This window comes from Aegilops tauschii, chromosome 5 (assembly GCF_002575655.3).
Source record: "Aegilops tauschii subsp. strangulata cultivar AL8/78 chromosome 5, Aet v6.0, whole genome shotgun sequence".
NCBI classification, from domain to species: Eukaryota; Viridiplantae; Streptophyta; class Magnoliopsida; order Poales; family Poaceae; genus Aegilops; species Aegilops tauschii.
The window spans coordinates 46,950,051-47,021,766 of record NC_053039.3 but is presented as its reverse complement, the minus strand read 5'-3'; the positions used below and the strand labels follow the sequence as shown (position 1 = coordinate 47,021,766).

At 45.9% G+C, this 71,716-nt stretch overlaps 4 protein-coding genes and 1 long non-coding RNA gene across 6 annotated transcripts; all 5 read right to left on the bottom strand.

Moving 5' to 3' along the window:
• Nucleotides 1-16,874: 16,874 nt before the first annotated feature.
• On the bottom strand, nt 16,875-19,483 carry LOC109759664 (BTB/POZ and MATH domain-containing protein 2-like). Its single transcript, XM_020318485.2, has 2 exons — nt 18,493-19,483; nt 16,875-17,117 (listed from the first exon to the last, which is right to left on the bottom strand). The coding sequence occupies exons 1-2, from the start codon at nt 19,481-19,483 to the stop codon at nt 16,948-16,950; spliced, it is 1,161 nt and encodes a 386-aa protein (XP_020174074.2). The 3' UTR covers nt 16,875-16,947.
• A 6,505-nt stretch (nt 19,484-25,988) lies between these two features.
• On the bottom strand, nt 25,989-27,983 carry LOC109759680 (BTB/POZ and MATH domain-containing protein 1-like). The gene is made up of 2 exons (XM_073498796.1): nt 27,979-27,983; nt 25,989-27,941 (listed from the first exon to the last, which is right to left on the bottom strand). The coding sequence occupies exons 1-2, from the start codon at nt 27,981-27,983 to the stop codon at nt 26,672-26,674; spliced, it is 1,275 nt and encodes a 424-aa protein (XP_073354897.1). The 3' UTR covers nt 25,989-26,671.
• A 5,732-nt stretch (nt 27,984-33,715) lies between these two features.
• LOC120964295 (uncharacterized) lies at nt 33,716-35,923 on the bottom strand. Its single transcript, XR_012183587.1, has 2 exons — nt 35,710-35,923; nt 33,716-34,250 (listed from the first exon to the last, which is right to left on the bottom strand). It is a non-coding gene; the product is annotated as an uncharacterized lncRNA (long non-coding RNA).
• Nucleotides 35,924-43,540: 7,617 nt separating this feature from the next.
• LOC141022298 (uncharacterized) lies at nt 43,541-46,374 on the bottom strand. The gene is made up of 2 exons (XM_073498591.1): nt 45,330-46,374; nt 43,541-45,228 (listed from the first exon to the last, which is right to left on the bottom strand). The coding sequence occupies exons 1-2, from the start codon at nt 45,519-45,521 to the stop codon at nt 45,037-45,039; spliced, it is 384 nt and encodes a 127-aa protein (XP_073354692.1). The 5' UTR covers nt 45,522-46,374; the 3' UTR covers nt 43,541-45,036.
• A 23,372-nt stretch (nt 46,375-69,746) lies between these two features.
• On the bottom strand, nt 69,747-70,928 carry LOC109759661 (uncharacterized). Of its 2 annotated transcripts, none has more exons than XM_020318483.4 (3): nt 70,780-70,928; nt 70,434-70,664; nt 69,747-70,360 (listed from the first exon to the last, which is right to left on the bottom strand). In XM_020318483.4, exons 2-3 carry the CDS (start codon nt 70,641-70,643, stop codon nt 70,019-70,021), a joined length of 552 nt encoding a protein of 183 aa, XP_020174072.1. In that variant the 5' UTR covers nt 70,644-70,664; nt 70,780-70,928; the 3' UTR covers nt 69,747-70,018. The 2 variants fall into 2 exon arrangements, with proteins under 2 accessions (XP_020174072.1, XP_040244267.1); XM_040388333.3 differs by having other exon boundaries at nt 70,434-70,660; nt 70,780-70,908.
• Between the last annotated feature and the right edge of the window lie 788 nt (nt 70,929-71,716).

Genomic DNA, 71,716 nt, shown 5'->3' with positions numbered 1-71,716 from the left:
GCACGCCCGCCGTTGGCGGTGCCTCGACATTAGCCGAGCTCGACGGCATCACGGTAACTAAGCCTCTCGGTCGATGACTTCATCTCCTTGCCTTTGACTGGGCATCCCTGACGCCCTACATGTTTTCGCAGGGCGCCACCGATGTTCCTTGCACTCTCCTGCACTTCGTGGGTGGCGTGTTGGTCGATGTCGCCAAGGGCAGAATCGTTCAACCGGGCAACCGCGTGTTCCACGGTAATCCGATGCCACCCACCTTGTATAGGGTTGAACTGGTTCGGGTGCTGCCAGGCTGCGACGAGTTGTTACCTCCGATTCGACCCGCTGGGGCCGACGAAGATGATGTGATGACCCTCAGCGCTGCGTAAGCTGGCCCCTGCTTTGGCCGAAGAGCCAGATTCGTTTGGGGGCGGGGGACACCACCCCACAGACAAGACCGCCAGTCGTGCCAGCGCCAAGCCATGGCAAGAACGCCGCAACGCTACCGGACATGCCGGACATCCCTATGGCACAGGATCCGGACATGCATATGGCACAGGATCCGGACGACGACGACAACGATGGCGGTACATTTTCCAACGTCGATAAGTACTTTGCCGAACATGGGTACGGTGACGAGTTCTGCGGGCCTCCTTCTCAAGAACCCAACCCTGAAAAAGACGACCGCGATCTAGCTGGTACGGCGAAGAAACCCAATTGCAACAGGCGTCGTCTGGCATTCAGTTCTCAGGAGACGCCTCCAGCCGCCGCCTTCACCGAGCCTCAGATAGCTGAGGTGCCAAATATTATCAGCCCCAACACGCTCAAGAAGGCGGTCTGTGAGCAGAACTCGATCCCATTACAGCAGATCAGGAAGAAGGGACGGAAATGAAAGACTAACAAGGGCGCCAGTGCGAGCCAGCCGGCACCGAGTACGATCCGTGCTCAGGACGGGCCACCTTGACCTAAGGATATCTCGATGAGGGTGCATGTGGCGGGTAGGGCGATGCTACAGACAAATATGCTCAATGCTGCAACCGGTGTTATGCGGAGTCTGCATGACAGTGTTCTTTCTTTGGAGGAGTGGCGTCTTAGAGAGAATGATGTGGCATACCCGGTTTTCGTGGCCAAGGTGCCAGAGGGCAAGGGCTTTGTGGATAGCGCCGTCGGGGGTACGATCGTCCTGCGGTTTGATGACATCTTTGCTATGCTTAACCTTCATCCGCTGCACTACACCTTCGTTCGGCTGTTTTCGCTGAGTATGGAGATGCGGATCATTAGAGACAAGACCCCGGACATTGTGATAGTCGACCCCTTCTACATGCGTGCCAAGATCTTGGGCAGTGCTGGGGACCGGCAAGTCGCGAGTTCACACCTCGAAGGCGTCATTCTGGCAAACCCAGATAAGGATAACTTCCTCGTGCCTTACTTTCCCGAGTAAGTCATCTCCTAAACGCCCCATGACTCCAAGATAGACTACACAAATATCAAGAAAGTTCTTGATGATGCTCTCCCCGGCTACGCCGCATCTGGAGGCACCTTTAAGAGGCCAGCTCGTAGGTACGGCAGGCACATGTTCACCCACAATACGACGTTCCCCTGCGTCAAGCAGCCGCCTGGCGGTCAGAAGGATGCCTACTACGCCCTCCATCACATGCGGGCGATCGTACGGGACCATAATCACCTTCTGCTACCAAATAATCTCAAAGATTGGGCCGCAAGCTTGGCAGCAATCCAGGACGCGGACATCCGACAAGAATTCTTTCGCATCCAGTCGGAGTTTGCAGAAATCATCCATCAAGATGTCCTTCGTACCTCGGGGCAGTTCTACCTCAAATTTCAACCGTCCAACAATGAGATAGACACAACGCTACAAATGCAGGCTGACAACGCCCGCGACTTCATGACCATCACGACAGACGGCGGCTTCATCCACGCTCTGGTCCCATGAGTCGAGTCGAAAGTAGTGATGCTATGTGTAGTTCTGAAACATTGATTAGCTCATGTTGTAATTATACTTTAATGAACTTGTATGTCTCTTTGGTTTGGACAGTCGTTCAATTTAGATGTAATCGATGCTATTTATTAGTAGGACCATGAATCGTGCTATTAATTTCTTGCTTTTCTCTTCCGATCCTTTTGTTGCATACTTATATATTGCTTATGTATTGTCTGTTGTTTGGCTAGTGCATAGAGATGCTGTCGTACGTCGTGTACAAGGGTAAGGTTCCCGGAGTCTACGACGACTGGGAGGAGTGTCGGAGACAGGTTCACCGTTTCAGCAGTAACAGTTACAAAGGGTACACCACTAGGGCGGAGGCAGAATCTAGATACGCGCGCTATCTAGCGGGAGAGAGGAGGGAGCGTTGGAGGAACCGGATGAAGACCAGTTTCATCGCGATGATGCTCATCGTGATGACCGCAGCTCTCTTCTATGTGATGGTAGTTTAGATGATCGATATCGACTTGTAATGTGAAGACAAACTCGCTACTCGCGGTCTCGAGACTTGTAATGTTCTATCTTTGTTTGGTCTTTTGAATTCGGAGACTAATACGATGAATTGTATTCGGAGACTAATCTTCTATTGTATTCGATGAATCTGCTATTGCTGTGTGGTGCTACTTATATTCTGTCCAATAATATATTTTGTAATCTGTGCAAAAATCAGAAAAGAAACAAAATCCCTAATATACATAGTAATGGCGCATCACCCCAACGTGCGCCATTAGTATGCCAAAGGATACTAATGGCGCATCACCCCGAAGTGCGCCATTAGTATGCCAAAGGATACTAATGGCGCATCACCCCGCAGTGCGCCATTAGTATGCCAAAGGATACTAATGGCGCATCACCCCGCAGTGCGCCATTAGTATGGCAAAGCACATGGGTAAATATGGCCCCCTGGGAGGCATACTAATGGCGCACCGTGGCCTATACTAATGGCGCACTGCCTGGTGCGCCATTATTATACCAGATACTAATGGCGCATCAGTGGTGCACCATTAGTAAAAAATACTAGTGGCGTGGTACTAGTGGCGCACCAGTAGTGCGCCATTAGTAGGCAAAACTGGTGCGCCATTAGTAGGCCTTTTCCTAGTAGTGCCGTATGAAATCCTGATACTTTGAAAGAGATTGTCCGTTTTGTACACGAAGTGCATCCAGTTTTTACCGTAACCCTCTCAACTTTCTTGCACATGCTATGTGGATGAAATGATGATACCATGACCTTTTCAGAGTTCATTTGAAATGCTTTTCAATTTTAGGGTCTTATAGCTCAAAATAATCAGTAAATGCATGAAAAATGGTGCATAAAAAATAACAAATAAAATAAATAAGTAATTAGAAACAAAATAATATAACCTTTATTAAAATATATAAGTAGAAACAAAATAAAATAAACTTTAATAAAATTTATGAAACTAAAATTAACAAAGTATTTTCTGTTCAAAACATTATAAGAAACCTCTAGTATTATTGAAACTAAATTATATAAAATTGATGCAACTAAAATTATTGAAGTATTTTCTGTTCAAAATCATTAAAAGCAAAAAGAATTTTCATAAAGAACTTTTTTTGTTAGAAACTTTAATAGCAAAAGGAATTATCATAAAGTAAAATAAATAAGTAATTAGAAACAAAATAAAATAAAATAAATAAGTTTTTTGTTGTAAGTAGAAACAAAACAAAACAAATAAAGCAAACAAGAAAACAAAAAAAAGGCAAAAAATAAAAAATATGCCACCTACTGGGCCACCACGGCCTGAATACGACTAGAAACCCATCGATGGGCCAGCATTTAGGCCCGCAGAAGGCTCAGTAAGCCCATCAGGCATAGCAGTGACAATTAGGCCCGTAAGCCTGCAATGGAGAAGAGCTCGAGAGGGGTGCGGCAGTGGGGCTTATAAACCACTGCGCGCCCCTCTCAACTAGCGAGGTGGGACTAAACTATCGACGCGGGCGCAGCAGTACAAGGCCTTTGGTCCCGGTTGGTGGCACCAACCGAGACTAAAGGTGTGCATTGGTACCGGTTCGTGGCACTAACCGGTACCAATGCCCCCCCTTTAGTCCCGGTTGGTGACACCAACCGGGACCAAAGGCCGCCGTCGCCGTCGTCGCCCTGCCTCCGACGCCGCCCAGACGCCGTCGCCGCCCCGCGCCCCCTGCCTCCTCGTCGCCCGTCGCCGCGCCCCTCACCTCCGCCCCTGCCTCCCCTTCGCCCGTCGCCGCGCCCCTCACCGTCGCCGTCGCCGCCCCCTGCCTCCTCGTCGCCCGTGGCCGCGCCCCTCACCGTCGCCCCCGTGCCCTGCCTCCTCATCGATCGCCGCCCCCTTAGTGAGCTCATATGAATTTTCCTAATTTAGATGTGTAGTTAATTTAGATGTGTAGTTTAGATGTGTAGTTAATTGAGTTGTTGTAATTTTTTCATAAATGAATATGCAAAATTTAGAATTTTTTTCTGTTCATAGATTTTTTCTGTGATATTATTCTTGAATATGCAAATGTTTGTGTGTTCATATATATGCAAATAATATGTCAATTTTTTCATAGAATTTTTATAATTTTTTTCTGTTGTAATTTTTTCATAGAATTTTTATCTTGTTCATAGAATTTTTATGATTTTTTTCTGTTGTAATTTTGTTCATAGAATAAGAAGAGAAAGTGTTTAATAGAATTAGTTAGAAAAATAATAGAACTAGTTAAACTAGTTTATTTTTAGTAAGTACTACTTTATTCTATTTATAGTAAGTGCTTAGTAGTTGAACTAGTTGATTTAATAAAACTATTTTATTTTACTATAGAAGAAGTTTATTTTTAGCAAGAAAATTAATAGAACTAGTTTATTTTTTAGTCAAAGCAATTATTCCCACATCGACGTCGACGATGCCCATCCCGCATCCTCGTCGTCGACTCGGCGGAGGAGGCCGGCTTGATCAGAGGGGCCATGTCCGGGACTGGGCTCCGCCGGGCTGGTTTTGGGAGGTGCTACCTGTTGGAAATATGCCCTAGAGGCAATAATAAAATGGTTATTATTATATTTCCTTGTTCATGATAATTGTCTATTGTTCATGCTATAATTGTGTTATCCGGAAATCGTAATACATGTGTGAATACATAGACCACAACATGTCCCTAGTGAGCCTCTAGTTGACTAGCTCGTTGATCAACAGATAGTCATGGTTTCCTGACTATGGACATTGGATGTCATTGATAACGGGATCACATCATTAGGAGAATGATGTGATGGACAAGACCCAATCCTAAGCATAGCACAAGATCGTGTAGTTCGTTTGCTAGAGCTTTTCCAAATGTCAAGTATCATTTCCTTAGACCATGAGATTGTGCAACTCCCGGATACCATAGGAGTGCTTTGGGTGTGCCAAACGTCACAATGTAACTGGGTGGCTATAAAGGTGCACTACGGGTATCTCCGAAAGTGTCTGTTGGGTTGGCACGAATCGAGACTGGGATTTGTCACTCCGTATGACGGAGAGGTATCGATGGGCCCACTCGGTAATGCATCATCATAATGAGCTCAATGTGACCAAGTGTTTGGTCACGGTATCATGCATTACGGTACGAGTAAAGTGACTTGCCGGTAACGAGATTGAACAAGGTATTGGGATACCAACGATCGAATCTCGGGCAAGTAACGTACCGATTGACAAAGGGAATTGTATACGGGATTGATTGAATCCTCGACATCGTGGTTCATCCGATGAGATCATCGTGGAACATGTGGGAGCCAATGTGGGTATCCAGATCCCGCTGTTGGTTATTGACCGGAGAGTCGTCTCGGTCATGTCTGCATGTCTCCCGAACCCGTAGGGTCTACACACTTAAGGTTCGGTGACGCTAGGGTTGTAGAGATATTAGTATGCGGAAATCCGAAAGTTGTTCAGAGTCCCGGATGAGATCCCGGACGTCACGAGGAGTTTCGGAATGGTCCGGAGGTGAAGAATTGTATATAGGAAGTCCAGTTTCGGCCACCGGGAAAGTTTCGGGGGTCACCGGTATTGTACCGGGACCACCGGAAGGGTCCCGGGGGTCCACCGGGTGGGGCCACCTATCCCGGAGGGCCCCATGGGCTGAAGTGGGAAGGGAACCAGCCCCTGGTGGGCTGGTGCGCCCCCATGGGCCTCCCCCTGCGCCTAGGGTTAGAAACCCTGGGGGTGGGGGGCGCCCCACCTGACTTGGGGGGGAAGTCCCCCCCCCCTTGGCCGCCGCCCCCCCTTGAGATGGGATCTCCAGGGGCCGGCGCCCCCCCTCCCAGGGCCCCTATATAAAGAAGGGGGGAGGGAGGGCTACGCACCCAAGCCCTGGCGCCTCCCTCTCCCTCCCGTGACACATCTCCCTCCTCCCGCAGCGCTTGGCGAAGCCCTGTCGGAATCCCGCTACTTCCACCACCATGCTGTCGTGCTGCTGGATCTCCATCAACCTCTCCTTCCCCCTTGCTGGATCAAGAAGGAGGAGACGTTGCTGCTCCGTACGTGTGTTGAACACGGAGGTGCCGTCCGTTCGGCGCTAGGATCATCGGTGATTTGGATCACGACGAGTACGACTCCATCAACCCCGTTCTCTTGAACGCTTCCGCTCGCGATCTACAAGGGTATGTAGATGCACTCCTCTCTCTCGTTGCTAGATGACTCCAGCGCTCCATCTATGGGCTGGTGCAAGCATCTCGGAGTTGGAACATTCGATTTGATGAGATGATCAAAGCGTTTGGGTTTACACAGACTTATGGAGAAGCCTGTGTTTACAAGAAAGTGAGTGGGAGCTCTGTAGCATTTCTCATATTATATGTGGATGACATACTGTTGATGGGAAATGATATAGAATTCTTGGAAAGTATAAAGGCCTACTTGAATACGTGTTTTTCAATGAAGGACCTTGGAGAGGCTGCTTACATATTAGGCATCAAGATCTATAGAGATAATCGAGACGCCTCATAGGTCTTTCACAAAGCACATACCTTGACAAGATATTGAAGAAGTTCAATATGGATCAGTCCAAGAAGGGGTTTTTGCCTGTATTGCAAGGTGTGAGATTGAGCACGGCTCAATGCCCGACCACGGCAGAAGATAGAGAAAAGATGAGTGTCGTCCCCTATGCCTCGGCCATAGGGTCTATTATGTATGCCATGCTGTGTACCAGATCTGATGTAAACCTTGCCGTAAGTTTGGTAGGAAGGTACCAAAGTAATCCCGGCATGGAACACTGGACAGCGGTCAAGAATATCCTGAAGTACCAGAAGAGGACTAAGAATATGTTTCTCGTTTATGGAGGTGATGAAGAGCTCGTCATAAAGGGTTACGTCGATGCTAGCTTCGACACAGATCTGGATGACTCTAAGTCACAAACCGGATACGTGTATATTTTGAATGGTGGGGCAGTAAGCTGGTGCAGTTGCAAGCAAAGCGTTGTGGCGGGATCTACATGTGAAGCGGAATACATGGCGGCCTCAGAGGCAGCACAAGAAGCAATCTGGGTGAAGGAGTTCATTACCGACCTAGGAGTTATTCCCAATGCATCGGGCCCGATGACTCTCTTCTGTGACAACACTGGAGCTATTGCCCTTGCCAAGGAGCCCAGGTTTCACAGGAAGACCAGGCATATCAAGCGTCGCTTCAACTCCATTCGTGAAAATGTTCAAAATGGAGACATAGATATTTGTAAAGTACATACGGACCTGAATGTAGCAGATCCGTTGACTAAACCTCTCCCTAGAGCAAAACATGATCAACACCAGAACTCTATGGGTGTTCGATTCATCACAATGTAACTAGATTATTGACTCTAGTGCAAGTGGGAGACTGTTGGAAATATGCCCTAGAGGCAATAATAAAATGGTTATTATTATATTTCCTTGTTCATGATAATTGTCTATTGTTCATGCTATAATTGTGTTATCCGGAAATCGTAATACATGTGTGAATACATAGACCACAACAAGTCCCTAGTGAGCCTCTAGGTGACTAGCTCGTTACCCAACAGATAGTCATGGTTTCCTGACTATGGACATTGGATGTCATTGATAACGGGATCACATCATTAGGAGAATGATGTGATGGACAAGACCCAATCCTAAGCATAGCACAAGATCGTGTAGTTCGTTTGCTAGAGCTTTTCCAAATGTCAAGTATCATTTCCTTAGACCATGAGATTGTGCAACTCCCGGATACCACAGGTGTGCTTTGGGTGTGCCAAACGTCACAATGTAACTGGGTGGCTATAAAGGTGCACTACGGGTATCTCCGAAAGTGTCTGTTGGGTTGGCACGAATCGAGACTGGGATTTGTCACTCCGTATGACGGAGAGGTATCTCTGGGCCCACTCGGTAATGCATCATCATAATGAGCTCAATGTGACCAAGTGTTTGGTCACGGTATCATGCATTACGGTACGAGTAAAGTGACTTGCCGGTAATGAGATTGAACAAGGTATTGGGATACCAACGATCGAATCTCGGGCAAGTAACGTACCGATTGACAAAGGGAATTGTATACGGGATTGATTGAATCCTCGACATCGTGGTTCATCCGATGAGATCATCGTGGAACATGTGGGAGCCAATGTGGGTATCCAGATCCCGCTGTTGGTTATTGACCGGAGAGTCGTCTCGGTCATGTCTGCATGTCTCCCGAAGCCGTAGGGTCTACACACTTAAGGTTCGGTGACGCTAGGGTTGTAGAGATATTAGTATGCGGAAATCCGAAAGTTGTTCAGAGTCCCGGATGAGATCCCGGACGTCACGAGGAGTTTCGGAATGGTCCGGAGGTGAAGAATTGTATATAGGAAGTCCAGTTTCGGCCACCGGGAAAGTTTCGGGGGTCACCGGTATTGTACCGGGACCACCGGAAGGGTCCCGGGGGTCCATCGGGTGGGGCCACCTATCCCGGAGGGCCCCATGGGCTGAAGTGGGAAGGGAACCAGCCCCTGGTGGGCTGGTGCGCCCCCATGGGCCTCCCCCTGCGCCTAGGGTTAGAAACCCTGGGGGTGGGGGGCGCCCCACCTGACTTGGGGGGGAAGTCCCCCCCCCCTTGGCCGCCGCCCCCCCTTGAGATGGGATCTCCAGGGGCCGGCGCCCCCCTCCCAGGGCCCCTATATAAAGAAGGGGGAGGGAGGGCTACGCACCCAAGCCCTGGCGCCTCCCTCTCCCTCCCGTGACACATCTCCCTCCTCCCGCAGCGCTTGGCGAAGCCCTGTCGGAATCCCGCTACTTCCACCACCATGCTGTCGTGCTGCTGGATCTCCATCAACCTCTCCTTCCCCCTTGTTGGATCAAGAAGGAGGAGACGTTGCTGCTCCGTACGTGTGTTGAACACGGAGGTGCCGTCCGTTCGGCGCTAGGATCATCGGTGATTTGGATCACGACGAGTACGACTCCATCAACCCCGTTCTCTTGAACGCTTCCGCTCGCGATCTACAAGGGTATGTAGATGCACTCCTCTCTCTCGTTGCTAGATGACTCCAGCGCTCCATCTATGGGCTGGTGCAAGCATCTCGGAGTTGGAACATTCGATTTGATGAGATGATCAAAGCGTTTGGGTTTACACAGACTTATGGAGAAGCCTGTGTTTACAAGAAAGTGAGTGGGAGCTCTGTAGCATTTCTCATATTATATGTGGATGACATACTGTTGATGGGAAATGATATAGAATTATTGGAAAGTATAAAGGCCTACTTGAATAAGTGTTTTTCAATGAAGGACCTTGGAGAAGCTGCTTACATATTAGGCATCAAGATCTATAGAGATAATCGAGACGCCTCATAGGTCTTTCACAAAGCACATACCTTGACAAGATATTGAAGAAGTTCAATATGGATCAGTCCAAGAAGGGGTTTTTGCCTGTATTGCAAGGTGTGAGATTGAGCACGGCTCAATGCCCGACCACGGCAGAAGATAGAGAAAAGATGAGTGTCGTCCCCTATGCCTCGGCCATAGGGTCTATTATGTATGCCATGCTGTGTACCAGACCTGATGTAAACCTTGCCGTAAGTTTGGTAGGAAGGTACCAAAGTAATCCCGGCATGGAACACTGGACAGCGGTCAAGAATATCCTGAAGTACCAGAAGAGGACTAAGAATATGTTTCTCGTTTATGGAGGTGATGAAGAGCTCGTCATAAAGGGTTACGTCGATGCTAGCTTCGACACAGATCTGGATGACTCTAAGTCACAAACCGGATACGTGTATATTTTGAATGGTGGGGCAGTAAGCTGGTGCAGTTGCAAGCAAAGCGTTGTGGCGGGATCTACATGTGAAGCGGAATACATGGCGGCCTCAGAGGCAGCACAAGAAGCAATCTGGGTGAAGGAGTTCATTACCGACCTAGGAGTTATTCCCAATGCATCGGGCCCGATGACTCTCTTCTGTGACAACACTGGAGCTATTGCCCTTGCCAAGGAGCCCAGGTTTCACAGGAAGACCAGGCATATCAAGCGTCGCTTCAACTCCATTCGTGAAAATGTTCAAAATGGAGACATAGATATTTGTAAAGTACATACGGACCTGAATGTAGCAGATCCGTTGACTAAACCTCTCCCTAGAGCAAAACATGATCAACACCAGAACTCTATGGGTGTTCGATTCATCACAATGTAACTAGATTATTGACTCTAGTGCAAGTGGGAGACTGTTGGAAATATGCCCTAGAGGCAATAATAAAATGGTTATTATTATATTTCCTTGTTCATGATAATTGTCTATTGTTCATGCTATAATTGTGTTATCCGGAAATCGTAATACATGTGTGAATACATAGACCACAACATGTCCCTAGTGAGCCTCTAGTTGACTAGCTCGTTGATCAACAGATAGTCATGGTTTCCTGACTATGGACATTGGATGTCATTGATAACGGGATCACATCATTAGGAGAGTGATGTGATGGACAAGACCCAATCCTAAGCATAGCACAAGATCGTGTAGTTCGTTTGCTAGAGCTTTTCCAAATGTCAAGTATCATTTCCTTAGACCATGAGATTGTGCAACTCCCGGATACCATAGGAGTGCTTTGGGTGTGCCAAACGTCACAATGTAACTGGGTGGCTATAAAGGTGCACTACGGGTATCTCCGAAAGTGTCTGTTGGGTTGGCACGAATCGAGACTGGGATTTGTCACTCCGTATGACGGAGAGGTATCGATGGGCCCACTCGGTAATGCATCATCATAATGAGCTCAATGTGACCAAGTGTTTGGTCACGGTATCATGCATTACGGTACGAGTAAAGTGACTTGCCGGTAACGAGATTGAACAAGGTATTGGGATACCAACGATCGAATCTCGGGCAAGTAACGTACCGATTGACAAAGGGAATTGTATACGGGATTGATTGAATCCTCGACATCGTGGTTCATCCGATGAGATCATCGTGGAACATGTGGGAGCCAATGTGGGTATCCAGATCCCGCTGTTGGTTATTGACCGGAGAGTCGTCTCGGTCATGTCTGCATGTCTCCCGAACCCGTAGGGTCTACACACTTAAGGTTCGGTGACGCTAGGGTTGTAGAGATATTAGTATGCGGAAATCCGAAAGTTGTTCAGAGTCCCGGATGAGATCCCGGACGTCACGAGGAGTTTCGGAATGGTCCGGAGGTGAAGAATTGTATATAGGAAGTCCAGTTTCGGCCACCGGGAAAGTTTCGGGGGTCACCGGTATTGTACCGGGACCACCGGAAGGGTCCCGGGGGTCCACCGGGTGGGGCCACCTATCCCGGAGGGCCCCATGGGCTGAAGTGGGAAGGGAACCAGCCCCTGGTGGGCTGGTGCGCCCCCATGGGCCTCCCCCTGCGCCTAGGGTTAGAAACCCTGGGGGTGGGGGGCGCCCCACCTGACTTGGGGGGGAAGTCCCCCCCTTGGCCGCCGCCCCCCTTGAGATGGGATCTCCAGGGGCCGGCGCCCCCCCTCCCAGGGCCCCTATATAAAGAAGGGGGGAGGGAGGGCTACGCACCCAAGCCCTGGCGCCTCCCTCTCCCTCCCGTGACACATCTCCCTCCTCCCGCAGCGCTTGGCGAAGCCCTGTCGGAATCCCGCTACTTCCACCACCATGCCGTCGTGCTGCTGGATCTCCATCAACCTCTCCTTCCCCCTTGCTGGATCAAGAAGGAGGAGACGTTGCTGCTCCGTACGTGTGTTGAACACGGAGGTGCCGTCCGTTCGGCGCTAGGATCATCGGTGATTTGGATCACGACGAGTACGACTCCATCAACCCCGTTCTCTTGAACGCTTCCGCTCGCGATCTACAAGGGTATGTAGATGCACTCCTCTCTCTCGTTGCTAGATGACTCCATAGATTGATCTTGGTGATGCGTAGAAAATTTTAAATTTCTCCAACGATCCCCTACACTACCTTTCGGGGGCGTAGGTTGGTGAGGAGCCAGCCCGTCATTGACCCGATCCTTGTTTGGTGGCGGTCGCGTGGGCCAGTGATGGTGCCGAGGCGTCCGGACACCGCGGAGGTGGTACGTCACCGTGTCAGCGAGGAGGACGAGCACGTCCGTCGCTACATGGTTGCGTTGGAGTGCAGGTTCGACAATACCTGGCAGGTTCTTCAGGGATCTCACTGGAGCTATGATCCTGTGATGGTTCCTTCTCTTTGGGTATCCACTGCCCGCGCCGATACCCATCGGGCGCTACGGTTCTAGCTGTACTAGCGATGCTATATGTATGATAGTATTCGAGGTGTATTAGTGATAATATTCGACGATGTACGGACGCATGGAGATGATGTAGTTTTGCTTATAGTTGAATGCATCCTAATTTGAATACTACTTTATTTTGTGATTTGATTTTGCTTATTGAATGCTCAAATTGGAAAACTACTCCTACTTTGAATGCTAAAATTGGAGAGCACTATGCAAGGCGTATGCATATGATTAGTTGATAGCTTATAGGGTTTTTCTTTTCGCAGAAATCTAGGAGCCCCCCTCCATCATCCCCGCCGTCGTCCCCGTCACCGACCCCCTCCGACCTCGAGGTGAGAGCAGCCACGAACCGGTTTTAGGAAGATAATTAAACGATATTTCGGGTTGACTTTAAGTCTATTGAGTCTCCACCATATATGAGAGGACAAAGAATCCCGACCATTATCGTGGGGGTAGCTTCTCCTTCGTTCCCGTGTGCTAGACAATTTGGTGTAATGCACTCGGGAACGAAAGGAAGGAGCTACCATCACCGACGGTCGCAAATGTCTGAGAGGAATCAGTGAGGGAGAGTTCCACCATATATATATGAGAGGACGAAGAATCCCGATTGTTGTCGTGGGGGTGCTTCTCCTTCATTCCCGTGTGCTAGACATTTTGGTGTAATGCACTCGGTGATGAAAGGAGGAACGACCATCACCAACGGTCAAATGTATACACCATGTGAGCTGAGAGTTTTCAAGAAAAGACTCGACAAACCGATAGTCAACCCGTGATGAATAATAATGATCTAAATTAGGTTTTTTAGTACATATATTTAATTGTAGACGTTTAATATTTGAATTATGAACATAGGAAATGTCGTACTCGGACGACGAAAGTCTCCCGCGGGAGTGCGACTGGTGCCACGATGACCGAGGTCTGTGCGACAGGCCTCACCTGGACGAAGATCGGCGCTTCAGTATTAAGCTGGAGGAGACCTTCGATGTTGAAACGGTACGCAACGACGACAAGTGTTATTTTTTTCGTAATTAAGCACGACTTCAACTATTTCAACTTGTACTTTTCATCTTTTACAATTCGACTAGCTTATCCCATGCCATGCGAGACGCTACGTCTTGGAGAGGATGGGTTTTGAAGACCATGAAAGTATGGAAACAAAGAAAATTCACCTAAGGACCCATCATGATATAGATTTTGAAGTAAATATGTATAATTCTGAGAGCGTAACCCATTTTGGTTGCAAAAATCCAGAAGCATTTTGCAAGATGTATGGTTTTGATGAGGGTATGCTTGTCACCATGGATCTTGGTGATCCTGACATCGAGCAAGACAATATGGACATTTGGGTCCTTGTTGATACGCCTCCAATTCTACCGCGATGTGAGTTTCTCAAACATAGTTATTAGCTAATTTATATTGTTCATTTCAAAATAGTTGACAGCTTATTTTCATTGACAGCTTATTTTGATTGATCAAACAATGTGCGGAACATGGTAGACAGAACCTACTACACCGATGGCTCTGAGTTAACTTATAAGAAGAAAACTCATCTGCTCGGATTTTGTACTGATCTTGAGAATTACAATATCTATTGTAAAACTCCTCCACATTATGGTCAATACGTGCCACTAGTGCACGTGTTGAACTACGGTAACTACTATGGAGATACCCTAGTAAGATTTCTTACTATTACGACATCCGTGCATCTTTTGCATACTTCTAAAACTAGTACATCATTGCTAACTATGAAGTTATTACTATGTTTTTCAACAGATAATCCCAGAGGATTGTGTGCCTCATTTGATGTGTCAGAATGGTAGCCTTGATGTTTTGAACATACAACCAGGTCATCCTACGAATCTCAACTGTCCATACCGGATTTCTAAAAGAAGTGGAGACATGAAAATCAAAGAATGGAAAAAATGTATGGACAGTCACAAGGAGGTTCTTAGAAGCAAAAGGAAGCGAAGCGCAAAAATTGGAGACAGGATGATCTCCATTCTCCATAATGGAGAGTCGGGGTCTATATTGTTTTATGCTATTTTACCTTAAAGAGGGTATTTAGGTCCTACCTAATACTGTTGATCATGTGCTAAGAACAATTAAGTAGGGTTGGTTCGATGACTATGAGGATGATGATCGTATGACTTGTTATTAATAACGAGTAGAAGTTGTATGATGATGATTAGTAGAACTTGTTATTATGATGATGCATGATGCGGGCATGAAGAGTTATTATATATCAGTGGGTGAAATGAACATGGATTGGAATGAAGTGAAGGCAACAAGCATGTGGTGCATGTCGAAAGTAGTACTAATCCAAACTTGATCAAGTTAGGATTAATATTACTTTCGACATGCACCACATGTTGCCTTCACTTTAATCTATACCATGTTTAGGCATAGCAGTAGCGTTGGTAAATCAAGCACGGAAATAAGAGAGGACAGTTCTCTCTGTTAGCTAGCTTACACACCCTAAATTACCCCCTAAACCCTCCCCCCTTTCAAAAAAACAAAAACTCCAGCCACTGAAATGCTGACGCGTGGATGCCTTTTGGTCCCGGTTGGTGTCACCAACCGGGACCAAAGGCCCTCCTGTCTGGGCTGGCCGCAGCGGCCACGTGGAGGCCCATCTGTCCCGGTTCATGTAAGAACCGGGACTAAAGGGCTAGGGCATTAGTAACGACCCTTTAGTCCCGGTTCAACAACCGGGACAAAAGGCCCTTACCAACCGGGACAGATGACCCTTTTTCTACTAGTGTCATCCTGCTTTGTATCACCGTAACTCAGTTTCATCCGCTCGTCATGCACCTTGAAGCGACCAACCAGATCATCCAAAGTGAGAGTCTTGAGATCAACACGTTGCTCGATCGCTGACACAATCGGCATGTAGCGCGGTGGAGTGGCCCGTAGGAAACGGCGGACCACGGAGATATCCTCCAACTTCTCTCCGAAACCACGAATCCCGTTCAACATGGAAGCAACCCTCGAAGCGAAGGCGTCCACCGTCTCATCTTCTCCCATCCTCAGATTCTCGTAACTTTTCAGCAAAGTTTGAAAGTTAGCCTCGCGCACACGCGAGTGCCCTAGATGCAATGTCTTGAGTATGTCCCACACCTCCTTCGCCGATGTCTTCGAGATTATATGTTGCTGCACATCCAACGGCATCACCGAGCAGATGGCCGTGATAGCCTGGCGATCCTCCCGATACAAGGTACCACCCTTCAAGTACTCGTTGCCGCCGGGGTCGATGTGCTTCCCAGAGCTCATTGGCCTCGAGCGCCCGCCCCATCATGGTCGCCCATTCCACGAAGGTCCCACAGTCGAATCGTGGATACTCCGATCTCGCCGGAGCAGCAATTACTTTAGCCACACCGAAGTACTCCGCCAGCTACTTGGTCTTCTCGTCGTTTAACATGACCTACCGTTACTAGGAGCTCAACCTTGCTCTAGATACCAATTGTTGGCCGACCTGACGCCGAGTACTTTCCGACGACAGGCGATGACCGACAACGAACGACGAAGCGAAGCAACGCTGACTTGAACCGCTCCTTGCAGATATAGTCCCGTCGAGTTACTTTTACGATGAGACGGCACCGCACTACAAGAAGTTGACCTGATCTAATCGATCCACCCATAGCGCAAAGCTAGCTTCCTTTAGCTAGTCTGCTCCTTGATCGATCAAGCGTCGTAGTTGCTGCAAGCAACACAAAACAGCACACGTACATACACAACGGCCGGCCGGAAGCACGCACGTGTATAACCGATGTATGTATTGCCACAGGAACGTATCGTCCCTGGTGATTACTTTATTGCTTCAACTCACGATCTGTGTACAAGGGTGCCGGCTACATGTATATATAGCACAGGATAGCTATGTGAGCAACTACTCGGTCTGCTAATCCTAATCCTACTCGGTACATGCAAGCAACCTACTTGTACATATATTCCTATTCCTACTTGGCCACGTGCACGTACCGCACACATTTCGTGTTTAACTCTAACACACCAGACTCGGTAAATCTCTTCCTCCACCAAGCCCCCACTACTGCAGACACAAAATTATACTTTCATGAACTTATGGCTAAGGAAATTTGTAACTAAATAATACTCCCTCTGTCCCAAAGACACTCTTGTATTATGGGACAGAGGGAGTAGAAGCAAGCAATTCAAAATCTACATTAGATATATCAATAGTGGTAAGTATGAATTGCGGAATGTAAATAAAGTAAGATACGACCAATGTTTTTTCTATGGTTCAAGTATCCATCAATATTCTCCTCTCCATTCAATTGCCACGGGTTGTCTCTCTCTCATAGGCCTCTTAATCCACTATGATAGTTTCTTCCTCCACCACAGACATGGCAAGCTCCACAACCACTTCATAAAGCAACTCGAGCCTCTCAAAGACCCCTCGATTCACGAAGAGATCACCGAGTTGAGAGCTGTCTAGGACGTGGGGATCTCTAAGAGTAACAAACTCTTGGACTCTTACTCGAACAAATTGACAATGAGAGCTTAAACCAATGCAACAAATCATAATGCACTTCTGCACTAAATCTCCCCTCAAATCTCACTCAATGCAACTCATACAATAGATTGATTCGAGAGGGAGAAACAAGGAAGTATAGCTAACTTCCAAAAAAAAACAGCCATTTGGCTGATTTGAACGTGCAGAAAAATGGGTTGGTTTGGATGAACTTTTCCAATGGTCAGAACCGCTGGATGCTTTTACACATTCGGACAGTCCGGGATTCAACCAGACACTGGGCGCTCGAAACTAGTAACCCTAGAGATAACAAAGACAGCAATAGTAGCCAATGATCTAGCTAGGTCCAAAAACACGCATCCTAGGCAAGTTAATGGCACTCGATCGGGTGTTTCTCAAGTACGGTCGAACAATATCTGCCAAACCATAGTAGTATCCTGAGTTCACTTGATTTGTCCATCAATACTACAACATGATTGAATGGTTGTATGATTATGAAGAAGAAGAAATAGTATTCTTAAATGAAAAAAAAATCTACTGAACCTCGCACAAATGAATCATAAGAAAATAAATGATTTGCAATTAGAAGAATCAAACAGTCCATATAGGACAACTTTCTAATGGTTAAAATCCTCTAAAAATCTTTTGAATCAACAAATATGCCCTTACCTAACAGGATTTGCTTCCCTACATGGCGACATGGTTTAGCTCGGCTCATGGCTATTTGGGATCATTCAACAAATGAAGAGCAACATAAGCTAAGAAAGGTGTAGATCACTTCAATCAAGCAAAACTGCCATGCCATACTTGAAAAACAGAGAGAGGTGATCTTTTTCACTTCGGAAGCATGATATAGTCAGGCTGGTTTGTACAAGCATGCAAAGAATAACTAAAAGGATTGCAATCAAAATACAAGATATAGCAGGCAAAAGCAGACTCGTCTCCACACTGACCAATCGTAGTGTATACGCAATGCATACAGAAAACACAGAATTAATGCAGGACCCAAAAGTACCAGTTGTATCTGCCTAAATAGATATAGATTGATAGCATTTCTGTTTGACACGGCAAACTAGCAAAATATACGCAAAGTTTACTTGAGATATGATCAATAGTCCCACACGCAAGTACTAATAAAATTGTCCTGATAAATATCCTTGGCTGCTGTCAGCTCAACAGGCAAGAGTCTGACAATCAGCTCTCTGAGGGCAGACCGATACACGCAAAATAGATACAAAATAGATAATCAGTACCAACACATGCAAGGTACTGGTCAAATTGACCTGACAATATCCTTGGCTGCCATCAGTTCAGCAGGCAAGAGTCTAGCAATGAGCTCTTTGAGAACAGATGGGCAACTGCTTTTGAGATGTTGGTAACCATCACTTGAGATCATTGCCTCCAAATTTGAAGGAGAAGCAAGGAACCCAAAGCAAGCCTCTTTGAGTCCATGGCAGTTATGCTGCTCGGCAAGAGCCAAACTAGTCGCAACCATGTTGGGGTCAATATGATTGCACAATTTATCCTCGCATATCAGCTTCAGCCTCTCGATGTCGTACCTGTCCGCCGCTACAAGCAGATGGCTAGCTGTCACTACATCTTCCTGTGTTGCACCTTGATGAGTGCTCTCAGGGAGTGAGTCCGTGTAGATGAAATGGAGCAAGGACTTGAACACATCAGCTTCTATATCATGAATTTCGATCGGCTCGCCAGATTTCTCCCTCATGGCACCAAAGAGCTCCGCCTTGAAGACCGGTGAACGAGCAGCGAGCACGGACCTATGGGCCGAGAATATCTCGCCACCGACTCGAAAGGCCACGTCTGCCGCATCGTTGCTATTCAGCAGGCCACCGAGCTGCCGATGCAAGTTGCTTGGAGGAACCACAACAAACTGAATTGCATGCGTCTCTTCGCTGCGGATCTTCACAATAGTGACATCGCACCTGATTCTGAAACTGTTTAGATGAACTGATCCCTCCAAATCCTTCTGCTTGACAAAATTAGCAAAACCCCAATCTGAACCTTTGCTTGGGAAGATATGTGGTGCCACAGTTTTTATGTATGAAGGCACTGGTTCTCCGCCCTTGTCAAGAACACTGAAGGTGAACTTTGCCTTCACATCTTTGGCACCAGCTGAATCAAGAAGCAGATAAACAGATACGTACCCAGGTTCGTAATCATGTGCGTAGCTGTTACCGTTTGGGAAATACCTCACGGCCCAGTTATGATCTCCGGCAATGAAAGGGATAGATGTTGTATACTTGCCATCCTTGAGCAACTCCTTGATTCTTGAGTACCCATCTATCTTGATCACATGTGTCCTTGTTTCTTCTTCAGCTATAATGGCGGACGTGATCCGTCGCTCAGCCATCTATCTTGAGAGGTTTGCCTTTGTTTATACAGTGATGACTAGCTAGGCCACCAGCGGTCGACAGGTGGGAAGTGGCGACGAGCAGGCGGATGAGGGGGCCGGCGTCTCCCGCGGAGCCGGTGAGACGCAAAGCAAGCGCGGTAGGGGCCGGACCAGTGAAGGGGGAGGCGTCGGCTGGGTGAGGCGCGCGGTGGGGAAAGCAGAGGGAGAGAGGAGAGAGCTCGGGGATGAAGGGGGCACGGCGAGACCTGAGAACGGGAGAGATGTGGTGGTGACTGACTAGGGTTCCTGTACCTGGGATGGAGATCAGGAGAGGTCGATGTGTGCGCCGCCAGCTTCGAGAAGAACAGACAAGGGAGAAGAGAGAGAGGTTGGGTGGTGGGGACTGGGGAAGGGTTTCTCGGGTTTAGGGTTTTTACTTTTTAGGGTCATTTAGGTTTTAATTTTGGAAAATGCTTACCATCAGCCCGTTGATAATCACCCACATGTCGGCCACCTCGGTTGTGCGACACGCGTCCCCTATGGACCCCATCATCACGTCTTTTGGAATGGCACGCCTTCATCTACCTTATCCACATCTCTCTGAATCTTTTCGTCCCGAATAAACAACGCAAGGGAGATGCTTGCGAGTGTCATGCGCGCGCCCGTGCTCGCCGCCGGCTAGCTGTGGCAGTCATCATTCACCGCCAAGGAAGGGCTCGCCACCCTACTTTTGTTCCTTCTTTTTCTCTTTGTCGCCACTCGGCAAATGTGCATGAGATCCGTGCGGCCCGGTCGTCATTCCAGCGACGTGTGGCGCAGAGCACGACTTCCCGTCAGTGTTGTCACTGTTGGGCGAGCCCTCCCTGCTCGATCCGTCCCATCCCTGAGTGGCATGTTTCTAAAACAAACCTCTTGTTGCAATAGTCAACGGTGTTTCTGAAACAATGTTGTTATTGCAAAGAGGGAGCATACGCAGAGATGCTTTTTGCAACGATCAGTTTTCCTGAAATAAAACTCTTGTTGCAATAGTCATTCATGTTTCTGAAAACAAAACACTTGTTGCAATCGTCACCGTTGCTTTTGAAACAATACTCTTGTTGCAAACAGGAATCGTATGCTGAGCAATCTAGACCGGACGGCTCGCAATGCCGCTGATCTTTTAAAATGACCCGCCAGCCGACGCGTAGCACACCCCTTTTATTCTTTGACAAGCTAATTACAAAACGCCAAAATGTTAGTGAAACCCATGACTTAACACAACATCCATGTTTTTAGTGTAAAATACCAGACATTCTATATTAATATATGACCGGGGTACAAAATTGCTGCTTAAGCCCGTTTGAATTGATAGGCCATCTGTAAGGGCCCATGTGGCAAAAAGAAAAAGGCCACACTTGTTACCTTCCACTTCGGTAACATAGGACCGATCGGATCCCAAAAAATAGTCGTCACTGACATCCTTGAGAAAACATGAGAGTCGAGGACTAAGGCCCGCCAACATGCATCTAAACAACCTACCAATAATTTTGAAATCGCAATTTTGGCTCAAATCCATTCAACTTCCACTAAAAAACCAACAACGAAACACTAACCTTGATTCTCCCTATCATGTTTCTAACATCGGACTGGTGGATGGCATTTCCTATTTGTCGCACTCTACCACATGCAATCACATAGGGGAAATCGAGCGAACGAGCATAATGGAGTAGCCCACTGAGCGATAGCCAGTGTACAGAATGATCTGGTTTTGGAAACCTTCTAAAAACTACTAGTCTATTTTTTCTCTGTTGTTTTCTTTTATGTATTTTTTCCTTTTAACAAAGGTTCAAAATTGAAAAGGTGTTCAGAATTTAAAAAAAATAGAATTTTCTGAAATGTTCATGTTTATAAAATGTCCACAATTTCTTAAATGTTTGCATTTTAAAAAATGTTAAAGAATTTCAAAAGATGTTCGTGTTTAAAAAGCGCTCACGTTTTACAGAAACTGTTCTCCTATTCTAAAATATAACCTTTTTCCTGTTTTTGAAAATAGAAAAAAAATCAAAACCTGATAAAAAACTAAGAAAACTAAAACAATGCAGAAAATACAACGGACATGAAAAAAATTCTTCATACGCTAGTTCTGTCACTAACTTGAAATGGGCCAGCCCTGGCGGCTCCACCTTGTGATTGCCCTCTTTTCTGACGCATTTCCTATTCGGCGCTATAGGTGCTAGTTACAGACTATTCTGCTGACTGGCGCCCATGCCCGATCCCTCGTCACTAGCAAATGGGCCAACCCATATATGGATCAACGGGATTTCGTTCTGGTTTTGGGAAGCTTCTGGAAGTATCCTAGCTGGTTTTGCGAACCTTCTGGAAGCTTACCAGTAGGATTTTTCTTTTTTGTTTATGTTTTTTCTGGACCAGGTCTTTTCACCTTTTTTCGGTTTTTATTTTTTTGAAAAAAATGTGAACTTTGCTTGTTCTTCAAATTCCGGATTTTTTCAAAAACATATTTTTAAGTTTTTGATGGCGAACGGTCAACCGGTTTTTCAAACCTTTTTTTCAAAATTGCCTTGTTCTTCAAGTTCATGATTTTTTTCTTGCACGAATTATGTCAGTGCAACAAGAATAAGGAAAGAAGAAAAACAAAGCTGGCGAGAGGGGGGGAGAGGGAATTAGGCCACGGTCCAAGAACTAGTCTAGTGAGCGCCGATTTCTCTTTTTAGCGCCTGAAGCGCCGAATAGGAGGTCTCCTTATTTGACGTGGTACCAAATACGCACCCCCTGTGCTATTGGGTCGGTCCAGTGCGTGACTTCTTTCATTTCCCATTGGTTTAGAGAAGTTTTTTATAAGGTTCTTCATTTGGTTTTTATTTATTTTCCTTTTTTCTGTGTTTTCTATCCCAGTTTTACTGGTTCTCTTTTCTTTTTCCGGTGATAAAGCTGTCACTGATGGAGATGTGGAGGTGACTGACGTAGGGTTTCCTGCACCGGGTATGGGGATCGGGAAAGGTCGATGTGTGTGCCGCCAGCTTCAAGAAGAACAGAGAAAGGGAGGGCAAAGAGGTGGTGGGTTTTTTTTTACAGCAATTTAATTAGGTTTTATTTTTTGACCAGCTAATCACACCAAACCAAAATGTTAGTGAAACACTGAAAACTTAACACAACATCTAGGTTTTTATTGTAAAACCACAAATTTTGTACTCCCTCATATCCATATTACTTGTCACTGCTTTAGTAATATTTGGCACGAATAAATATGTTGTTGATTTAGTCCATTTGAAATTGATCTCAATAGGACCGCGCACCGGTGGCCGACATGGTAACAAATGTCACAGTCACACTTGCTAACTTCCACTTTGATAACATGGGGCCGGTCAGATCCCAAATAATGGTCATCCACGACATCTTCCCAAAAATATAACAACCGATGACTAAGGCACACACCAAAATGCATCTAAACAACCAACCAAATCTCTACTATTGTAGGGTAATCCATAGTCGTTCCTTCGTTACCTCCCCCTCGCCCATCGATTTCTCCCTCTTTGAGTCCACACAACAGGAAAAAAAATCAGTAGTGGAGAAAAGAGAAAGACTGACTGATAGAAATAGAAATAGGCACACTCTCTCCCCCACGAGCCCGTCCTCTTGAGTAACCTCTCTTCCCATGATGTTCGGTTTTCCTCACGCTAGTGTCGCTAGGGTTCCTCCATGGCCTCTGCGGTGCCTCCACTGTGAATCACCACACACCACCAACGCACCCATTCGTCACTCTTTGATCCCATCCACCTTCTCGTTCGGTGTGCGTCGTCGCTTGCGTCCTGGAGTCTTTCCCCAACCCACCTTATTCCTCCTTGTCCATTACTCTGCCAACGACGAGGAGGTTGCCTTTGCCTCGCCCATCCTCCGCTATCAACGCCACCACTGCCTCCCCTCCTATGACTAGCTACCGCTCGAGTGAATAAAAGATCCACGCACCGCACCACTCGCTTCTCCCTCTCAAACCCTATAGTTCCGGCAAACCTCATCGACATGCACCTGTGATGGTCTAGATGAGGGACTCATGCACTCATCCAGGAGCCCGAGAGGACATGATGCCCGGAGCAGGCGACTACATGGAGTATATCAAATTAACTCTTTTTTAAGATAAAACTTTATTAATTAGAAATAATTGTTACATCGTCTACAATAAAAGGTACAATCTCATCTAAAGGCTCCTCAAACCAGTCCCTACTATCTGAAAATTTCGCTAACCTAGCAAGTTCATGAGCGACCTTATTCGCCTCCCTATTACAATGTTCAAAACTAGTAAGGGAAAAATCACAGTATAATTACGTAATCTGTCAACTGGATGAGCATGGATCAATATCTAAATTTACGCTGCTCGTTTCATTGGATGTTTGCATATATTTAATGAATTTCAACACTTGCCTTAAGTGAACCATTATCTCGCATACCACCATGTTGAAAATGGTGAAGCTACCGAGCTGCTACCCACCCTGAGCTAGACTATATATTTTATATGCCTAAAGCCGGTTTGTTTTTGTCTGCGTGCTGTGTCTGATTACCTAACTTTTGTTCAACACGGCCTGGAATACAGTGGACATTTGCCAACAGGCATGTACCCTAGTTGCTGCGACCTTAGTAGCACTGTACGTCCTGTGTTTGACTCCCAGTGGGAGCGGCTTTAAACAGGTCTGCCAAAAATTAAATAGTTAAAAAATATAGTGGACGTTTTCAGCCTGTAAATGGCAACAAGTTCAAGAGATCTCCAATCCCTTACTGATGTTAGTTTCCAAAACAATGGATATGTTCAATTAATCAGTTGTTTTGAAACACACAATATGTTTTAATAGTATCCCGACTCGTGGAAATCACATGCTTGAATTTAGAACCATCCCTGCAACTATTGTTTCTTTGACCACACATGCTTGTTTTCTTTCTTTGCACAATTTTTGCTATTACTTAGTAGTGTTGTTGATTTGGGTATGTATGCAACATGCAAGTAGAACTCTTATACTTGACTCCGGAAACTCTTGCTGGAAATAGATTGTCCTAAAGTTTCCTGTCCAATTATTTACATACCTTTTGTCTATGTGTGATTCTTCAGGGGTTAATACTTACGTATATCATTCCTACAAAAAAAATACTTATATATATCGTTGAGGTAATTGAATTTTTTTTCCTTCCCCTCGACATTATTATCTTATGATGTAAGAGCATCTCTAGACGATCCACTAAAAGGCTCTAGAGGAGTAAAATTGTGATTTTGAGATGTAAAACGGCACCTAGCCAATCCCTTATCCACTTTAGTGGAGTAAACATTTTACTCATCGCCGTAGCCACCCCTTATATTTACTCGAGCAGTGCATCTTCTCCGGAAAAAAATATGCCCTCCCCGCACTGCTCCTCTCTCTCACCCGCACTACCGACGCACAAATCCACCCAAAATCACCCGTCGGCCCTCTGGCCCGCACTGCAACCATCCCACACCTCCGCCCATGCTTCCAATCGGCCGCAGACACCCCGAAATTGCTGGATCTAGCCGATGGAGGTCGCCGCCGCCGATTTGAAGCGTAGATCCACGCAGTGGTGTGCAGCCGACTCGAGGTTGAGGACGTTGCGGCACCTTACCTCCCACTCCTTTGCCGACCTAATGCCATCGAAGAAGAAGATGTACCATGGCGTGCGGCAACGGCCGAGGGGGACATGAATGTCTGAAATAAAGGTCACGGACACCCGCATCTGGTACTAGCTGGGATCCTTCCAATTGGCTGAGTTGGCGGCTAGGGCGTATGACAAGAAGGACTTGGCCCTCTACAACAACCGGGAGAAGATTAAATTCCCCATTGGCAGCCGCGAGGTCTCGACGTTCGCCAACATTGACCCTCATGTGGTCACCCCGTGATCTGCGGGATAACCAGGAGGCCTTCGAGTGGCTTGAAGTGGCACACACCGATGAAGAGTATATGGCCGAGCTCCGCCGGATCTATCCGGAGCTCGTCACCGAGGAGCGCTGGCGGCTCAAGGTGTACAAGAAGGGCCTTGCCGATGAGGACGAGATCATGTCGTCCGGGGAGAGGGGGGAGAAAGTGATCGAGCTTTCGTCGAACGACGCCGACTGCGGCTCCAGCCCGTGCGGTGTGAACTGGGAGATTATCGAGGCTGAAATAGAGGCGGAGGAAAACAAATAATGTTTGTTTGTTTTTATTATTTCGTTCAAATCGACTAGTTTATATTCATGTTATGCAACGTAGTTTTAACCTAATTTTGCCATCTATAATGTTTTTCCGGCGTTTGCAATGTAGTTTGAATCAAAATGGGCTATCGATGCGCTCTGTTCGGGTTAAAACTCATGATATTGTCTCTCCAGCTAGATCAAGCATTGTCGACACACCTTCGTCATGACCTTGTTGAAGGTGTTGGCTTGAAGCTCTTCTTCGGGATGAAAATCCTATGTATGACCTTTGATTGAACTCGTCAATATCAGCGCGCATGCGATGATCCCTTTTTGAAGGCTCTTTGTTGTCCGGTTGCATGGCATAAGATTTGTGGTGTTATTATGGGGATTCTGCTGCTTGACAGTTGCCCTTATTATTTTTTTTCATTTTTTTTCATATTCTATAAGCTGGTTCATTTGGTATCAATGCTTGACTTTGCTTTGCATTGTTGATGGATAATCAATAATACTTGGTTGTGTGCATCACTCGACGCAGACTCCGGTGGTACTATCCTTTTTTTCAAAAAAAGGAGGTGGTTTGTAGAGTTTATGACCCTACATTGAACCCGCTTAATCTCAGTTCCTGCTAAAAACCCTCAATCAAGAGAAATGATCACTTCAATCAAGAGAAACCGCAATGTCAAACTCAGGAAACATAGAGATGATATTTTTCACTTCCAACTACAATAATATTTGATATTTTCCACCTCCAAAACAGAAGAAATGGGGATCATCGTGCAGTAACTTACAATTACGCATGTTTTAAGTAGGATAGAACAAGTAGAGGATTGCAACCACAAGCCCACAACACAAGATAGAGCAGGGGAAAAACAGGATTCGTCTCTACACACAGCAGTTGAATTGTATACACAAGGTATATAGAAAACACAGAATACAGGAGCCAAAAAACCCCTGCTACTTGCACAAATAGATATCTTTTTTGTTCTGCCACATTCACGGGCGAGCTACAAAAGAGATACCAAGTTGACTTGATGGGGTGATTACATTGACCTGATAATATCCCTGGCTGCTGTCAGCTCAGCAGGCAACAGTCTAGCAATCAGCTCTTTGAGAACAGATGGGCAACTGCTTTTCAGATGTTGGTAACCATCACTTGTGATCACCATCTCCAGATTGGACGGAGAGGCAAGGAACTCAAAGCAAGCCTCCTTGAGCCCATCGCAACTGTGCTGCTCGGCCAAAGCCAAACTAGTTGCAACCATGTTGCAGTCAATATTATTGCACAGTTTCTCCTCGCATATCAGTTTCAGCCTCTCGATGCCGTACCTGTCCGCCGCTACTAGTAGATGGCTAGCTGTCACTACATCGTCTTGTGTTGCACCTTCATTAGTGCTCTCAGGGAGTGAGTCCGTGTAGATGAAATGGAGCAAGGAGTTGAACACATCAGCTTCTATATCATCAATTTCGATAGGGTCACCGGCTTTCTCCCTCATGTCTCCAAAGAGCTCCGCCTTGAAGACCGGTGAGCGAGCGGCGAGCACGGACCTATGAGCCGAGAATATATCGCCACCGACTCGAAAGGTCACGTCTGCTCCATCATTGCTTCTCAGGAGGCCACCGAGCTGCTGATGCAAGTCGCTTGGAGGAACCACAACGAACTCGTTTGCGTGCGTCTCTTGGCTGCGGATCATCTTCACCACGGCGACATCGCACCTGATTCTGAAACTGTCGCCTCTTAGATGCGCCGATCGCTCCAAATCCTCCTGCTTGATAAACTCTGGGAAACCATAACCGTAACCTTTGCTTGGGAAGATATGTTCCGTCACAGTTTTGATGCATGAAGGCACTGGTTCTCCACCCTTGTCAAGTAAGCTAAAGGTGAATTTCGCCTTCACGTCCTTGGCATCAGCCGAATCAAGAATCAGATATACAGATACGTAACCAGGTGCCTTGTAACCGTTTGGGTAAATCCTCACAGCCCAGTTACGATCTCCGACCATGAAAGGGATAGACGTGGTAAACTCATCAATCCTAAGAAGCTCCTTGGTCCTTGAGTACCCATCGATCTTGATCACATGCGTCCTCCTTTCTTCTTGGGCTACAATGGCCGACGTGACTTTCGGACGCTCTGCCACTGACTGTACTTGGACTGTGTTGGACTTGGACGTGACTTTCGGATGGGCTGTGTTGGACTTGGACGTTGCTTCTGGCCGTGCTCGCCGAGGTCTTCGGGCGGCGGCACGCGATGACGACGACGGCGACGAAGCTTCTCCAGGCTGATGAAACCGCAGCTCATGGCGAAGCCTACTGCTGATCGATCCTGCTCGAGATAATTACACGATAGTACCACATTTGGGGTGGTGGTGGTGAATTGGTACCACTTTTGAAAATTTTTACGTGTCAGTACCACGTTTGGGTCTAACCGTTGCAAATCGAGCTAATCTTCGTATTTCTACGTTTGACGCTGGAACTGACCGCCCGGGCCCGCGCGTTAGCTGCCACGCTGGCGAATCGGCACCCGCCCGCTCGCTCGATACGTGCGGTCCGGCTCGAACCGGACCGGCCCGTGCTCTGTCTCTCCCTCTCCTTTCTTCTCTTCCTCTGTTCGTCGACGAACCCTAGCTCCCTCGCGCGTCTCTACGGCAATGGCGGCGGCGACCCCGGGCAGTGGTGGCGGCAATGACGATGGTGGCGGCGCAAACATTCCCTTCTTCGGCAACGGCGCGGCAGGAGGAATCGAGGGGAGATCTCCAATCGAGGGCGGCGACGGCTACTCGAGCTCTGAGTATTCCAGCGACAACGACGAGTTCATGGAGCCCGCACTGTGCATGGAGCAGCGGGTACGGCTGGCACAACAATGGGTGGCGAACCCTAGCAATAGCCACGAGCTGACCCACGGGCTCGGCGGCGTCCTGTAAGTTTATGTTTCTGTCTTTTTTTTCTTCTTATTTATTTGCTAATTAGGGTTATAGTGTATTGATTAGGCAAATTGCATGTGAATTGTAGTTTATATGAAGACATATGGAATGTTAGGATCTATTTTGACAATAATGATCTATTAGAGAGGAAGTTAAGTTGTTCAGATGTGACATATCTGAATATGGTTGCATTGATGGAAACACAAGGCTTTAGTATTGATAATTCACTGCAGTTTTACATGGAGACCCCAGGAGAGCAGGGTTTGGAATTGGTTGATAGTAATGTTAAACTACAGTTGATCAAGAGGCAGAATGAGGAGAGTTTGGTGCTTAATTTGCTATTTAGGGCTTGTCCACCAGCTGTCAGTTTAGCACAAAAGGGTTTTGTAGAGAAGCAAAAATTAGATGCAATTGTTTATTCTGAGCATGTGGTTTATGATCTGGCTGATCCTCCTGTGTATGTTGTTGATCAGCAAGGTGTAGCTTATGAAGGTCAGAGTAGCTGCTCTATTGCAGCTGTAGGCCCTGCTGTTTTAACATAAGAGAGCAGGAGTGTTCTAAATCCAAAGTTAAAAGAAGTTGTGGAAGAAGAACAAGATGGCTATGATGGCAGTTCTGCATCTTCATCTGAAGGGCAATATGACAGTGACACTAACCCTTATTATATTGGGGATTTAAGGCCTAACTATAATGAGGAAATGAATGATGCTGAAGACATGGAGATGGAAGAGGCAAACAGACAGATAGAGGAAGAAGTAGAAGAACAACATGAAGAAGAAACAGAGGATGAAGAATCAGAAGAAGAAATAGAGGAGGAGGAACAAGTGCATTATGAGGGTGACACAGAGGTAGAGGAATTATTTGATTTGGAGGATGATGACCCTATTGTTCCAGAAGAGGAAGAAAAAATATCTGTGCCAGCAAAGAAGAAGCAGAAGCTGCAAGTAAGGAGGGGACCAACAACAAGGTCACATTCCAGTGTTTTAGAAGAAGTGCAACCTGATTGGAAACCATCATCAGATGAAGAAGATAATAGTTTACTGAAGGACAGTGAAGATGATGGGTTTCAGCCACTAGCATTTGTGCTACCTAAAGGAAGGAAGAGCAGGGCAAAGAAGAGGCCACCTAGAGTATGGTACAATGAGGATTTGGAGCAACCACACCAACAACTACAACTGCAAATGTGTTTCATAGATCAACATCAATTCAGAGATGCTTTGTTGAGCTTGCACATCACTAAGTGCAGAGACTTCAAGTATCACAGGAACTCAGATAAGAGGATCATTGTGCATTGCAAGAATTCACAATGCAAGTTCTGCATTGTGGCAGCTGTTATAAAAGGGGAAAACACTTTTGCAATTAAGAAGATGAGATTACAACACACTTGCCCTAGTTCAACTGAAACAACCAGGGTAAGTGCCAAGTGGCTTGCAAAGCAATATGAGCCACTATTCAGATCTGATGTCACTACTAGCATACATACACTTATTGATGCATGCATGGAAAAGTATGGTGTGGATGTGCCCAAGGCTATGGCATATAGGGCAAAAAACCTAGCTATTGAGGCTGTGTTGGGAGATCATAAGAAGCAATACCCAAGGCTGAGAGACTATGCTCAGACTGTCATGGATACAAACCCTGGGAGTAGAGTTGTAGTCAGCACTGTAACTCCAAGAGCCACTGAAAAAATCCCACATCCAGGACCCAGATTCCATGCCATGTTTTACTGCATCAATGGAGCAAGGGAGGGATTTCTACAGGGTGTAGACCATTCATTGGTTAGTTTATTTTAGCTTGTACACTACTTTGATGTTGTTAGTTTCAATAGCTTGCACATATAAATGCATTTAACATGTTATGTTTAATTCCTGTTTTAGGTATTGATGGATGTTTTATCAAGCTAACCACTAGTGCACAAATCCTTGCTGCCACTGGTAGAGATGGCAATAACAACATATACCCACTGGCATTTGGCATTGTTGGACAAGAGGACAAAGCAAACTGGTGCTGGTTTCTACACCAACTGAAAATTTGTCTTGGAGGAGAAGTTGGACAGTATGGTCCATATACTATAATGTCTAACAGACAGAAGGTATGTCTATCCACCTTGCATTGCCTGCTAAATATGTGTTTACATGTGTATTAGACAGTAGCTTAGCTGTTTAAATTGTGTGCACCAGGGGCTACTGTTTGCAGTTGATAGAGTTTTTCCTAACAGTAATCAAAGATTCTGCTTAAGACACATATATGCAAACTTCCAAAATGCTGGCTTTAGGGGGGAAGACCTTAAGAAGTGCATGGATAATGCCAGTTATGCATATAATGAACACAAATTTAATATAGCAATGGATGATCTCAAAGCTGAGAGTGAGGAAGCTTGGCAGTGGCTTAGTGCAATACCCAAGAAAACCTGGGCTAGGCATGCATTTGACACAAATTGCAAGACTGACTTGGTTGTCAACAATTTGTCTGAGGTGTTTAACAAGTACATCCTAGATCATAGGAAAAAACCAATAAGAACTATGTGTGATGGCATAAAGGATAAGCAGATGGTTAGGTGGCACAGGAATAGAGAGAGTGGAAAGGAAGCTAGATGGGAGATCACACCACATTACAGTGAGAAGTTGGAGATTGAGAAGGAAAGGGTCAGGTACTGCAAACCCATTCAAGCAGGTGTTAACTTGTGGCAAGTAACTAGTGGGGAGCAAACACATGCTGTCAATTTGGAACTTGAAACCTGTGGTTGCAGAAAGTGGGACCTCAGTGGAGTCCCATGTAACCATGCCATCTCAGCAATTAACAAGGCAAAAAGGTTTCCAGAGGACTATGTAAGCAAATTTTTCAAGAAACCATATTACTTGGCAGCATATGAACCAATGATATATCCTGTCCCTGGTGAGCATGACTGGACAAAGACCCCAGGTCCAGACATAGAACCTCCAGCATTTAAAGTCAAGAAAGGAAGAAAGAAAGAGAAGAGGATAAAGGGAAAATTTGAAGTTCCAAAGCCAAAGTCCACCTCAAGAATGGGGACAATAACTTGTAGCAATTGTGGATTACAAGGGCATAAATACACAAGCTGCCTTAAACAGTTGAAACCTGAGTTGGCCTTAAGAAAGAACAAACATGTGGTAAGCCCTTTGAACTAGTTCTTCACTTTGATGTTTCTTTTAAATACCTTTGTCCCTTGTACATTTCTTACTTGTAGTATTATTAAGTGTGTTTCCTTTGAATTGTTTTCCAAGCCTGCTGCAAGGAATTCACAAGGAAGAGGTGTTGCTCCTACAGCTCCTGCAGCAACACCTAGAGCTGCTTCAGCAACACCTAAAACTGCTTCAGCAACACCTAGAGCTTCTGCTAGTGCTGGCAGAGGTGGTGGAAGTGGTGCTGGCAGAGGTGCTGGAAGAAGGGCTGGTGGTGGAAGAGGATCTGGAAGAGCATCTTCTAGTGCTCAATCTACTGCTGGGAGAGGTGCTCATTCTTCAAGGCCTTTCTCTGCCCCAAGGCAGTATGGTGCCTCAACTTCTAGTGCTCCTCCTCCACCAACTGATGGCACACACACTGGATGGATGACCTGGTTAAGCCCCAAGGCCTTTCTCTTCAACGCTGAAAGGGACCTGCCGAACCTCATACAAACAAAATGCCCAAATCAAAACCCAGCAAAATCAACCAAATCAAAAAGCCCCAAATCTGAAACCCTAACCCTAAACCTAGCTCAAGGGAAATCACCAGGTTAAGCCCGTCCGTGGATGAGGTCGAGTGCATGTACGGCAGGCTGGACGTCTCCTCACTGCTTTCGTCTTCGAAAACCATGGCGGGCGGCGGCGGTCCGGTCCGGCAACGCTGCGGGCGGCGACGAGGGCGGCGAGAGAGGAGCGAGGAGGAAGGCACGAGCGAGGAGGGAGAGACAGAGCACGGGCCGGTCTGGTTCGAGCCGGACCGCACCTATCGAGCGAGCGAGCGGGTGCCGATTCGCCAGCGTGGCAGCTGACGCGCGGGCTCGGGCGGTCAGTTCCAGCGTCAATACGTAGAAATACGAAGATTAGCTCGATTTGCAACGGTTAGACCCAAACGTAGTACTAACACGTAAAATTTTTTAAAAGTAGTACCAATTCACCACCACCGCCCCAAATGTGGTACTATCGTGTAATTATCTTATCCTGCTCCCTTGCAAGCGAATCTGGCCACCACAAGCTGACCGATCCTTCCGCTGGAAACCACACACGCCCCGTGCCTGCTTCTCTTTATTTCACGAACTGACGATACAAAGCATCATCGTATACATAGGGGACTAGCAAGACGTGCTCGACTCAAACTCAAACCGAGTATTTTCCTAATCTAATCACACGGCAACAAATCCGTTCTCAATCCGGACACGGACAAGTTTTGGTTTATTCCAACAGGCTGAGGTACTACTACTATATAGGGAAACGTTGCATTGCAAACTAACCCAAGCACCTTTTCTGGCATTATATTCAACGTATATGTGATCAAACAAATCGGACATCTGATTCCTAGGGGTCAGATCGATTATTTTGCTTCTAAGGTCAGAGGATCATGCTGATTAAGGTTCTGCATTTATACTGCAAGTTCCAGGTAATTAGAGTGTGTGGCACTGTCTTGTGTTGACTAACTCATAAATGATATTATCATCTTTACTCACCGTTATGTGTATCGTGGCAGTTAGAAGGAGGATCCTATGCACTTATCATGGCTGAAATTCCACCGTTATTTGGTTCACAATCATAGGATGAATCAGCTCAAAAAAAATTCATAGGATGAATCAGCTCAAAAAAAACAATCATAGGATGAACAACGTATTTTCTGATTTCATCAATTTCATAATTTGACAAATATGCAGGAAAATGTGGAACGGCCCAGCACCTTCTTGAGCGAGCCAACACTTGGCAGTCTAGTCACTATTTGCAGAAATAAGAGGCACCACAGTGGGGCAGATTGGACATCGGAGCATCAAACATACGTACGCATTTACAAAGAAAGGTACTAAAGCTATAAGATCCCAAGTCAAGTATCAATCGATGGATGATCATGTATATATGACTGCTTGGCTAATTAGCAAGTAACTCTTACATTATCAAAGCTTGCCAGTTTCTGAAATCAATTACTGACAGGGAATAGCACAGGCACACAGGACACAGCAAACCAAATTGAAATGATTTTTCGTTACCACGGCAGAGCCCACAAAGGAAATGAAATAACTTTCTTTTTCCCTAAGTATAAATATCCAAATCCAATACAAATTAACTATGATCATCATTCAGGAAGAAAAACAAACAATCTGGATAAATAACAAGGACGCAGAGCGCTCATGATGGAAGACAAGTATATATACAAGATCAATATCCGAGGTAGCATAGATGCACTACAGTTACACAGTTAACTGATGAGCACTAGTTCTAAGAGGGGCAGTCTTTTGATGAGCAACGTTCACCTCACTGCTGGTGAGATAAAGCACCCTTAGTTAGACAAGACATTACATCCTCACGACTGGTCGTTGGTAGGGGTCGGTGGCGTATCTTTCAATGTAGAAACCCTTGAGAAGTGGCAACATCTTGAGCATCATTATAAAATATGGCGACATGAAAGCGATCCCCGCGATGGCGTAAAGCAGTGGATAATACTTGAGAGCCCCGTACATGCAAATGATGTAGCCAGCAAGAACCACCACAAAGAAGAAGTTCTGCAAAAGAAACAAATTGGTGAAAGACTAACCTATTAATGAACCTGATGCAGTTTAATACTAGTAATAAACCCACCTTGTGTTAAAGAAGATTTATACTACAATTTATATACAATGTAAGGAGGGAGAGCCACAATGAAACAAATCATAGGTTTTCCCAATTTATCTACATGTCAATTCACGGCTAATTGGGACGGCAACCAGCTCAGTTGGAACAGAATAAGTAGATCCAAATCATTTCTGGGCAAGGTTGAGATGTCGTTAGGGTTTCTTTAATCCGAGTAGCCGAGATTTAAATAAGAGGCATCCAAATAAGGGCCTAATCTAGGTTGCTTACAGAATGAAACATATGGATTCAAAGCAAAGGTATAAGTTCCCAAGTGAAGGATGAACTGATGTATCATTGTGTACATATGACAGCTTGACTAATTATCAAGTAACTCTTACATTGTCAAAGCTTTGCCAGTTTCTGAAATCAATTACTGACAGTGAATAGCACAGGCACACAGCAAACAAAATTGAAATTATTTTTTCGTTGTCGCCGCAGAGCCCGCGAAGGAAATGAAATAACTTTCTGTTCCCCAAGTATAAATATCCCAATCCAATACAAATTAACTATGACCATCATTCTTTCAGGAAGAAAAGCAAAGAATCCGGATAAATAACGAGGACGCATAGCTCAGGATGAAAGACAAGTATATATGCAAGATCACTGCCCAAGAGTTTCAAAAAGAAAAATACATCCGAGGTAGCATAGATGCACTACAGTTACACAGTTAATTGATGAGCCCTAGTTCTAAGAGGGGCAATGTTCACCACACTGCTGGTGAGAAAAATCTGGCGCGGTCTGCGTCTTCCCGGGGGTGGCCGAACCTGAACTAGGTGAGGTTCTTGCGGTGCGAAAGGCAATACAAATGGCGGCTCAAGCAGGAGCTTCAAGAGTCCATGTGGAGCTGGATAATAAAGGTGTTGCAGCTATGCTTACAGACAAAGCGCCAAACCTCTATGCTGTTGGGCTGATCATTAAGGACATCAAGAAGATGCTGCTTTCCTTTGTATAGTTTAGAGCAACTTGGGTTAGGAGATCAGGTAATAAGGGGGCTCATGTGCTGGCCCGAGAAGGTGTTCAACTAGATGCTGATAGGTTTTGGTTTCTGCAGCCTCCAGACTGCATTCTACATGTTTTGTCAGACGAAATCCCTGCTGTGGGAGCTTAAATAAAATGCGTGGTTGATCCTAAAAGAAAGGAGGAGGGAGAACCGGAATGAAACAAGTCATACGTTTTCCCAATATATTTACATGTCAATTCACGGCTAATTGGGACGGCAAGCAGGTCAGTTGGGACAGAACAAGTGGATCCAAATCATTTCTGGACAAGATTGAGATGGTTAGGGTTTCTTCAATCAGAGTAGCCGAGATTGCTTTCAGCCACTGGAGAAGGAAGGGAGATGGGGCTTACGAAGGCATGTCTGATGAACGCCGCCAAAAGATACTTCTTGATGATCCGCGCCTCCTCCGCCGCAGTGCATTCCTCTGCCACGGAGATCGACATGGATCGCTCCTCGGCACCGCTCGCCGATTTCGCCTCCATCGGTGGGTGATTTGCCCGCTCGGCCTTCCTCCCGCAGGTTTCTTCCCACAGTCGTCGCCGCCGCCTGATGGAGATGAATGAGTCCTAGGTCACGCACTACTACGATGGAGTGGAACCCGCCAAGCGGGCCTTGCAAAGCCCAATTTTCCGGATCAGCCACGCCAAAATGACAAAGTCTTGTTCACACTTTTTTAGTATAAATAAATGTTTCTTCGTATTAGAAAACTGTTCATTGTGTGTTTCAAAAATGCTTAGTGTATATAAAATTATTTATACTGTATTATAAATTATTTATCATGTATTTTCGAAAGTAATTTTTGTAATAACTAATAAATGTTCATAAATTTTGAAAATACCCATTTACATTTTATAAAATCATGTGATCTTTAGAAAATTTAATTTAAAATAATTTGTGATTTTTAAAAAACATGCACCTTTTAAAATATTTCCATGCATTTGTAATCAATGCTCACGTATCTTAGAAAAGTGTCTCATCCTAAAAGATGTTTAGATACACGATGAACATTTTTAAAATATAATGAAAAATACTTTTAAATACATTGTTGGCAAAATGTTAAAATTAAAATTAAAATGAAATAAAGGTACCAAAAGAAAACAAAAAACAAAAAATGGTGTACTAGACCGGTCTAGTAGACCGGTCTAGTAGGCAGTGACTTATGCACCAAAAAAAGAAACTATGTATACTTTGAGAGCACCCAATGGAGGGCGTCGTGTGAGCTCGGTCCCATATGCCAAACGACATGTCCTCTGTCCATAGGAAAAAAAACAATACATCATGGGTAGGGGGGGGGGGGGGGGGGGGGGGGGACTTTAGGTAGCTCGCCAAGAGGTCGTCGGCTACCCCCATTTGCATATCCGCCCACGCGCTACACAGTCTCTCCTGCACGAAGCCCCCTCCATGAACCATTGTTGAAGTAAGGAATGCATTAGCATGGAGCCGAAGCTCGATTTTGCGGCTTCAAGAAAGGCTAGGCTATCGCTTAGGTCTTCAGAGCCTCTTTCCAGCCACCGCCTCCTCCTCCAAGAAAAGCTAAGATTCGTGCCTCTCGCCGGCTCCGCCGCAGGTCCGCTTCGTCTCCGGTGGCCCTAGGGCCATGGGGGCGCGGTGGATCCTGGCAAGGACCGACAAGAGGGCTCCGTTGTTAGTCATTCCTTCGAGATTTGTTAGAGTTTGTGTTCTATTCGGGAAGATGAGACAGCGGCGGCTCCCTAAAGATGGAATAAATGTCTCCCCGCCTAGTCCCCGTTCCGGTTGTGCGTCTAGCATCGTTGGTGGGCGTGTGGAGGTGTGTCTCCGACGGATCTATCCTCGGTGGATTTGCTCGGATCTGGTTGTGTTTCGTCTATATTCGTGTGTCTTCTGGTTGGATCCTTTCGATCTATGTTATTCTTCATCAACGGCGGTTGCTGTTCTGGTGCACTAGTCCTAAAGGGCATTAACACGACGACTTCCCGACTGTCTACTACAACAAGTTGTGCCCGACTCCGGCGAGGGAGGGGTGATGACGGCGGCACGCCTCCGGCTCGCTTCAGTGATTATAGTCGTCGCTAGGTGGTCTACGGATCTGGATGTAATTTTTATTATTTCTAGTGTTCGTTCTACTGCCATGATAGAAGATGAATAGATTAAAAGTTTTCCCGCAAAAAAACAAGAAATGCTAATATTTAGAAAGTATTTCCTCCTTATGAGAATATAAGTTTGGCATGAGAAATTAGGTCGTCAATTTAACTAATGACACTTTAATAATATGTCATAGAAATATATATTTAGAAACTTCATTCGACGGTGAATCTAAAAGTATATTTTTTCATGACATAGAACGCATTTTTCACTAATCAAATCAAGGACCTAAATATTCATGACCAACTTATATTCCCATCCAGAGGGAGTAGTAATCGATCTAGTACTGTCAGTGTCTTCTTGGCATTCGAACTTCAGCATGGGGTGTCTGTCCCCACGACTGATTCACGGTGACACAAGCTAAAACATAAAACATATGAAAATGTTTTGTCACGACTGTCAGATTGATTAGCCGAGGCGAACAATTTATAACCTACAGAGACGACTAGGCAGGCAACCGTGAAATCCTAGCCATCACCGTTGCCTGCCCCTCTCGCCGCCGCCAGGGCGCATCGTTGACGGGGTGCGTCGCCAATGGGGCGGGAGGTCCTGTCCATGGGCGGCCTACTATGGAGGCACTTGAGGTTTGATGTGCAACAGTGAAGGAGATGGGTGCTCGACCGATGGTCTTTCTCAGGCGATGTTCGACGGCGGTGTTGGTGAAGCCGATGGTGGTCGGATGGATGCAACACGGTGCTCTTCACGATGGACCTGCCTGGCTAGAACACCAGAGAAAAGGGCATCAGTTCATGGTTTTAGATGTCAGCGAGCTCGACATCAGATCTGAATTTGTCGTACAACGGGATAGGTGAGTATTTTTTTTAGGATTTATTTAGTAAGTCCTTATGTTTGGTTTCGGAAAGTGAGGTGGCAGCATTGCCCTAGGGTAGAACAATGTTGTCCCCACATTATCCCTGCTATGTTGGTGTGCTTTGCACCGAAGGAGGGCATGTGGAGTCGTATCTCTGGCTGGTCTCTTCTAGGATTCGGTTGATCTATTCTGTTGGATCCGTCTGGATTCGGCTGACTTTCATGGTCTTCAGAGTTTCTAGGCCCTTACTGACGTTTTTCTTCGGGGCGATAATTTTCTTCGCATATCGCAATCACCGTGTCTCTTGGTCTACATCGATGAATTCTCGGCGGCTGATTCTACAAGGTCCTGGGTATCAAAAAAATTGCCACCTCAAGATATAGGCCTGGTGTCCTATGCTCATGATGCACCATCTGTGGAGTCAATTACACCACTAGTGCTAAAACCTGGCATGAAAAATCAATTTAGTGCCAAAACTTGTGACATATATTGAATTGGTGCTACAATTTGGCTTTGACGTGCATATACGGTGCAAATCGCATTTATACACAGACACGGTGCTGACTGGGCACGCCATGTGGTGTTGGGCCTGCTGTCAACCAGTGAACGGCATAGATAGGGCGTATGGCCTGGTATTTTATGGGAAACCCCTCGGAATTTTTTTCTCACGATAAAGTCCCTGACACGTGTTTGTCCATCTGTAGCAAATTATGTGCAAATCTAGTCAGCACTATGTCAGTATACAAATACATTTTGCACCGTATATGTATGTCAAAGCCAAGTTGTAGCACCAGTTCAATGTATGCCGCAAGTTTTGGCACTAAAGTGATTTTTTACGCCAAGTTATGGCACTAGTGGTGTAGTTGACTCGGAAGAAAACTTTGGCACCCCAATATTCGAAATGTAGTTTTCTTAGGTCTCATGTATCTGTCAACTGAATCAACCTAAATTATTCGATGGACCTACATGGTAGCCCTGCAAAATATTGAATCCCAAATATAATTTAAAAAAATGAAAGAGATATATCATAGACTAGTAAAGAAAGAGTATTAAGGTGCAGGATAGGGCGTGTGCTTGAGAAAAGCAGGAGAAGTGTGGGAGCGAGGTATACAAATGAAAAGAAAGGTGAGAGAGGACACGAGGGACAAGGCTTGGAGGGGAATGCAGCTGTCGATCCTTGTGGTTTCTTTTTCTTCTTTTTGTGAATATTTGTGCCTTCTCTTTGCGCTGTGCAGCGTAGCATGCAGTCTGGTTCAACTCAACCAGAAGCGTGTAGTGGAGAAAGACGTCAAAATCAGAAGCATGACACTCCAAGATCCTCACTGAAAAATCCAGCTGAACTCTGATGGATTCCATTGTTACGCCAACTATATATACTGGTTGCAGGAATGAATGGAAAACAATTTCCAACACCAGAAATCTCATGTGTACGTCATCCATATAAACTACAGTACCAATTCACTAGTAGAAAAGGGGGCTTTTGTCCCGGTTGGTAAGGGCCTTTAGTCCCGGTTTTGAACTGGGACTAAAGGGTCATTATTAATGCCTCCCCCTTTAGTCCCGGTTCTTACACAAACCGGGACTAAAGGCCGTCCACGTGGACGCAGCCTGGAGCTCCACCTTTAGTCCCGGAAATTTTATAATATTTAAAAAAAAAATTGCGAATTTTTTTAAATTTTTTTTTTGATTTTCAAATTTCTGAATTATTTTAACCTCTAATCTCTAATCACCAGCCCTCATCACTGCTCAATTTATCCTCTAATCTCTAATCACCCCTCATCATCTAACTTCCCGGACGGTCACCCATCCTCTCACTACTCCAACCTGAGCACGCTTAACTTCCGGGTTCTATTCTCCCTCGTTTCCAAGTCTGCACTTATTGTTTTCCTGACAATAGTAAGATGTCAATTCTATTAACCCTCAGGAATTTAGCTTGAGCATGAAGTGACACATTTCACTGTTTGAGTTTGAAACTATTGTTTTAAAAAACAATAATTATTTAGTAACACTAATATTTCTGGAATAATTAGTTTAACCATTGTTTGACCACTGTTTGACCAGATTTGACCAAAATTCAAAAAAACTGAAATAATTATTTAGTAACACTAATATTCTAGAATAATTAGTTTGACCATTGTTTGACCACAATTTGAATTTTTTTGAATTTTTTTGCCTCTCCAGATCTTAAAAGCCCCTTATCTTTTTTTCTGTTAGGTTTTTGAGGATTTTGAAAATGTTTAACGGGGTTCCCCCTGTTAAATTCGGATGTAATTTTTCGAGTAACCGGGACTAAAGGACTGCCACCAACCGGTACTAATGGGCATCGCACCCTTTAGTCCCGGTTCGTGGCACCAACCGGGACTAAAGGGTCCAGGTGAACCGGGACTAATGCCTTAGCCGCACGAACCGGGACCAATGCTCACATTAGTCCCGGTTCGTGACTGAACCGGGACTAATGTGAATATTGCCCTGTGACGAAAGCCCTGTTTTGTGTTTTGCACTAGTGATTTCACCAACATCAATTTCATGCAGATAACTCATGTCTGATCATACCACAGAGAAAGAGTGTATGGCCACAATTCAGGCTCCAGGGTGGTCGATCTATCCAATTAACACTACACTAGCTACTACAGTAGATTAACACACAGCATAATGCATACTCTTCTACATCAATTATTCAGTCATCCTCATGAGCAGATGCTAGCTCCACTGATTAATCGCCTACTGCTGCCCTGCTTCTGAGAGCATCTCCAGCCCGTTCGGCCCCAGGGGCTTGAAATAGTGCCGCCTGGGGGCGAACCGACAATAAATTCAGCATGGGGGCGGTAGGTTTTCCAGCCGCCGCCCCAAGGCTGCCCCAGACGCCATTTTTTGAAAACTAAAACTCAGTCGAAATTCGGCCAAACGCAACACAAATTCGGCCAAACTAGATGATTTTCATTGATATTTATAAAAAAAACTGAAAACATAAATTAAAAACAACTAAATATTACTACTATTAAAAACAACTAAATACTAAAGCCGCCGCCCGCCCGCCCGCCCGCCTTCTACATGCCGACCAGCTTGTAGAACTTGGTGTAGTCGCCGCCGCCGCCGTCGTCGTCATCGCCTTGTGTGCCGCTGTGTCCCTGCTGCACCCCTGACCAGGGTCGCCGATGCGTGGGGGTTTGGATGGACCGGGCGCCTCCTCGTCGCTGTCGTCGAGGACGACGACGCCGCCCTCCTCGCGTCTGCGGCGTCGAGCGGCGATCTCCTAGAGGGCGCGGCGCTGGCGCGCCATCTCCTCGCAGACGTAGTCCTTCGCGCCATTTGAGGGCGGTCTCGTCGGCGGCGGCCATGGCCTCGTGCTCCTTCTTCACGGGGAGAAGCCCCGGCTCGGTCTTTGGCCGGATGAGGCGGGAAGAGGGAAGAGAGGGGCGGCGGCCATGGCCTCGTGCTCCTTCTTCACGGGGAGAAGCCCCGGCTCGGTCTTTGGCCGGATGAGGCGGGAAGAGGGAAGAGAGGGGCGGCGGCCATGGCCTCGTGCTCCTTCTTCACGGGGAGAAGCCCCGGCTCGGTCTTTGGCCGGATGAGGCGGGAAGAGGGAAGAGAGGGGCGGCGGCCATGGCCTCGTGCTCCTTCTTCACGGGGAGAAGCCCCGGCTCGGTCTTTGGCCGGATGAGGCGGGAAGAGGGAAGAGAGGGGCCACGGCCGCCCTCGTTGATGACAAGGGCGCCGCTGTGGGTGCGGCCCCTGAGGGGCGTCTCCTGTGGCTCCGGCTTGACGGGGCGGAGCGCCGGCGATCCGGAGGAGAGGGAGCCCAACGACGAGGATGTCACCGTCTCCATTCAACGCGGCGTCCAAGAGCTGCTGCGGCGATGAGAGAAGGAGGGGGCACCGAGTACTCCAGCCGCGGCGTGTTGCCGGCCTCGATGTACTCGAGGACGGCGTCGAGGGTGTGGCTGGGGACGCCCCGCCTTTGGCGCCGCCCGTCGGAGTTGAGGCGGCCGCGGGACTCGAAGCCGTTGGTGGCGCCGAGCTGCTCCTCATGGCACCGTCCACAACGCGTTGCTGTCAGGGGCGTACCTCGACTGGTTCCACGCCTGCTCCGGCAATGAGGACTGGATGCACGCGATTTTGCTGCGCCGAGCAGCTCCGGTGGGCGCTGGAGGCGCCGGGACGCCGCCCGGCGCTGAGCCTCCAGGTGCCCGGCACCCGCTTGTCCGGCGGCGCCGGGTGGTCGGCCTCGTAGAGAAGGCGCGCCTCGCCCTCGTGCAGGTGGCGGCGGCCGAAACCATTGGCCGCTGCACCATCGCCTGGGTAGCGCTCGGCCATGCTCGTCGTCGTTAGAGGGGAGAGGGGAGAGAGGTGAGACGAGCGTCGGCGGTGAGAGGTCGAGAGAGGGAGAGGGTTCTGTGGCGATGGAATGTGCGCGAAACAACCACGGACGAGCTGAGAATATGCAATATAAATCTCGAAACAACCACGGACGAGGGATGTCATGTAGCCTGCACGGTAGAAATAGATTTCACACATGAATAGTCTTTTTTTTTGTAAAATGTCGTAAATTCATAACGATTTACATATAGATTTGAATTCTAGTATCGAATCTGGTTGCACGCCTTCTCTAAAAAATTCCTCGACTAGGTGAGTTTTCTAGGTTTTACCAAATAAAAATTATTTTTTAGAAATTGCAAGAAACACATCGAATGGATTATGTCTGTAAGGATTTCAGTTTTCATGTTAGTTTCCCAACGCTAGTGTTAATTGACACTAGATTCGTGATGCCAAATAGGAAAAGTGGTTTTTTTTGCGGAATAATTAGGAAAGGTGGTTAGCGAAAATGATTCATATACCAACTCAGCAACTCCCATGAAAACGATTCTATGAGTCAAACTTGAACCACTGCCAGTGAAAATTACACTGCATGAGTGTGGTGCCACCATTTTCGAAAAAGCAACAGAGGAAAATTATTCACCTCATACTTCATGAAACACAAACGAGGTTGCACAAGTGGTGCTTTATGCTGGGAGAGCGCGTAGTTTACTGCAGAACAGGAATGTGTTTGGACTATGGACAGGGATATTTTTCCTATGACCTTCAGTATTTAGTATAAATTCGGAATTTCAGACTGAATATCAAAATTACCTGAAGGACACCCGTAGTCCAAAAACACCAGAAACAACATGAGTCATCCATCCATACATAGCACAGCACCAATTTCATCAACATCAATTAATTGTATTCGAAGGAAGCTGGATATATTATATAAGCATGCATATAGCTCATGTCTGATCATATATATATATAGAAGTAGTAACAGAGGAAATTAAAGGTTGCAATACATCAAAGACGACGACAATCCACGCTGCAGGGTAATTATATAGCCCACATTACACAAATGTTCCAACTAGCATAGTCGGTCTATCGAAATAACACTACAATATAGCTACTAGATTAACACACATTATAATGCATACTCTACATTAACTATTCCTTGGAACTACCTACTCATCACTTCAACAGTCAGCCATCAGTACCTCATGAGCAGATCCTCTCGAGCTACTGCTGCTTGCCCGGCTTCTCACTCCTCGTCACCTCCCAGGAGGTGTAGGTCCTGTAGGACGGAGAAGCTGACAGGTATGACGAAGATGCCCACAGTCCAGCAGATCCGGATGAAGATGTCTCCTTGGTGGGCGACGAGGACGAGGCAGGCTAGACTGGCTAGAACTACAACATCCCAATGCCCTAGTTTCTTCGGGAACCCAAACATCCTTTCTATGCATGCCGCACGATTTCGCAACAAATCCCAACCCTACAATCAATCTCCTTCGTTTTGACAAACGGTGGAACACATACATATTTCTGGTTAGATACCTGGCTCACCCCAAAACCTCTAGCTACCACCTACCCACACCTCTTCTCACACTCAACACAAAAGCTGGTAAAAGTGGCTAACATCTTGCGTTTCGGCATTGAAACAAACCTCCGTAATCGTCTCTCTCTCACAGCAGAAACAGAGCTGGTTTCGCTTTTGGCTGTTTTGCAGGACTTCGTGCCGTCGCTAGAAGAAGATCAACGGTTCCTCCTTCGAGGTCATGCCTTCTCCACCAAGCAGGCCTACGGCACCATCATGGCCAGGCCAGAAACGGACCTCAATGCTCCACTTATCTGGAACACCAAGGCTCCTCGTAAGACAAAAATCTTCGCTTGGCTTCTTTTCAAAGATCGCCTAAGCACCGCCGTCAATCTTGCCCACAAGAATATAATCTCCTCCGACTTATGCACACGGTGTGCTATGCTACCCGAAGACTCCACTCACCTCTTCATCACATGCCCCCTTGCCAACAAAATTTGGCAACGAATGGGTGTTCTGCCACACCAAGCTGACCTTAATGAACTTTGGGATGCTCCACTACCTCAACACCTGCCCAAAAATGCATGGCCCCTGGTCCTCCTCGCGCTACTCTCAAATATTTGGGCAGCGCGAAATGGCATGCTCTTTAGGAATGTCGATCAATGCTCTTTAGGAACATTCTATCGGACTTGGATCTCTGGTCACACCGTCTTGTTGATACGGGTGACAAGGAGGACGTTTCCTCGTGGCATTCCTACCTATCTGCACGATGCATCGTGCCTATGTAATCTGGACCTACTGTCTCTACAATATATTCAGGCGGGGAACCCCCCCCCCCCCCCCCCCCCCCCCACGAGGCAGGCTGCGGTGGCGTACAGGCAGTGGCCGACGATGGTGAGCGCGAGCTCAAGGCAGGCGAGGGCGCGGCGGACCCAGCATCGGCGGCAAAGGAGGCGTGGCGGACCCAGTGTCGGCGGCAAAGGAGGCCAGCACCGGCCCGGCCGCCACGACCGGGATGCAGGACAACATCCCGAGGCAGACGGCGTTCACCACGGCTTTGTCCGCGTCCGTCAGGTGGTCACAAGGCAGAAAGGAGAACTGTGGAGGACCAACACCAACGCAGGGGAAATTGAGAACGCATGCAGGGAGAAGGGTAGTGGAACTGGAATCAGGGAGAAGGGTCGTCGGCTCGTCGTTACCTGCCACTGCCAGCAGGGGGCGTGGAAGTGGTCGAGTGCGTGTGCGTGTGACATTGAGTAGCCCACTGCAAGGGAGAACGCGGTGGCGCAGGCGGTGAAGAGCGCCCACGCGCGGACATCAACCGGACGAGGCGTCTTCTTGGCCACGGTCACCGGATCCATGGATCCAGCCTTCTTTTCCGGGAAGTCCATGAATCAGAGGCTCCAAGCTAGCTAGCTAGAACAAGTGGACAAGATGAGCAGATGAGGCAGTGTTAGTAACTAATTTTGTGTCTCAAGACGTGCTGGTGCTGTAGCCTAGAGGATATGGTGTGGAGCTCTTTAAGAGACGAGACAAAGCAAAGCGACGGAGAGTGGGCGCCCACCACGACGTGTCGATCTAGCCACACACACTGTTGACAAAGAAAATCACGGGGGAGGAAAGCGCCTACAAAGAAAGAAAGAAAAAAAGAAAGAAGGTGATGGTGATTGATGGTATATCTCCATCAAGGCATAAATTAAAGTGGTCAGGCCTCATGTGCTACCCTATAACGTAAGGTTCCAAGCTTTGTCGGGGAAGAGACCCTGAATTCACTTTGCTGTAAATGCAAGAATTTAGATGTTATTGGACCAGCCGAGTCTACATGGTTAGAGCATCTCCAGCCGTTGTGTCCCCCAGGGGCGATTTTTGCGCCGCATAAAAACTCGCTGGCGCTAATTTTGCTTTTGGGGCGAGAATTTTCCCAGTAGTTTAAGCCCCCAGTCCACGCCTCACTAGCTCGCCCGCCTGACCGCCTTCATGCTGAACGTCGCGTCCGCCCCGCGCCAGGGCCGGCGAGCCGCCGCCGCGTCCGCCCCGCGGCAGGGCCGACGAGGAGCTCGTCCGCGCGCGCACCTCATCTTGTACAGCGCCTCGCCCAACCATCTTGTGCCAGACCCCGCCGGGGGTCCCTCGTCCCTGTCCGCGCGCCGGCCGCGGCTCAGCGCGTAGGCGGCCTGCAGCGGGCGGCTGGAGGCCGACGTCGAGCCGCCCCGTGCCCCACTCCCTCGCCCCATGCCCGGTCCCTCGAGCCGCCCCTGCAGCACGCGGCCGACCCGGCCCTGGAGCTCGTCCTTGCCGGCCGAGGAGGCCGACATCATCTGGGGCACCGGCGTCGTCCCCACCGGCCGACCCGTTCGGGCGGGCCCGTGCCTGCACTGCGCCCGCGCACCGCGAGCTCGCCCGTGTCGGCGCCGCACCAGCGTGGAGGAGCGGCGGCGGCGAGCAGGAAGAGGAGGGCGCGGGCGGCGTGTGCGCCATTTCCACCGGCGCGTCCGGCCCAGCTGTAGGAGGAGCACGTGATGGCCATGCTTCGGACCTGTGCGTGGCGAGGCGAGGGCGGCGGCGTGCCGGGTGCCGCGAAGCAAGAGAAGGAGAAGATAAGAGAGAGGAGCCCAGCCGAGAGAGATAGAGGATGGGTGTGTGGAGGGGAGCACGTGGGTGGGCCAGGGAGGGAAAGGGACAAGAGAGGAGAGAGACGCTGCCAAGTGGGTCAGCACATGTAAAACGGCGAATTAAGCCCCACAGGTGCCCCCCCAGCTCCTTGGGTTCGCGTTGGGGTCGCCGGCTCTGTTTTTGGCCAGATCCGGCGCTAAACGAGCTTGTGGGGGCGTGAGTGGGACTTTTTTTCGTCCGCCGGCGGTGAAAAAGTGCTCCTGGGGGCCTTCCTGGGGAGGCGGCTGGAGATGCTCTTAGCTAGTTGGTTTAACAAAGTTTGAACGATAAAAAATTTAGACCTCTCAGCACATTAAACAAGTTGGCATCCCACAAGAAAAATCTAGATCATATCGAATAAATCTCTCGCATTCTATCTAAAAAAGTCTTCACATTTTTAATGATTTTTCATAATTCATTCTTACATTATTTTCCTCCACCAAATGTGGGAAAGCTGCAAATTAAGTTCCAAAATTTAGATATTTTTAATACCAGTTGTCTTTTGTTTTTGCACAGTGGTTTGTATTATCAAATTTTCACCAGTTTCATATCTTGGTTTTTCCTATAGATAATATGTGGCGATTACATTACATGAACACATGATACATTAAGTTGATTGTTATTTATAATCCTAACTTGCACCAAACATCACCAGAACAATGTCTACGCGTAAGAAAACATTAGCGGAATAATGAATTTTGATCAATATATTTGGTCTCTATAGGCCTACTAGTTAAGTACCAGTTGCAAACACTTTGAGAGAACAACTAGCATCAGCGTACTATATTCTTTTTAATACTGCTATACATCCGATACATTTTGTCTGATTATTGTACGACACAAGGAATCAAACCGACCATGCATGCTTCATAAAAGAAAGAGGTAAATACACCACAAGTCACAGAACATGCAGGCGACGGTCGGTTTGGTGCATAAACTTATAAAATACATGTTTTTGGTCATCTAACTTGTCTTTCTGTTCATATACGGTGCTTTCTACAGTATCATGTGCACGCTTGGCTTGCTAACTTGGCAGGGGTCCACTATCAGTGGCTGACGTAGTGGGTAATCCGCATGCACTGTTTTTTTCAAAAAGCACCCTTGCATTTTATCTATTTATGCAGAAAATCCTCAAATAAAATGAAAAGTGCTAGAGCGGCAGCAGGATTCAAACACACGGCCTGCTATTATTCGCCTCGCTTAGATAGCCACTTGACCTCCTTACTGTTGACGTTTATAGAGCATAATTAGCTTTATATAAGATAAACCGTATGAGTTAAAATACAAACCAAACAAGAAAAGGGGAAGGTACCGGTTCTAACCTATGACCACGTAAGCTCGCCGCGTGTGCGAGCAGCAACCATCCGCCCACAGTGACATTTAAATAGATAAGCACAATTTATCTTATATATTCTTTCTTTCTATTTAAGAAAATTACTTATATTCTAGATAACATTTTCGGAAAAATCAACTAGATTTTGTTTGAATTCAAGTAATTTTAAATTTAAAAATCTAGATAGGAAATATAGTGCAGAATGAGTGTACGTATGTTTTTGGACAAATCAACTAAATTTTTGTATGAATTTGAGTAATTTTAAATTAAAAATGTAGATTAAAAAATATAGTGCAGAATTAATGTAGATTTTTGTTTGCATTAAAATAATTTTAAATTTGAAAATCTAGATAAAAGAAACTATAGGTCAAAATGAATGTATGTAATTTTTTCGGACAAAACAAGTAATTTTTTGATTGAATTTGAATAATCTAGATAAAACAAAATATAGTTCATAATGAATATACGTGAATTTATTTCGGAGATAAACTAATTTATTATGAATTCAAAAATCTAGCTGAAAGAAATTATATGGTAAGAAGAATGTACATCATTTGTTTGGACAAATCATCTAATTTTTTGTTTGAATTCAAATAGTTTAAAATTTGAAAATAAGGATAAAAGGAAATTTAGTGCCCAATGAATGTACGTATTTTTTTGGGACCAATCAACAAAAATTTGTTTGAATTCGAATAATTTTAAATTTGAAAATCTAGATAAGAGAAAATATCGGTCAGAATGAATGTACGCAATTTTTTCGGACAAATCAACTAGTTTTTATTTGAATTTGAATAATCTATATAAAAGAAATTTAGTTCATAATGAATGTACGTAAATTTCTTTTGAACAAATCAATGGAAATTTTGTTCAAATTCGAATAATTTCAAATCGGAAAATCTAGATAAAAGAAAACATAGGTCAGAATGAATGTATGTATATTTTTTCCAGAATAAATAAATAAATTTTGTTTGAACTCAAATAATTTTAGATTAGAAAATCTAGACAAAAGAAAATATAGCGCAGAATGAATGTATGTAATTTTGTTTCGAACAATTCATCTGAAAATTTGTTTGAATCCGAATAATTTTAAATTTGAAAATCTAGAGAAACGAAAATATATTCAGAATGTGCACTTTTATTTTAGAGGTGATATACCTTAGTAGTCGAAATGAAATACCAAGTACGATCAGTTGCGGTGGATAGGCTCCATTACAATTGGTCATTGGTTAGAACTCGCTCGTCCCATTTTTTCCAGCCCAATATATTTACAACTTACACTGACTGTTGGACCCAGCGGACAAGGAGTGCTTTTGTACAAAGTAAAAAAAGATGAGTATCCTTCTGAAAAAGAAACATCACGTGCACTAGCCACTGACAATGGCCCAATATATTTACAACTTATACTGATGGTGGGACCTAGCGGGCAACTATTGTTTGAGTGCTTTTGTACAAAGTAAAAAAGTGAGGGTGTTTATGAAAAAAAACCATCGGCCCTGGCAATGTTGGCGTGCCACGTATGCAGCGAATACACCCACGTACGGAAAATGTGACCATATTTGCACACCCGCGCAAGTTAGATGACCAGAAACATGTATTTTGCAAGTTTGTGTACCAAACTAACCGTCGCACGCAAGTTCCAAGACTTCTAGTGTATTTACCTCTAAAAGAAAAGGCACATCCCTTCGATTACCACGTCGTACTGATTTTGGCACTTGACATAATAATTTTCAATGTTCCTGTGGGTCCGCCTTACAGTTTGTTTAAATCATTTGATTCTTTTTTTATCTCTCTTTTACACTAGGATGTCATTAGCAGGTATAACCTCAACAAGAAAACAACACAAGTAACATTGTGTACTTTTACTACGTGATGGATCAGCCATTAGGTATCTTACAAGCCCATTCATCAGCTTTTTGATCTCTGTTGTGGATCGAATGTTGGCTCCAAAGGTCTACAAGTTTCAGCTTGACCCATATCATCTACTCAATTTTTTTAAAAGAAAAGATAAAGGTGATGATGATTGATGGAATGCCTCCATCATCGAAGCATAAAGTGGCGAGGCATCATGCACTTTCTAACAACGCAAGTTGTCAAGGCACTTTCTTTATTTAAGGATTAATTCACTATGATCTTAATTTTTTTGTTGCTGGATGCCAATACGTTTCCTGCATTAAGAGCTTCAGAATTTGTATCCAGTAAAACAGTCGGCTTGGTCCAATAAAGCCTTTCTTTGACCAGTTAAAATTCGCATATCTACTTCTAGAACTTTATGTGCATCTAATTTTCTCCACTTGAATAGAAACATTCGGTAAGCTGGGCCAGACGAGCTACGGGGCACGCAACACATATTTTCCTCATCAAATGATTCTTTAAAGGACCCGCGACACCATGCATGCACATGCGTAAAATGCTTGCTAGCCACACGTACGGCCATTTTCGACTATACTGTGCATGATTTCTAGTTTGCAGCAGACAATGTGTAAAACTAACCTGCGTGCTTCGTGTACCACTAACTAACACCCATACCACTCTAATGATCGGTCGCTCATCCAACATTTTTATCAACATTGTGACTGGATAGTTTACTTTTTATTTATTTATTTTATGCTTGGATGTCGTTAGCAGGCACAATCTTAACATTCAGTTACATTTCCTATTTTTACTATATAAAGGATCATCGATCACGTGCATTAATCAGCTTATATATCTTTGTCGAAAATGAGAAGTGGGGCTCCAAAGATCTATGCAGTTTAGCTCAAATCTATTCATCTACTCAAAACAATAAAAAAAAGGTAATGATGATTGATGACATGCCTCCACCAAAGCATAAAGTGGTGAGACATCATGTATTACCCAAGAACGCAAGTTTTCAAGGTATTATCTTGGGTGTGCTTAATTTCCCCCCTCCTCACAACTTTTCCTAATTTCTAGACAAGGACAACAAACTTGAGCCATTCTTTATTGCTTTTCTTCTTTCTCTTTAATATGCCGGGGAAGATATCAGCTCCTCTGCATGAATTAGCTTTGTCTAATGCAACAATATTCTGATGCCTTCACGTGATCCGAGCCTGCATGGCTAGCTAGTTTCTTTAACAAGTGAGATGGGCACTATTATTCTATTATAAACAGTTGGGAAATCAATCTTGAACATGTTAGCATCCAATACAACGAACAAAAGATCGTACCGAACTAATCCCTCACATGCTCACGTATCAAAAGTTCATACCTCTAAACAGTTGTTGCTATGACTGATAAAATATCCTTTTTGTTAGATGCTAGATCTTCCGTGTGTTCAAGAGTTCAAGCAATGGCCATCTCACTTTGTTAAGCCAACTAGCTTGGGCGGTGCAACAATACATGAATTGTTAATTTTCTTAATAGCAAAGCTTATTCCTTCAGAGGAGCCGGTCTTTTTTCAGACAAAGAAAAGAGAAAGACGGAAAAGTAATAGAGAATGACTTAAAGTTTATTCCCCTTGCCTAGAAATTATAAAAAGATATGAAAAGAGAGAAAAATTAAGCTCACTAAAGATAATGCCTTGAAAGCACGCGTTGTTGGGAAGCACATGATGACTTATCACTTTATACATTAGTGGAGGCATATGCCATCTATCGCCATCACATTATTTCATCTTTTGACACGATTTTCGAGTAGATGACAAGGGCCAAGATGACCATGCAGTCCTTTGACACACTTTTGTGTGTTTGATGATCTGGCATAGGACCGGACGCCACAAACTCAGTGCAAAGATCATTTCATTCTAGTTCTGTTATGATATACTAAGTTGAGTTTGTAGATGATCTTTGATGGTTTGAACTGCAGGATCTTTGTGTACCTCAGTTTGTTTGTTCTGCTCATCCTTACCACCTGCATATTACTACAGCGGGAATGTCACAAGACCGAGTATGTGTTTTTGGATCATGCTAAATTGCTAACTCAAAGTCTTTGGTATTCCCCTTTCTGTTTGGACTCGTGAACTTACGGTGATCATTTTGTTTCTGGTATGTTAAGGTGTAGTAAACTGAATGATCCTGTGATGGGTTTGATCTGCACGTCAGTTCGTTCTGCTCATCATTGTGTTGTGTGCATGATTGATCAAGTGCATGTTGTGTTTTCGCACCGTGGATGATGTAGGACGAATGTCATATAGATACAGGATCAGCCTCACTGAAACTCTTTCGTATGCCCGCCTTTTCGGCTTTGACTCGTGAACTCACCTCGGTTAACTTCCATCTTATGACAGAAATGTTGGCAGCTGGGCTAAGTTTCAGAATTTTATTACTAGGTAGTTTGTTTCCTTGAATTGTGTCTCATCAAGCAGTTTTCTAGTTGTGTCTGGTCAAGCCGTTTTCTATAGTTGTGCGAATGTAACTTGGGGTTAGTCAGGTTCTGTAAAGTACTGCATCGATAAATTTCTCATCATGGTCTTTAGCCTGTGTGATCTCGCTCTCTTACATGAATGTGTTTTTGGAGACAATAAAAGGAGGTGCAGAGAAACATGTTTCAGATTACATGCCCTGCTTTGCATTTCGGCCAGCAGCGTTGCTTACATATACAGTACTATTTTTACAACTGCTAATTCTGTTGTACATGCCAGTTCCGCGGCCATCAACTTCTGATACCAAACGTATGTAGTGTTGTAGTCAAGCTCTGAATTTTAGACTAGAGACAGAGAGCACACTGCAGATACCCCTCCTATCCCAGTTCTCGAATTCAGCTAGGACTACAACCAACAGATCTAAGATGACGAAACTAAACAAGCACAAACTGGAAATGCATGCATCTATCCATCTATGTTTCATGTCCCAACTCTCTAATTAAGTTGACTAGCATCTTTGTTGACTTGGTACCTCAGCAGCGATCAGAATCTGGCCCTCTCTTCTCCGTATTCTCCAAACATCACACCGTCACCGTGATACTACGTAGTACCCTCGTCTAGCCAGGATCGAAAATTCATAATGAAGAGAACAAAAGTGCACGAACTACACTACCACGTACTTACTAGATTCACACATAATCATACTGCATAGAAAATTAAGGTGAATATTACATCGAAGACAACCATAATCCAGGGTAACTATATACTACTAACTAGTCTACTACCTTGCGAATATTCTCCACCACCTTAAATTTGTCCATGCGTCATACTTTCATGTACTCTGGACTTGTGTTGTGTTCTTCGTAGCTTACCGAGAGCTACTCGACGAGTCCGCCCCAGACCCGCCGCCACTGTGGGATCCCGCTACCACTCCCGCAACTCCAGTCTCCATGACTCCACCTGCAATAGTGCCCCCTTGCAAATTTTAAAGATGCAAAGCCGTCCCCCCTTCAATCATCACGGTCACCTCATCTTCCATGATTCTCATGGTATTCTTATCCCGACCTCAACGGAATACCATACCACCATCATGAAGAACTCCAAGCGAAATCAGATTCCTCCTTAGCCCCGGCACATGCCTGACTCCCCGAAGCATCCGCTCAACTCCGTCAAACATCTTGGTTTTGACGTCACCTAGACTAGCAACACAATAACCTGTGTCATCGACCACATAGGCTAAACCAAACTCACCAGACTTGTACGAAGAGAACCACTCCCTGTTGGGTGTCGCATGAAAAAACCGAATCCAACATCCACGCTTCACCTTTGGTTGACCACCCGTCTGATACTACGAGGACATCACTACTGTTGTCTGAGTCATCACCATGAGTTGCCATATTAGCACTTGCCCCACCATTGAGATCGGGACAGTCCTTTCTCATATGTCCCCACTGCTTACACTTGTGACACTATATTTCCTTTTTCTTGTTCTTGTTCTTCCCTGCCTCATATCCCTTCCGCCACTCCTCACCCTTGACTAGCAAACCTTCACCATGAAAGACTTCCACCGCGTTCTTCTTTCTCATATTATAAGAAGGCAATGCCGTAGTAATATCCTCATTCTTGACGGTCTCCTTGCCGTGCGTCAAAGAAGTGATCAAATGGTCATAGGATGATCGCAATGAACAAACAAGCACAATTGCCCTATCCTCGTCGTCAACCGTCGCACGCAAGCGTGCTAGATCCGTCATGACTTGATTAAAGGCGTTCATATACTCCACAAGATCTGACTCCTCCTGCATCTTCAGCCCATACAACTTTTGCCTCAAATACACCTTGGTCGTCGCAGTCTTGGACATAAACTGACATTCCAGCTTCTCCCAGATCTTCTTCGGCGAATTCTCATCCATCACATGATAAATAACCTGGTCCGACTGACACAACCGTATAGTCTCGGCTGCTTTCAATTGTAACTCCTCACAGTCCCCAGCCTCCATCTTAGCTGTCTTGGCTTCCTGCAATAACGCATTCAAGCATCCCTGTTGTGCCAACAAATCTTTCGCCCTTGTCTGCCATAATCCAAAGCTTCCGGTTACCTCGGAGTTGGAGCTTGGGGCGACTCGGTTTTGGTTGGGGTTGCCGCTCAGGTCATGGGCCTCCGAGGCGCAATGGATGTCATCGCCAATGCTTCCGGCGCGTCTTCTTCCTCTGGATCGACTAAGTCTTGCCACCCACTTGGCGACTTCTCTAGGCACTATAGGTGGGGCGGTACGCTGACCCATTCATTCCTATGGTCGTGGTCGCATCTTGGTTGTGAAGTGCATCGGTAGTGACGCAGCTTGGTTGCTCTGTGCCCGGTCTCCTTGTGTTCTTGGCTAGAGATCGGGCAAGGAGAGTTCTCTTATTGTTCGATTGTAGTAGGTGCGGTTCTAATCCCAGGTATTAGTGTGGAGTCGTTTGCCTTTTGGCATTGTATCTGCCTTTTCGCGTGGTTCTGGCAGCTTGGCCCATCTTTTATATAACGATGATACACCTTTCCATTGTTTATTCGAGAAAAGATCCACTTATTAAGCTTTTTGCCAAGAGTGACAGGTGGAAGGTCCGTGCGCGTTCTTTTGAGGCCAACTCCAACAGACCAACACATTTGGTCCGTGCGCGTTCATTTGAGCCAAAACAGAAGAAACGACAGCCCAACGCGCCCCCACAAATGGACAGGCGTCTTTTTTTCTGTTTGTCGTTGCCCATTTCCGGAGAAAATTTTGTTCAGGTTTGGGTCAGCGTGGACATGGTGCAGACACGCGCGACGCCTTGCCTTATCCCCCCTTGCTCGTCTGTCGGTGGCATATCAACCATTCTTCTCCTTCCTACTACACGCTCGACTCCCCCAACCTCAGCACCCTCGCCGCTGCCACCCACTTCCCACCGCCACACCGCATCCACCGAGACCCACCCCTTGCCGGCGTCTGCGCCGCTCCTCGTCGTCATGTGTGGCACGAGAAGACACGACCGTTCACCGCCACCGGCACCACCCTCGCCTCCACAATCATCGTCAGTGACTTGGACTTGGATAGGGCTGGTGCCTACACGGGGAGGACGGTGTCCTTCTCCGGCCGCTACTCTACCACGCCCGCAAGCTTCGCCGCCCACAAGGTACCATGGAGAGCGGGGATGAGTTCTTTTACAATAACGTCATATGTTCATTGGACAATTCATCGTACGATGATGATGATCTTGTGGTTGCTACTATGGTCGACATTGTTCACATTTCTAGGCAGCGGCCAAGGTTTAGGGGGTCGTTCTCGGGCCATGCTCCGACGTTGAATTGCAATAGAGAGAGCTGCCATTGCCTACTCTTTAGCGATTTTTTAGTGCACCTCCCCACTGTACAATCTCAAGATTTTCTGGCGCCGCTTCTGGATGGCGAGACGTGTGTTTAACCGTATTCAGAAGGGGGTGGTGGCATATTATGATTACTTTAGATGCAAGAATGATGCCCATGGAATGGTTGGTTTGTCCTCTTATAAAAAATGGACTACATCTATTCGGATGCTTGCATACATAATTCTCGGTGATCTTGTAGATGAGTATGCCCGCATGAATGAGTCCACATGCCTTGCATCATCGTACAAGTTTTGTAAAGCTGTGGTTGCAGTGTTTGGCCCGGCGTACTTGAGAGAACCAAATATTGCGGATACAACCTGACTATTGGCCAGAGGCTTTCCATGAATGCTTGATAGCATAGACTCTATGCACTAGAAGTGGAAGAAATGTCCATTTGCTTTGCAGGGGCAATATAGGGTAATATTAAAGCTTGCACGACCATACATGAAGTTCATCAGAAGATCTTTGTATTTGGCACTCCTTTTTCGGCAAGGTAGGTTCACACAACGACATCAACGTGCTTCAGGAGTCGCTGGTGTTCGGAAGGCTTGCAGAAGGCAACTAACCAGAGGCCCACTTTGAGATCAATGGTCACCACTACAACAAGGGATACTACCTAGATGATGGTATCTATTCTCAGTGGTCAACTCTTGTGAACACAATCTCCAAGTCGGTAGTAGATAAGAGGGTTAGGTTTGCACAAGCACAAGCAAGTGCTAGGAAGTATGTGTAGCGTGCTTTTGGTGTACTCCAATCTTGATGGGTTATCGTCCAGCACTGCAAGAACATGGTGCACTCAAAAGATGTGGTCAGTGATGACTGCTTGTGTGATCATGCATACCATGATCGTAGAGGATGAGCATGATGACAACCTCTTTGACCAAGGGTTTCATTTCACGGGTGAAACTGTTGAGCCTGAGGCCTGGGCATGGACCGACAACATTTACTCAGTTAACCCAATTTTATACAGATATGTGTGATTGGACAACTCACATTCAACTTCAAATGATTTGATTGAGCATATGTGGACTCATCTTGGCAACCAATAAATGTATCGTCTCTTTTCTTTCAATGTATTTGTGACAAGTTAAATTTTATTTGGTTGTAAATTATGAGATTTTATTTGATTGTAAACTATTTATTATGATGTTAAAACTATGTGATTTATTTGCTTGTAATGTTTCTTTTCATGTGGATTTATATGCAAATAATGTCTAATTGTGAATTTTGGACAACCAACGGCTGGGCGAACCAAATGGGGCGGACGGCTTGGCGCACCAACCATATTCGCCCGGATGCGGCCGGACAATGCACCTCCACACAACTCAAACGGACAAAAAGGTGACCAAATCCGCGTCTATTTGAGTCAGCGCGTTGAACTTGCCTAACATTACTCGTGACATCTACTCGAAAGACGTGTCAAAAGAAGAAAAAAGGTGATGGCGATTGATGCCTCCACCATGGCATAAAATGATGAGCCATCATGTGCTACTCAACAACTCAAGTTTCTAAACTTTGTCAAGAGAGAGATTGGGAATTGCTTTGTACTTAATGCAAGAATTCAGATGTTATTGGACCTCCCGACTCTACATGGTTCGCTAGTTGCTTTAACAAAGTTTGAGCAATCAAAGATGCAGACACCTCAGCACATGAAACATGTTGGCATCCAACATGAAAAATCAATATCCTAGCAAATAAATCCCTCACATGAATTCTCAAAAAAATGATGGTGCTAGCCAAATGGATCCTTTCATTTTTTTTACCAAGTAGCATGAGGCTTATCCAGCAATTTTATCAACTAGTTAGTACTACATTTAGACTGAAAAGATTGGCTTTTTAATTTTTTTTACACTTGCATTTCGTTAGCTGGTACAACCTCAACAAGACAACAACACAAGATATATTGCGTCTTTTTACTACGTGGTGGATCAACCATTGGCCCATTCATCAACTTATTGTATTATATTTGTCGTGGGATAGGATGTGGGTTCCAAAAGACTACACGGTTCAGCTTGCCCCTTGAAATCTACTAAAAAAATGCTAAAAGAAAAGAAAAAGGTGATGAGAATTGATGACATGCCTTCATCGAGGCATAAAGTAGCGAGACATCATGTGCTTTCTAATAACCCAAGTTTTCAAGGCATTTTCTTCAACGAGGGATAAGTTTGGCACGATCTCAGTCTTCAGTGTCATAAATCATCAGAACCATTTTTCTTGTTTTGACCGGTCACTAGTAGAAAAGGGTCAAATGTGAGACACATTAGTGCCGGTTTGAATTTGAGCCGGCACTAATGTGTCCATTAGTGCCGGTTCCAACGGCTAGCCGTGGCCCTCTCATTAGTACCGGTTCGTGGCGAACCTTTAGCATCGGTTCTTGCCACGAACCGGTACTAAAGAGAGTGGTGGCAGGATGTTGTCAGTCTGGGGCCCCTCCAGCACCTTTAGTACCGGTTCGTGGTACGAACCGGTGCTAAAGGTCGTCCTACATAAACCCTTCGTCCACCCGAGCTCGCTCTGTTCTTCCCCTTTTCCCTCTCCTCTCTGTTCTTCCCCTCTTCCTCTCGAGCTCATCACGCATTTTGCCCAAAATTTGTCAAGATTTGAAGGCCCCCATCCATTCAAATGATCACAAAGATTAGCAACTTTGTCCTTTCATCTCTCGTTGCTAGATTAGCTCTTGCAATGCTTTATATAGTGATTAATTTGTGAGCTTAGTAATTTGGGAGGAATTATATGTGCTAGTATTTGATTTATATGCAATTTGAGGTCAAAAATAAAACTTAGTTTGCATACGTAGGTGTGGTTTACTTAGTGTCTTCTAAATCTCCGTCGTAACCACCGTCGATCGCCCGCACCGTCCCGTCGCCGGCACCACCTTGTGGTGAGCCTCTTGTTCATGAATGCTTTATATAAAAAATTGATGTTTGTGTGATTTGGATATATAGTTACTCGTATAATTATCTTACCCGTACGTTGTTTGTTATACATAGTGCCATGGTTTTCATATCCGTCCCCGTCGGCCCTCGTCCTTGTTATGATTCGGATGTAGTATATTCTCTTTTAAAACTATTTGTTGCATTTCATGTTTATGACAAATTATGCCCATCAAGTTAACATAGATATTTTTATCTAGGAGGTATGTGAACCGGAAATTCCAACCGACCCTATTGTCGAGAGGTTAAATTTAGTTGAAAGAGAAAACGAGCATTTGAAAAAAAAATTGAAAAGAATTGAGGGGGAGAAGATGGAATTGGAGTTGCATGTTGCCGACAATGTCGTTGATGATCACAAGATCAAGATGGAGAAAATGCACTTGAAGATTAGAAAGACTAGAAAATATGCCATTGATAGTGAGGCTTGGTATCATTATGCTGTTGGATCAATTATTACCTTAGTTGCGATCTTGATCGCATTTGTTGTTGCATTTAAATGCTTTAGCTAGAGAGTTATTTGTTTGTTGCATTTAAGTGTTGTATGAACTTTATGTATGAACTTGTATTAATTTGGTCTTTTCGGTGTTGTGTAATGAAGATGAGCCGACAATGGATGTACGGTGACCGATGCTCTCCCGAGTTCATTAATGGCATGCGTACTTTTCTGCTTGCGGCTGAGGCAAACAAGCGGGCGGATGGTTTTATGCCTTGTCCATGTGCTGGCTGTAAGAATGGTCAAAATTACTCTAAGTCAAGAAACATTCACATCCACCTGTTTGAGTCTGGTTTCATGCCCCACTATAATGTTTGGACCAAGCACGGAGAAAGAGGGGTTATGATAGAAGACAATGAAGAAGAAGAGGACGACGACAGCTATCCTGGCCATGGGTTCCCTGAATACGATGATACAACAATGGGGGAAGAAACTGAGCCGGCAATGGGGGAAGAAACTGAGCCGGCAATGCGGGAAGAAGCTGAAGAAGAGGCATCAGATGAGCCTGCTGATGATCTAGGTCGGGCCATTGCTGATGCAAAGAGAAACTGCGCAAGTGAAAAAGGAGAAGATGAAGTTGCAGCGCATGTTAGAGGATCACAAGAAATTGTTGTACCCGAATTGCGAAGCTGACAACAAAAAGTTGGGCACCACACTGGAATTGCTGCAATGGAAGGCAGAGAATGGTGTATCTGACAAGGGATTTGGAAAGTTGCTGGTAATGATAAAGAATACGCTTCCAAAGGACAATGAATTGCCCGAGAGTACGTACGAAGCAAAGAAGGCTATCTGCCCTCTAGGGTTAGAGGTGCAGAAGATACATGCATGCCCTAATGACTGCATCCTCTATCACGGTGAGTATGAGGATTTGAACGCTTGCCCGGTATGCGGTGCATTGCGCTATAAGATCAGCCGCGATGACCCTGGTGATGTCGAAGGCGAGCGCCCCAGGAAGAAGATTCCTGCCAAGGTGATGTGGTATGCTCCTATAATACCACGGTTGAAACGTTTGTTCCAAAACAAAGAGCATGCCAAGGCGATGCGATGGCACAGAGAAGACCGTAAGAAAGACGAAAAGTTGAGAGTACCCGCTAACGGGCCGCAGTGGAGAAAAACCAAGAGAAAGTACAGGGAGGAGTTTGCAGATGACGCAAGGAACGTATGGTTTGATCTAAGCGCAGATGACATTAATCCTTTTGGGGAGCAGAGCAGCAACCATAGCACCTGGCCTGTGACTCTATGTTTGTATAACCTTCCTCCTTGGTTGTGCATGAAGCGGAAGTTCATTATGATGCCAGTGCTCATCCAAGAAACTAAGCAACCCGGCAACGACATTGATGTGTAGCTAAGGCCATTAGTTGAAGAACTCTTACAGCTGTGGAATGGAACAGGTGTACGTGCGTGGGATGAGCACGGACAGGAAGAATTTGACCTAAAGGCGTTGCTGTTCGTGACCATCAATGATTGGCCTGCCCTCAGTAACCTTTCAGGAAAGACAAACAAGGGATACCACGCATGCACGCACTGTTTGGATGATACCGACTGTATGTATTTGGATAATTGTAGGAAGAATGTGTACCTGGGACATCGTCGATTTCTTCTGAGAAGGCATCCCGTAAGAAAGAAAGGCAATCATTTCAAAGGTGAGGCGGATCACCGGACGAAGCTTCGCCACCGTACTGGTGCTGATGTACATGATATGGTCAAGGATTTGAAGGTAGTCTTTGGAAAGGGTCCTGGCGGACAACCTGTTCCGAATGACGCTGACGGACGCGCACCCATGTGGAAGAAGAAATCTATATTTTGGGACCTGCCCTATTGGAAATACCTAGAGGTCCGCTCCGCAATCGACGTGATGCACGTGATGAAGAATCTTTGCGTGACCCTGCTTGGCTTCTTGGGCGTGTATGGGAAGACAAAAGATACACCTGAGGCACGGGAGGACCAGCAACGTATGCACGGAAAAGACGTCATACATCAGGGTCATGCCAGCTATGCTCTTACCAAAGAAGAGAAGGAAATATTTTTTGAATGCCTGCTCAGTATGAAGGTACCGTCTGGCTTCTCGTCGAATATAAAGGGAATAATAAATATGGCAGAGAAAAAGTTCCAGAACCTAAAGTCTCATGACTGCCACGTGATTATGACGCAACTGCTTCCGGTTGCATTGAGGGGGCTTCTACCGGAAAACATTCGATTAGCCATTGTGAAGCTATGTGCATTCCTCAATGCAATCTCTCAGAAGGTAATCGATCCAGAAATCATACCAAGGTTAGAGAATGATTTGGTGCAATGTCTTGTCAGTTTTGAGTTGGTGTTCCCACCATCCTTCTTCAACATCATGACGCACGTCCTAGTTCACCTATGCGAAGAGATTAGCGTTTTTGGTCCTGTATTTCTACACAATATGTTCCCCTTTGAGAGATTCATGGGAGTCTTAAAGAAATATGTTCATAACCGTGCTAGGCCAGAAGGAAGCATCTCCAAGGGCCATGAAAATGAGGAGGTCATTGAGTTTTTATTGACTTTATTCCTGACCTTAAGCCGATTGGTGTTCCTGAATCGCGGCATAAGGGCAGACTGGATGGAAAAGGCACGCTAGGAGGGGATCAAATGATATGTATGGACGGACATTCTCTCACTGAAGCACACTACACAGTTCTACAGAATTCTGCCTTGGTGGCTCCGTATATGGACGAACACAAGAATTTTCTACGCTCCAAACACCCGGAGCGGTTTGATGACTGGATTACACGTGAACAAACGAGGACTTTTGCCGGCTGGTTGCAGACACGTACCATGCATGACGCCTCTATTGAAGATGACCTGTACTCGCTGTCCCAGTTACCATCTTCGAATATAATGACTTTCAAAGGGTACGAGATAAATGGAAATACATTTTACACGATCGCCCAAGATAAGAAGAGCACCAACCAAAACAGTGGTGTTCGCTTTGATGCAGCAACCAAGACGGGAAAGGAAACATATTATGGTTACATAGAGGACATATGGGAACTTGACTATGGACGTGGTTTGAAGGTCCCTTTGTTTCGGTGCAAATGGGTCAATATGACACGAGGCGGGGTAACGGAAGACCCGCAGTACGGAATGACAACAGTGGATCTCAACAATCTTGTGTATGTAGACGAACCATTCGTCCCAGCCAATGATGTGGCACAGGTTTTCTATGTGAAGGACATGTCTACCCAGCCGAGAAAAAGAAAAGATCAGGAAGCGAGTGCATCATACGATGAGCCAAAGCGCCACATAGTTCTTTCTGGGAAGAGAAAGAACGTGTGAGTGGATGACAAGACTGACATGTCAGAAGATTATGAAAAATTTGATGCAATTGCTCCATTCATAGTGAATATTGACCCGAGCATCCAGTTAAATGATGAGGATTTTCCATGGTTACGGCGCAAAGGGACACACGCGAAGAAAAAGTTTCACACCCAAAGATCTGGGATGTGATCGGCTTCACTATCATCACTTTCTTCTGTGTTTCACACCCAGGAGGGAATCTCTATAATAGTTAGGGTAGTTATGTGTTTTGGCATTTGAAACACAAAGAAATTTTATGTGCAAACAAATTCTTTCATGCATTTACTGATTTTTTCAGCTAAATGATCCTGAAATTGAAAAGCACTTCAAATGAACTCCGAAAAGGTTGAAAGTTGGCATGGTATCATAATTTCACCCACATAGCATGTGCAAAAACGTAGAGAGGGTTACGGCAAAAACTGGATGCACTTCGTGTATAAAATGGACAATCTCTTTCGAAGTATCAGGGTTTTGGATGAAAACTCATCTGTTATAAAGGCATTTCATTTTTTAAATAATCTAAGCATTACCAAATTGAATATAATGATAAAACACACTAATATTAAACATAAGCAAAAATAATCACTAAAAAATCTATTTTCAAAGTTAAGTTATTCACAAACTAGTGATTCACACAAATTTCAAATAATTCAAAATTTGAAAACTACCGGCACTAACAGAAAGTTTGTAATTTTTTGTACCTAAAGCAAAAATATTCACAAAGAAACTCTAAATACAGCAAAAAAACAACTCAAAAATAAATAAAACAAAAATAAATAAAGCAAAAAAATAAGAAAATAAAAAAGCCCGCCTACTGCGCCACAGCGGCCTGCATACGACTAGAAACCCAACCTGTTGTTGGGCCAGGATGCAGGCCCGCAAAGGCCAGTAAGCCCACAGGGCAGAACAAAACAGGTAGGCCTAGTAGGCCTGCTTTGGAAAGGAGCTCGAGAGAGATACCGCACTGGGGCTTATAAACCAGTGCGGACGCCCCTCGGCTAGCGAGGTGAGACTAAACTTGCCGCACGGCACCAGTGCCAACGCCACCCTTTAGTACCGGGTGGTGGCTCCAACCGGTACTAAAGGCCCCCCTGTAGTACCGGTTGGAGCCACCACCCGGTACTAAAGGTGTGCACTTCCCGCCGCTTGGCCTGGCCAAAATTGACCTTTAGTACAGGTTGGTGGCTCCAACCGGTACTAAAGGCCCATCCTATATAAGAAAACACTTCAAAAAATTCAGTTTCTCATCTGCTTCTTCTCCTCTGCCCCGTAGCCCGCCGCCCCCCGTCGCCGCCCCCGTCGTTGCCCCCGTCGCCCCCCCTCGTCGACGCCCCCGTCATCGCCCCGACCCCGTCCCCGTCGTCGTCGCCCCGGCCGTCTCCGTCCCCGTCGTCCCCTTCGCTGCGCCCCGCCCCATCGTCCCGTCGTGCCCGCCCCGTCCCCGTCGCCCCGGCCGTCCCCGTCCCCGTCGCCGCGCCCCGCCCCGTCGTCCCGTCGTCCCCGCCCGGCCCGTCCCCGTCCTCGTACGTCGTCGCTGCCCCGTCCCCACCCCGTCGTCGCCATCCCCGTCATCGCCCCCCGTCGCCTCGCCTCGGCGGTGAGCTCCTGCCCCGGCCGCTATATATATGTCCACACACACAAACACACACATTGTTTTCTAGTTTTTTAGTTATAAATTTTAGTTATGGAAATTTTTCAGTTTTTTAGTTATAGAAATATTTATAGAAATGTTAGAAATTTTTCTGTTTTTTAGTTATGGAAATATTATAAATTTTTCAGTTTTTTAGTTATAGAAATGTTAGCAATTTTTTCTGTTTTTTAGTTATAGAAATATTAGAAATGTTATAGAAATGTTAGTTATATAGAAATGTTAGAAATTTTAGAATTAGTTTTAGCTAGATCAATTAGATTAATGTCAAATTGTTAGACGATGATTGATGTTTTTTTAGTTTCTTATAATTTTAGTTATAAAAAAATTTAGAATTTGCATATAGAATTTTAGTTATCACAATCCAATCATTTAAAAAATGTTACTTTTTGCGGGCATATAGTATTTGTTCTCGACGATATGCCTGGCCCGCATCCTCGCCGTCGACCCGTTCGCGACGACGTCCGGCTGACCCTTGTCCGGGACTGGGCTCCGCCGGGCTGGCACTGGGAGGTGCTACCTTCATGGGCGCGCCGCTTGGTGAGGAACCCGGCCTCGGGTCCCGTCGTTGACCCTGATCTCCTTTGGTGGCGTTCATCGCTACATGGTTGCTATGGAGGTCAGCTTTTCCAATACCTAGCAGGTTCTTTGGGCAGATGACCGGAGATATGATCCTGTGATGGTTCCTTCTCTTTGGGTGTCCACCGCCCGCGACCCAGGAACCGCGAGTGGCCTAGATTCTTCTGTAGTATTCGATCTTTATTAGCTACCTAGCCAGTGATGTATTCGATATATAATATTCGAGACAATGTATTCGAGATTATATATATTATTCGAGACGATGTATTCGAGATTATATATATTATTCGAGACGATGTATTCGAGATTATATATTATTCGAGACGATGCATATTATGTACTATATGATTCAGTTTTTCCTTATTGATTGCATCCATGCATTGTAATTTGAATACTAAATTGTTTTATATTTCTTCTGGATTAGTTAAATAAAAGCTATGGCGGATAATACCGGCAGAGAGGGAGAAGAGGCCCCGTTTGAGATCATACGCAGCCCTCGCAGGACAGATGATCTGAATGAAGCAGATGACGGCTCCCAATATCTGAACAATACATGGGAGGGTGATGATAAGATAATCGATCTCGACGACCGAGCTCATGAAGTCATGACCTATGATTATGATTATGATTATGATGACACAGACAATGTTGATCTTGAAATAACAAAGACTACCGGCGAGGTATATTTATATAAGCAGGCATCTGGTGATCATCACATGTTTTTTTTATTTGAAGATATATTAACGAATCGATCTTTCTTCTTTCAGCCCTCCGGATCGAGCAAACCTGCTTCTACAAACAGCAGGACAAAGCGAGGCCCGGGCAAAAAGTTGAAGGAGGGTGTAAAGTACAACATCGACTCCATCAAAGCTAATGGCGAACCAAGCATGCCTAAGAACATTGCGAACAAGTTCATTCGTCAGTGCGGAGTTCTTGTGAAGGACCAACTCCGGATCTCCATTCAAGAATGGAAAGAGCCAAAAAATAAACGTCCAGATGTTACTTGGGTCGACGACAGAGCAAAACAAATGCTTTGGGAATCTCTCATGGAACATTTCACCCTACCTGATCATTTCACTGATGCAGATGTGCAGAAAGTCAAGGGCGCTGCTCTTAGGAAGATGGCAATTGCATTCAACACCCACAAGAAAACTGTATGGGCCAACTACGTCGCTGCAGAAAGGAAGACTCCAAAATTCAAGGGAACACTTGAGAAGCAAAGAGAACACTGGCCCGCTTTCATGAAATTCAAGGAATCAGGATTATCTAAGAACGGTCGAGAAGAAACAAGGCCAATGCCGCAAAAAAGACGCAGTTCCATAGGCTGGGGCAGGTGGCTATGCGGTGGCAATGCCTAAGTGGGATAAGTCTAAGCAAGAGATGGTGGATGCAGGGGTCACTCCAGTTACTAGGAGCTGGCCCCCAAGGGTGTTGGACCTGAAGACAGGCCTAGTTTCGAAGAAGGCAAGTCTAAAAGGAGCCGAAGAGAAGTTACTTCAAGCAATAGAAGATGCTCGAACGGGGGTGTTCACCCCCAATAAAGAGAACGACGAGCTTATGCGCGCACTGGGAAATCATGAACACCCGGAAAGAGCACGAGGCAAGGGCGTTATTCCCTGGTATGAGGGATTTTCAGACTGGAAGGACGACTACAGGAGCCGTGCAAGAAGGAAGATGGAGGAGGAGAAGAAGAGGAAGCTGGAGGAGGAGCAGAGGAAGCACAAAGCAGAACACCTTCAAGGCCTAGAATCAGCGCACGCGGACTTGGCACTCAAATGCCAGCGGCAGCAGCAGCAGATCGACTCACTTAGCCAGGAAAGGGGGTCTCAGCAGCGGCAGCAGCTAGCGGATGATCCAGCATTGGATAGCACCGTCCCATCCATGCCGAGAAGCAGCGTGGGTTCCGCCCCGGGCGACGCACTGCTGGATAGATATCCTGTGGATGACATCATGGAGAACACTAACTGTGAGCTACACTTCAAAATGAAGAACATATCCATGAAGGTGGCGGACGCCGTTGCTTTTACAAATCCCCCCGAAGCAACCTTCCATTGCAACCCGATTCTAGCGGGCTATGCTCGTGTCTTGGTTGATGAGGTGGTGGACCAATATTCGAGGCTAGAGCTTGACATTCCTGGAGGTGACGACGAGCACACACTAGGAGAGGCCAAACATCGTATCATCCTATGGAGAAAGGATTGCATCATCTTTCGAAGGCCACCGACACTGCGTCAGCCGACTCCTCCTCGAAGTCCGCCACCGAGTCAGCAGACTCCCGCTCCTCCGAGTCCAGCAACGCGTCAGGCCACTCCTCCTCCTCCAAGTCCGGCAGAGCGTCAGCAGACTCCTCCTCGAAGTCCGCCACCGCATGAGCAGGCACCGGTTCCTCCAAGTCCACCAACGCGTCAAGCCACTCCTCCTCCTCCAAGTCCGGCACAGCGTCAGGCCACTCCTCCTGCTCCAACTCAGCCACGTCAGTCGTCTCCGCCGCCTCAACAATCGCAGAAGAGAACCGCCGCAGCTATGGTGCGTAGCGGTACGAGTCGAGGTAGTACAGGAGGTACCGGCGGAGGCAAGCGATATAAATATGGTCCAAGCCTCACTCCTCTTCCTCAGAGGCCTTATGACATGACCGAGGAGCAAAACAAAGCCATAGTGAAGGCCCAAGTGGACGCGCATTTTGGACCGAAACTGCCACCGCCGGCAAAGGAGAAAGTGCCTGAGAAAGTCATTGACCACTTTATCCATATGGCTACACCACCAGCTCCCAAGCCTGTTGATTCAGACTATGAGCGCCAAATCAGGAAGGCACATCGAGCACGACTACAGAAGGATTCGAGCTCGAGCTCGAGCCAAGCAGCTGGCAAATAATGCGAGAAAACCGTTCCCCAGCTGGGAGAACAGGCAGCGCAATCGATCCCCCCGCTTGTTGTGCCAACAACACATGAGAGTACCAGCGCCCTATATATATGTGGGAAAACCGTTCCCCAGCTGGGCAATCTGGTAATAATCGAGGAGCATATAATGCAGGCTGAAATGCTCGGTATCACTGTTGGACAACTCCTCGAGATCGAGCCCATGCCTCGGCTTAGAGAGGAGGAAATAAAACGAAAATATGTCCGCGGCCAACCTTGGGTCAAGCCAGACGAGGTCAAGAACCTCCTAACGAGAATGTATGAATTGCATCAATGGTACATAAACATTACCAAGATTTCCAATCGAGAGTCCCTCATGGTGAATGTCAAGGAGGAGCATTACTGCCATGAGAAAGCTCTGGCCGTTGAGTATACAGAACTGTTTCAATTATTCAATCAAGATGCACTCGACAAAGCTATCGTCAGTTGCTATTGTCTGTAAGTGATTTCTTTCTGTAATTTAAGTCTCAAGCTAGCTGTAGTGATCATTTTGATCAATCATTACCTGTAATTATCCTCACTATATTCTTTTCTGTGTTATTATGCAGGATGAAAATGTATGAAAAAATCTGGACGCTATGGCATTGGGTTCATTGACCCAAATACCGTTAATGAATACACATGGAAAATTCCAAGTTGTCGAGCAAGTTTAGAGGAAAGCATGCTAGAGTTCTTCAAGCGCCTCAATACCAATGAAGATATACTACTTCCTTACAACTTTCTGTGAGTCACACTGTCTTGTACTACAAATTCTGTTTTAGCTTACTAGTTAGCTAGATGTTAATAATTAAGTGTATAGGGTTTAGGGTAGTTGATTAGTGTTGTGCACATGCCCGCTTAATTAAGAAATGCAAACGTGTGCGCATGCAGGTACCACTGGATCTTGTTAGTCATTACAGTTGATGAAGGAACAGTTGAAGTACTGGACTCACTACTTAAGGAAGAAAGTGACTTCGCCATCGTGAAGGGGATAGTTGACAGGTAATTTCAATCATTATTAACTATATCTCGGCCTATTAAATTAGTTCATCATTTCCTGATATCAACTATTTAATAACCCCTTTATTCATTTTCTTTGCTGGCGGGCAGGGCTTGGGCAAAGTTCATCAAGGTGACTCCAGGTAAATGGAGAAAAAAGCTGTATTGGTTGCGGCCCAAGGTAAGTAATTAAGTAGTACTAGCTAGCTATCATATCTTTAATTCTTGTTTCAATACCATTAATTATCATGCTTTTATAATTATTATCTGATTAAATTCCATTCTCGTAAAGGCCCTGAAGCAGGCGCCGGGGACTGATCTGTGTGCATACTATGTTTGCGAGAACATTCGCATGATGGTGTCCGAAAGGAGCAAATCTGATAGACAGCTATGGGTATGTTTGCCAGAACACTATTCATAATTTTTACATCATTATCGATATCTAGTCACACAACTAATACACATGCATATTGATCTCCTTCTTAACAGTTCAATGAGGTGCGGGAGAAGCTCCTACCAACGAAGCGCATATGAGCACTTCAAGAGGAAATAGCGGGATTTTTGCTCAACCAGATCATAGATCCGAACGAAGAATACTATTACCCGCTACCGCCCCGATGAACCACTTCCAATTGTCATCGTGCTCCGAAGGCACCAAGGGCTAATCCCACTTGCTCCGAAGGCAACATGTAGGAACTTTAAGTTGCATTTCCACAACTCTAGAAAACTGCTCGATCAGCAAGCAAGTTGAAACTAGGAACCTAAGTTGAAACAACATGCATGTGTGTATCAATATAAAGTGCAGTACCAATTTCACCAACATGAATTAGCTAGACCCAAGATAAGCTAATTATGCATGTGAGTCACTCAGTATATATGCACACAAGCATAACTGAAATTATTCTGTATGCTGAAATAGAACTATAAGCTAAATTTCTTTGCTAACTGTACCCCAACAATCTCCAGTGGATTACGCCAGCGGTTTCATGAAAAACAGTGGTTAACATATAGGAGTATATACTTGAGAATATATATAAACTGCAGTGACATTCTGACCAACATCAATTATACGGAAGCTGGATAAATAAGCATATAAATGATGTCTGATCATACTACAGAGGAAATACTACTGCATCAAAGACGACCAAAATTCACACATATATAGGGCAGTACGGTGTACTAGGCTACTAGCAGCACACTAGTAAATTCACACATAGGGCAGGGCGTCGCAGCTAGCTAGCATAATTATTCACGCATAGTCTACGTACGCACTCGATCAGTCACTCATCATCAGTACCTCACAAGACATGATCCGCTGCTTGCCCTGCTCCCCAGTCCTACTCCTCGCGGCCGAGGATGAGGGCCAGGAAGCTGATGGTGTCTCCCGCCGCGCAGACGAAGATGCCCACGGTTGAGCAGATCCTGAAGAAGAGGTCTCCTGGGTCGGCGACGAGGAAGAGGCGGGCTAGCGCGGCGTAGAAGCAGTGGCCGCCGATGGCGAGCGCGAGCGCGAGGTAGGCGAGGGCACGGCGGACCCAGCGACGGCGGCACTGGAGACGCAGCGCCAGCACCGCCGCGGCCGCCTGGAGTGCGACGCAGCACAGCATCCCGATGCCTAGGGCGTTCGCCACAGCTTCCTCCGCATCCGTCAGCTGGCCGCACCGAAGAAAGAAGGAGGACTGCGGAGGAGGAAATTCAGAACGCGAAGGAACATGAATAGCGACGTGGAAGAGCTAGCCGACTCGTCTTTACCTGGCTGCAGGGGACGTGGAAGAGCACGAGTGCGTAGGCCAAGCCGAAGGAGAACACGAAGATGCCGGCGGTCACGAGCACCCACTCGCTGACCTCTCGGACAACATCCGGACGAGGCGTCTTCTTGGCCACCGTCACCGGCAGCAGATGAGGAAGAGGTGTCTTCTCGCTGCCGTCCATGGATCCAGCCTTCTTTTGCGGGGACTCCATGGATCCAAGGCTCCAAGCTAGCTAGTTAGGACAAGTGGACAAGAAAAAGATGATGCATTAGCAAGAAAATGAAGCATCTCCGGGAACGGGGAGAAGGAGGAAGAGGGGGAGACGAAGGAGGAGGGGATGGACTCACCGCCGCTCGTCGAATGATGTGGGAGATGCTTCCCTACTCCTGTACTTGGAGCCTGGAGGCTATGGTGTGGAGCTGTTTAAGAGCCGAGACGAAGCAAAGCGACGCAGTGTGGGCGCCCACCACGACGTGTCGATTGATCCGCGCGCGCGCACACAGAGGAGCATGTGACTGTGGACAAAGGAGAGGGCATGCCATCTTTGGCAATGCAATGGGATGCTTAAGGCTGGTTGTAATGAGAAGTATCATATATTAGTATCATGCATATGATATTAGTGTATGATATTATCTCCTTAATGCATAGTATCATATACTACTATCATGTAATACTTTATTTATTGCCATGCATGACACATAATAGTATAGCATTTATTATGATACGGTATCATGATATGACACTCAATCCTCTCTTTCTTCATTTAATTCTATGACATCTCATCAAAATTGTCTAGTTGGCATGCATAATACTAGCTATGATACTATCATTACAACCAGCCTAATTGCTGACAGATGCACAAAAGTTTGAGTGAACCTCAGCACACACATGACATGCCGTAAAATAATAGCTAGCTCATTTTAGCTACGTGCGCGGTCATTTTCAACTGGTATGATTCCTAGTAACAGCACTCTTAACGACGGGTGCCAAAGCAAACTCTTTTTGTTTTTTTGCGAGTAAGCAAAGCAATAATTTTAGTAAGCTAGGTTCCACGACATTTTGACCGAATCATTTCATTGTTTTTAATATCCTTCTTTTATGCATGATTTGGATGTCTTTAGCCGATGCAACCTTAACTTTGAGTTACATTAGGTATTACCACATGACGCTGGGTTTTCCACGAGATCATTCATGAGCTTATTTATTTTTGTTGAGAATGGATGGTGGGACTCCAAAGGTCTGCATGGTCATGTTGACCCTTGTCATCTACTTGAAAAGTGTGTC

Bases quoted from the DNA above. Each gene is read 5' to 3' on its own strand.
- LOC141022298 (XM_073498591.1), bottom strand. From the start codon at position 45,521: ATGGACTTCCCGGAAAAGAAGGCTGGATCCATGGATCCGGTGACCGTG. The intron at 45,229-45,329 runs GTAACGACGAGC...GGTCCTCCACAG, and splicing joins CCCCCTGCTGGCAGTGGCAG to TTCTCCTTTCTGCCTTGTGA.
- LOC109759664 (XM_020318485.2), bottom strand. From the start codon at position 19,483: ATGGCTGAGCGACGGATCACGTCCGCCATTATAGCTGAAGAAGAAACA. The intron at 17,118-18,492 runs GTTACCAACATC...AATTTGTTCGAG, and splicing joins GGCAATGATCTCAAGTGATG to TAAGAGTCCAAGAGTTTGTT.
- LOC109759661 (XM_020318483.4), bottom strand. From the start codon at position 70,643: ATGGAGTCCCCGCAAAAGAAGGCTGGATCCATGGACGGCAGCGAGAAG. The intron at 70,361-70,433 runs GTAAAGACGAGT...CCTCCTCCGCAG, and splicing joins TCCACGTCCCCTGCAGCCAG to TCCTCCTTCTTTCTTCGGTG.